The 70982-nt window shown below is 44.2% G+C and overlaps 3 protein-coding genes across 3 annotated transcripts; all 3 read left to right on the forward strand.

The window, feature by feature from the left end:
- The first annotated feature begins 10416 nt into the window (after nt 1-10416).
- LOC100921736 (heterogeneous nuclear ribonucleoprotein C-like) lies at nt 10417-15634 on the forward strand. The gene is made up of 3 exons (XM_031944580.1): nt 10417-10608; nt 10957-11149; nt 14864-15634. Exons 1-3 carry the CDS (start codon nt 10570-10572, stop codon nt 15178-15180), a joined length of 549 nt encoding a protein of 182 aa, XP_031800440.1. The 5' UTR covers nt 10417-10569; the 3' UTR covers nt 15181-15634.
- A 945-nt stretch (nt 15635-16579) lies between these two features.
- Nucleotides 16580-37681, forward strand: LOC116420218. Its single transcript, XM_031944547.1, has 4 exons — nt 16580-16986; nt 33447-33683; nt 35101-35235; nt 37125-37681. The coding sequence occupies exons 1-4, from the start codon at nt 16974-16976 to the stop codon at nt 37427-37429; spliced, it is 690 nt and encodes a 229-aa protein (XP_031800407.1). The 5' UTR covers nt 16580-16973; the 3' UTR covers nt 37430-37681.
- LOC105751102 (heterogeneous nuclear ribonucleoproteins C1/C2-like) lies at nt 17307-26573 on the forward strand. Its single transcript, XM_012553499.3, has 2 exons — nt 17307-17633; nt 25943-26573. The coding sequence occupies exons 1-2, from the start codon at nt 17477-17479 to the stop codon at nt 26236-26238; spliced, it is 453 nt and encodes a 150-aa protein (XP_012408953.2). The 5' UTR covers nt 17307-17476; the 3' UTR covers nt 26239-26573.
- Nucleotides 37682-70982: the final 33301 nt, after the last annotated feature.

Genomic DNA, 70982 nt, shown 5'->3' on the forward strand with positions numbered 1-70982 from the left:
GATCAACCAAATCATTTCCAATGGAGCAGTAATGAACTCAACCAGCTACACCCAGAGAAAGAACTCTGGGAGATGACTAAGAACCATTACATTGAATTCCCAATCCCCATATTTTTGCCCACCTGCATTTTGGATTTCCTTCACAAGCTAATTGTACAATATTTCAGAGTCCGATTCGTTTTGTACAGCAAAATAATGTTTTGGTCATGTATAGTTATTGGGTATCTAATTTATATTTTAATATATTTAACACCTACTGGTCATCCTGCCATCTGGGGGAGGGGGTGGGGGGTAAGAGGGGAACAATTGGAACAAGAGGTTTGGCAATTGTTAATGCTGTAAAGTTACTCATACATATAACCTGTAAATAAAAGGCCATTAAATTTAAAAAAAAATCTTATGAGCATTAAGAGTCATAGAGGGAGGGTCTGAAAACATATATATGTATATGCATACATATATATATACATATGTAGATACATGCAGACAGCAATGTGATATAGTTTATATATATATATGTATAGATATGTACCAATATTATATATATATATATATATATATATATATATATATATAGAAAGAGAGAGAGACACTCAAAAGAAGAAAGGGAAGGAGGGGAAAAGGAATACACAGGAAGGAAAGGAAGAAGACAGGGAACAATTATTTCCCATCATTTGGATGCTCACAGATATTGAGTAGGAGTGGGAAGAGTGCAGGACACTGAATTGGTAAATCAAAGCAGGAACTGTTTTAATTAAAAATATAGATTACATGCTAGTGGGCTATATACTAAGAAAGAGAGGAAAATCAAGCTAAATGAATTCATAACAATTAAAATCATTATTAAATTATTACATTTTGATTACATTTAATCATCATTAAATCATTACATGATTAAAGATCACGATCAGAAACTATTTTACCCAGTTTATGTGTCCAAAAAAAGTTGGTAACTTTGAGGAAATGTATGAATACTTACAAAAATATAAAACCTCCAGCTTAACAGAACAAAAATTAAATTATTGAAATTACCCAATAAGAGTTGAAGAGGAATCGAACAAGTGATAAGTGAAGCCCCAAAGAAAACTCTGGGACTATATGGATTATAAACCAATTTTACTCAACACTCAAAGAACAATTAACTCTTTGTGAAAGTAAGAAATGAAAGGCTCCTCTAGCTCTTTTTAGTATATAAATATGGTCTTAATGTCTAAACCAGAAAGAGAAAGCCGAGAAAGAAAACTATAAACCAGGACTTCTTATGTATATAATGAATTTCCATTTTTTGACATGATAGTATTTTGCTTTTCCAGTTCCATGTAAAGATAGTTTGTAACATTCATTTTGTAAGATGTTGCATTTCAAATTGTTTCTCTTGTTCTCCAAGAGAGACAGCAATCTGATATAATTTATATACATATATATATATATACGATCATTTTTAACATATTTCCATATTAGCCATGTTGTGAAAGAAAAAATCAGAACAAAAGGGAAAAACCACGAGACAAAACAAACAAAGGTGAAAATAATATGCTTCAATTCCCATTCAGTCTCCATAGCTCTCTCTCTGGATGTGGATGGCATTTTCCATTAGAACTGTCTTGGATCACTGTATTGCTGAGAAGGAAAAGCTCAGTCTGTCAGCGTTGATCAATATACAACCTTGCTGTTACTGTGTACAATGTTCTCCTGGAGACCCAAGCGTTCTTAACCTGAGTCTCTGAGTTTCTGCTTTTTACGGTTGTTTTAAGAGCTTGATAATTGTATTTCCATACCATTGGTTTCCTTTGTAATCCTGTTACTTTATTTTACACATTCTAAAACATTGTTCTGAAAAAGGATTCGGAGTTTTCACCAGATTGCCAAAGGGATCCGTGGCTCAAAAAGTTAAGGATCTCTTCCGTAGACCAATATCTTTAATGAATATTAACACGAGATATTAAATAGAATATTAATAAATAAGCTAAAACGACATATGAAAAAGATTAGGTAGTAAGACCAGATAGGATTTATATCAAGATTGCACAGATGGTTTAACTAAAAACATAATAGACTGAACTAATAACAGAAATGATGAAAACCACATGAATATATCAGTGGATGTTCAAAAAACTTTTCACAAAATCCAAAATGCTACTCCATTAAAACACTAGAAAGCGAAGGAATAAATGGACAGTTCTTATTATGGTAAGTAGTATCTATATAAAACACAGAACCACTATTCTGCATAATGGAAAAAGGTCAGAGGCCATTTCAACAAGATTGCATGTCCATTATCCCAATTATTATTTGATAGAGTTGTAGCAATGGTATATAGCTATGGTAACACAGCGAGAAAGAGAAATAGAGGGAATAAGTATGGGAAAAGAAGAAATTATCACTTTTTTTCAGAGGATGTGATGGTCTGTCTAAAGAGCCTTAAAGAGTTCATTAAAATTGGAAAGAACTAATAATTCAGCAACATTTCCAGATGTTTTCATGGTAAGCTAAGATCCATGGGCTCGGGAAGAGTTGGACACAATTGCATGACTGAACAACAACAGCAACACACACACACGCACACACACACAGCATAAGAAATTAGAGCGAGGAAGAAAAATTATTCGACAGAGGGCGAGTTCATGACCAAAGAATAGAATCACAAAAGATAAAATGAACATTTAAATTGCATAGATTTAAAAGATTTTGCACAAGCAAAAGCAATGTACTAAAATTCAAAGAGAAATGGGTAACTGGAGAAAAATCTTTGTGGTGGGTTTCTCGGACAAAAGGCAGGTCTAAGACATGTAAAGAATCGTTTCCTATTTATAATAAGAAGTCATTCTCCGAGAACTTGATACGAAGGATAGAAACTATATCTCTCTCAAAGGAAAGAAGTCCAAGCTATCGATGATCATATAAAAAAGTTCCAAATCCCTAATAATCAAAGAAATTCATCTTAAGGCAATTCTGAGGTTTTACCGCGGACCTATCACTTTGGCAAATAGGACCCAAAAAAGGAAAATTACAATTTTTGAAGCACTGAGGGAAAATAGGTACATTAACTGTGGGTGAAACTGACTGGGACAACCATTCGGGGAAAGAATATCTGTAAATTGGGCATATTCCTTAACCCCATAATACCACATCTGACCTAAACCTCAAAGAAATCAAAGAAAGAAGAAAGGGATAGATTTGTAGATAGATGATATGGAGCTAGATGGAGCTTCGTTAACTAAGTGCCAGTCACTATCCTAAAAGATGGGAATACAAATATAAACAGACAAGACAGTCCTGCCCTAGAGGAACTTATATTCTAATGGGAGAAAACAATACATATGAGGAGTTAAAAACAAAGGTGAAAGAAGAAGGAGATCCAGAGTTTAAGTTCTGACACTTAGTGTTTTTTGGGGTTTTGGTTTTTTTTTTTTTTTTTTTTTTTTTGCCTTTTTTTGCTGAGGCAATTGGGGTTAAGTGACTTGCCCAGGGTCACACAGCTAGGAAGTGTTAAGTGTCTGAGGTCGGATTTGAACTCAGGTCCTCCTGACTTCAGGGCTGGTGCTCTACCCATTGTGCCATCTAGCTGCCCCCACTAAATGCTTTTCTTAAAAAAAAAAAAGTGATCTCTGTTTGCAAGGAGTTCACAATCTCAGGGAGAAACAACCTGTTTCAAATGTACAAATGAGATATACACACAGAAAGAACTGGAAGTAGTCTCACAGGGAGGGCTTTGGGATAGGGAAAAATGTTCTCAAAGAAGCTGAGACTTGAAGGAAGCCAGGAGGAGGATGAGAAGGGAGTGGGTTCCAGGCATAGTGGACAAGCCAGCAAATGTCATGTGTGTCAGGTCTAACAATGAGCCCAGTGTCACGGATCTCAGGGTCCGTGGAAGCAAGTAAAGATGTAGGATGAGTGCCTAGGTAGGAGAGGGCCAGGTTAGGGGGGAAGATGTGCCTGGGTCCTTCCTAAAATGGTGTTTCGGAAGCAAGCCTTTCCCGTTCAGGAGAACAAGGACTCCAGGTGGAGATTTCTCTAGGGTGGGTAGGGACCAGGAGAGGAGAATGAGTCTAGAAAATAAGATCATATATGAGTGAAGTAAAAAATGGTTACATCTTTCCTAAAATGGTCATCCTAGGTGGGGGGATCATCCATCAGGAGAGCAGGCCTCAGGGCCCATATGTCCAAAAATATTTATAGTAACTCTTTACATAAATACAGACCAAAGTAACTGGAGAAATCTGGCTTATCGGTGGACTGAGTCAAGAAAATAATAATGACACTATTACTTAAATCAATTTTCTTATTCATAGCAATCAAACCACCAAAGGGCTGCTTTCTAGAACTGTGAAAAATAATCATGTATAGAAATAGTAACAGATCCTTTGTATGAACGTGGCAAATGATGATGTAGAAACAATAACGCATAGAGACAATTTCAGAAAAACCTGAGAAGATTTTCTGAACTGATGCAAAGTGAAGCAAGCAGAAGAATTTTATTTTAATGTAAAGAAAAACCATTTTGAAAGACTTAAAGAACTCTAATCAATGCAAGAACCAATCATAACTCGAGAAGACCAATGACAAGGTCTGGTACCCACCTCTTGACAATGACGTAAGGGACTCAGAGTACAGAATGAGACGGACATTTCCAGACACCTCCAGAGAGAAGATTTGTCTTCTGTGACTCCGATGACTTTCTACAAAGGTTCTCTATTCTTTTTTGGGGGAAGAATTGGTGGGGAGTGGGGAGAATCAGAGAGACCCCAAAATAGAAAGGAGAATCATTGAAATATTTGTGTTTGTTTTTTAAAATGCAGTGAAGGGAACAGAAGAAAGACCAGAAGAAATCACAGACGAACTTGTCAATAAAAAGCTATAATAATAATAAAAAAGAAATCAGACAAACAAGGATAGTTTTAAGAGTAACAAGGCAAATTCGCTCTATAATTTAAAAGCAAAGCAAGCTGTACATAGTAGAGAGTCACGGTCTCGTGCGCAGCTCTCTTTCTGTTCTACAGTGTATATGGAAGGGTTCGTTTTGTTTGATGTTGTTAAATTCAGAATTTCAAAATTGACTTTAATGGAGGGAAAAGAACACGGCTAGAGAATTGACTGTGAAAATTCAGAATATAGAGTGAACTACTGCCATGGACAGCAGAGCACAAGTGATCATCATGTTCCATTCATCTATGAAAGATGCTTGAAGAAAATACCTATATAGCCTCTTATAGGTTTTGACCTTGGAGGACTCAGTGACCAAAACTACTCATATATGGGATGCATTTAAGTGACTTCTGACAATGCACGGAGATATTGTGGGTACCAATAAAGCAATGGACGTCCTGAGTTTGGCGTGTCCGGATTTTTTATGTGTCAATGGGGAATCAGCTCTAATTGGGACCAGTTCTACTCTTTTCGGGATATTTTTTAAGGTTTTCGGAGTTTAATCGTTTTTACAGGTTACTACTGCAGCTTGGCCGAAAGGTCGGAGGGCAGACTGGGAGGGAACAGGGGACAGTATGGTCAGTTTTCCAATTATTGAGGCCAAAAACAGTATTAAAAGTGAATTGATAATACATGTCTCACACGGCTGCTTCTCTACAGCAAGAGAAAGAAGAAATGAGCCACAGACAGAAGCACTGGCCAGTTCCTGGGCCACTGACCGGCTCACAATTCCACCTAAGTAGGAAGAGAGAAGGAAGGAGACCTGGAGTTAAGAAAGTCAGGACTGACAACCTTGTGGCCTTTAGTCTCTTGGAGAAGAGTGGTGAGGGAAGAAGAGCCTGGGGGCTCAGTCTGCAGAGAACCCCCAAGCTCTGCGTCTCCCTCCTCGCAGCCCCCGGCAGGGCAAGGATGCCCGCTGCCTGGTTCCAGGATGCCGCAGCCCCCGTCACACTTGAGACCCAAGTACAGCGCCTCTCTAGCTGAATGCTTCAACCATCCATGTAGGAAGGTAAAGTCGAGTGTTGACAGTGAACTTTCTATGGATATTTCCAGCCCTTCAATCACTGACGTGGACCCTGAGATATTGGCTTTGGGGATTCCCCAGGACCAGAGGAATGGCAGGAGAGGCTGAGGAGGAAGCAGGAGGGCAGATGAAGTCTCATCACATGAATGGGATGTGGGATGCACACAGTCGGCTCACTTAATTAGAGGCCTTTCCAGGAAAAGTCTTTCTAGTCTGTCTTTGACACATGACCTCAGAGAACTTGCTGGGAAAGAGCTTCATCAAAGGGTCCAATAGCTATAGAATGACCATCGGTGGTTCCAAAGAAAAGAAAGATATTGTGTGTAGAGCACCAGACTTTAAACAAACAAATGAACAAAAAGCAGACCAAGGCACTGAGTCAAGAGTTCAAGGTGCCTTGGATCACCAATTTGAAACTAGTAGTTTTTTACATTGAATTTGGGCAGTGGTAATTTCCAAATTCCCACAGTAGAAGAACACAAGACTGTTTTCCTTTGTCCTGATGGATTTTTTAAACTGGTTTGAACATACACCTCCGGGTATCTGAAAACCACCCGCCACCCTCCAAAGACCCATCAAGAAATTATTTGGAGACATCATCTACTGGAAGCATCGGCCTGCCTTGTTGCTATCGGGAAGAACCAGTGACAGTGTTGGATCAGCTACAGGAATAGGGTCTGAAACTTTCCATTGAAAAGTGCATATGTCAAGTATGAGGGTCACATTGTGTTACAATGGTGTGAGAACTGGTGCAGAGAAGAAAGAAGCCCTCCTGACTCGGCCATGGGGGGAAAACCCAAAGAAATAAACAAAAAAAACCTCTTTAAGCTCTCCTTGAGAAATTTGCTCCAATTTGGTGGTTATTTTCAAACCAATTGCTGAATAGTTAAGCTGAAAAGTAAGAAACGGAAAGTGTTTTGAAATCAACAGAGCCCTTTGAGGACTGTTGTACAAACACACATGTGCCCACCCAAGCGAGCCTTTCGTGCCGCACATGGATACCAGCTTGGAGGCCTTAGGAACAGTCCAGCGAGAGATCAATGGCCACATGAAACTAGTTGCATTTGCCAACAGAGGGGTGAGCAACAGCGAGACTCATGTAGAAGCTGGAATTACTGGCTTTGAAGTGTGCTGTTATCGAGAAGCCCAATTAGGGAGCAAAGTAACAAGTGCAGACTGACGGCGGCAGTCCTCTGACATATTCTGACCAGTGTCGAATTGGGTGTTATTTGGGCCCAACTTACCTAACTGTGAATTCAGCCTTTACTACCTACTAGAAAAGACTAATGGAGATGGAGATGCTCCGCCTAGAAAAGCACGTGATAACAAAGCTCTGATATCAGCAAAAAGAAGAGTGAAAACCATAGGTAACAACCAAAAGATTGGACTGCAAACAGAGTGTGGTGTACCTGAAACAGTCACCAGCGTGGTAGCAGTGTTTGGGAGACTTGCTTCATCAGGTCAACGTTCTTCACCTCGGTTGTCTGTGGATCATCAGAAAAAAGGAGAGATGACAAACGAAGAACTGTGTGAACCGACTCAAGCCAAGAATCAAGGTGGCGATGGCAAAGGACTCAAAGGCTGGTCTCCTAGTGGCAAAAAATGGAGCCCCGCCATGGAATAGTTGTCCTGGGATTATCACTGATCCCACACATGGCACCAAAAAGCCCCGAATGCTACTGACCATTTACTCTCTGAATAGAGAATATTCACCCTCTACATATGAAAGCTTTACCTGAGATCTGGGGACATATGGGGAGAAACAGACTCTACTGGCTCAAGATGGTTGTAGATGTCGCCAAGGAGATTCATGGCCACTGAGGAGAAAGAGAAGTACCAGTAATTTGGGCTGCGTATTTGGAGATTAGAAATACCGGAAAACTTATCACACTTGTCTCTGGAAGAAAAGAGCAAGAAACTAAGTCATATATTGGTGGTACCAGACCCTTTCACCAGGTATACCAAACCAGGAGCCAGAACACTTCTACAATAATCAACCTATGGCCTTAAGTGTTTCTCTGCACAGCAGCTCTTTTTGTAGGGGTACAAGCCTGGAAATGAAGGCCTTGCCCACCAGTTGGGGAATGTAGAGAAACTAAAGCTTCTTTCCCCCGGGGCCATTGGACTATATTGTCAGGAAATAGTGTTGTTTGAAACCCTCAGGTTCTGAATAAGATGACTAATAACCAATAATGGCCACTTCATTGTTGACGAAGTAGATCTACTTTTTGAAGGAACAGACTCGGGATGAAGAATGAGATACGTGTTTTGGTACATGAGAAATCGTTTGGTTGACTAAACATATTTGTTACGAGGGTTTTGTCCCCTCCCCTCCGTATGTTTTTGGCCAGTCGCCAAGCATGTAGTAAGTGCTTCCTATGTGCTAAGTGGTGGGGATACAAAGGAAGACTGAGACGGTCCCTACTCTCAACAAGCTTCCATTTTAAAGCAAAAAACTGTGTATGAGTGAAATACATGAAGTGAATTGGAAGGAATCTTAGAGGAAAGGCCTTAGTGTTAAGGGGGGTTGGGAAAGGCTTTCTGCAGGTGAGATTTTAGCTGAGATTTTAAGGAAGTTGGGAAACAGAGATGAGGAGTGAGCTAATTCCAGGCAACAGATAATTTCCAAGCCAGTGGAAATTTCCCCCGTTGGGATGAGGTATCATATGGGAGATGGTACAGAGAGAGAAGTTAAGAAGGTACAGGACAGTCTTGATGGGCACCCCCGGTAAATCAGCCTGAGCTAGGTGCAGATCCAGTGAGGAAGCCTGAGGAGGAGGACCCAAAGTTTCCCCCAAACCTGGAAAGGACAGTATCCAAGAGAAGGTGATCGACTGCATTGAATGGAGCGTTCTGGTCAAGATGGATAAGGATTGAGAAAAGACCATGAGATTTGGCAATGAAGAAAGATTATTAGTAAGTCTGGAAAGAACAGTTTCAGTTGAATCAAGAAGCAGAGGTCTGAAAGCTTAGAAGAGAGGGAGAGAAGTAGAGGCACTGATTGCAGATGACTTTTTCAAGGTTATGAGGGAGAGTAGAGACTGAGGATGATAGCTAGGTTAACTATGGGGGATCATGGGAAGTATGGGGGTAACTTGTTATTTTCAAAATATATTCAAAGATTGTTTTCAACATCCAGTCTTGCAAAACCTTGTGTTCCAAATTTGTCTCTCTTCCTTCCCCTGTCCCCCTTCCCTAGACAGGGAGTAATCCAATATATGTTAGAAATGTACAATTCTTCCATGCAGGTTTCCACATTGATCATGATCAAAAAGGGGAAAAAATGAGCAAGTAAACAACAACAAAAAGAGTGAAAATGCTCTGTTGTGATCCACACTCAGTTCCCATAATCCTCTGTCTGGATGCAGATGGCTCTCTCCATCACAAGTCTATTGGAATTGGTCTGAATCACCTCATTGTTGACTGGGGAGGGCTTTTTTTTAAGGATTGGGGAGTCACTGGTGTTTGTAGGCAACAGGGCAGTAGCCAATAGCCAGGGAGAGCCTGAATATGAATGAGTGAGGAGGACAGAGGGAGCAATCTCCTGGAAAAGATGGGGTGCAATGGGACGAAGGACACAGGTAGGAGGCTTCGCCTTGGCAAGCGGGAGAATGGCTTTCATGGGAGATGGGGGAGGGGGAAGGACAAGATTGGGGCAGAAGGCATCTGGGTGATGGGAGATGAAGAGGAAGGGAGAACAGGGAGTTTTCAGCCAATGGCCTCCATCGATTTCCTGTTCTGTGAAATGGGAAACAAGCTTCTTAGCGGAGAGGATGCTATGGGAGGCCGGGGGAGAAATGAAAAGGGTGGGAAACGTTGCTCCAGTGGAATGGGGGATCCTAGAGAAGTGTTGTGTTGCCACAGCCGGGACCCAGTTGAGATCGCATCTCATAAAGTCAGGGTGGACCCAGTCAGCAAGACTTCCTGATTCTTCTCCAGCTTCATTCTGGAGTATGAGAGTGAGGCAATGAATGGGGGGGGGGGGGAGTGATAGAAAGCTGGGGCTCAGCAGGGGAAGATTGGGGAAGATTAGGGGATTCAAGAGGAGCCAGTAGTTGAGAAAGGTAAACAGTGTGCTCAATAAAAGGCTGATGACCTGGGCAAGAACTGGGAGGGTGGTGGACCCGGGGAGGAGGAGGAGGAACAGGGTTGAGGAGCCTGGGAACAGAAACATTTGTGGGCCCCAGCAAGGGCCATGTTACCATCCCTGTGAGTAACAGGTGGATTATGGGAGAAAGTCACCAGAAATGATCAGATTGAGGAACGAATAGAATTAGAGGTCAGAGTGTTGCTTTGATGGAGTATCTGTCTGTCTGTGTCGACCCCCCCTTCTCCCCCCCCCCCCAGAGCAGGAGTTGGGGTGGGAGAAGACCGGGAGTCGGGTGACGGATTCACAGAAGAAGGAAGGGGGGAGTGCTGTAGGTCAGTAAACAAGAGCCCCCGGAGTGGGAGGGGGCCATATTCGGGGATTGAGCAGAGCCCGAGGATGGGGAGCGGGTTCTGAGCGGTCGCGGTCGCCCGGAGAGAGGCGGGAGGTTGCCAGAGGCTGCCGGCTCCCGGGACGGCTCAGTGCTCGGCGGCCGGGGAAGCGAGCGAAAGCGCAACCGGTGTTGGGGAGGATGGCCGGGGAGGCTGTGGCATCCGGAGCCGGCCCGAAGGTGCACGGAACGGGAAGGGCGGACATTGCGGAGATTACCGAGGGAGGGGCGGGTGGCTCCGGCGCGAGATGTCGGGGGGCTGCGGGGGGCCCCCCGGGGCTTGACAGGTTGGCAGGAAGGGAGGGGGCCGTGGGGGAGGGGAATGAGGTCTGCACACTGACAGCTGGGCTCCCGAATCCCTGCGCTGGGGAGGGCACGAGGGGGTGGGAGTATGCTAACCATTGCGGAGGGAGGCCAAGCAGATTCTCCGTGACTGGCGAAGAGTCCACGAAGGGAGGGGGAAGGAGGGAGGGAGGGGAGGCGATTAGCCTGTTGTGGGCCCTCCCTCAATGTCCAACCTTGTGGCAGGTGGTGATAGCGAGTCCTGTGAGGCCCAGGAGGCCAGACTCCCAGCAGGCAGCAGGAGCAGTCGGCTATAGAGCCCGAGGGAGCGAGGAGCCAGTGCTAGTGCCGCTGCTGCTGCTGCTGCTGCCGCTGCTGCTGCCGCTGCCGCTGCTGCTGCTGCTGCCCCCGCTGCCGCCGCCGCCGCCGCCGGTCGGAGGTGGGTCTGGCCGGGGACCGACTGGCTCTGCCCGCCCGCCCGCCCGCCGGTGCGCACCGGAGACCCTCCCCCCCCCCTCGGGCGCCCCAGACTCGGGCCCGGGCCTGCAGCCCGCCTGACGCAGGGGACCCTGGGAAGAGGCAAGAGAGTAGCCCCGGGCAGGTGGGCTGCCGCAACGGTGCCCCCCGCCCCCCACCCCCTCCCGGCCCCGGGGCACCCGGGACTAGCCCGATTGGGGCTGTTCCGCGCGCCCCGGCGGCTGCCCCGCCTCTCTAGGGCGCCCGAGGGGAGGGGGGTGCGCACCGCAGGGGGGCCCCGGGAGGGGGGGGTCTGGGGGAAGGGGCAGGGCGGTGGTCCCGGGCTCGGGGGATGGAGGGCAGCGGGAGAGGGGGGTCGGGGGTCCCGGGTAGCGCTCCCGTGCTCGGATGAGGAGGCGGCGGCGAGGGGGGTGTGGTCCCGGGCACCCCTCTCCCGCGAGGGGGATGGGGTGGAAGGGGATGATCTTGTGCGCCCCTCTCTAGTCCCAAGGTGGGGGTGGTCTTAGGCGCCCCTCTCTGGGCCTTGGGAGGTGGGCTCGTGCGCCCCTCTCCCATGCCAAGAGGGCGGGGGCCAGAACGGACGGTTTATCTGCGCCCCTTTCCCGCGCCAAGAGGAGGGCGGTGGCGAGAGGAAAGATGGTTTTCTGCGCCCCTCTGCCGTGCCAGAAAGGGGGGGAGGTGGTCGCTGTCGAACAGGGCTGGCGCGCCCGTTTCCCACGCCAGGAGGGCGCAAAAGAGGGATGGGCTTGTGCGCCCCTTACCCGAGGAGGGGGAGGGGGAGGGGAGGACGTCCGAGGGGGATGGTCTTGTGCGCCCCTTTTCTATGCCAGAGGGAGGCGATGGTGAGGGGAAAATGGTCCGGTCCACCCCCCTCCCCCAGACATGTATCTCTGCAGAGCTGGCTCCTAAGGGCCCCTTCTTGTCCCCTGTCGGTCTGAGGTTTGGGGGAAGGTGCGTGAAACCGGGCCTAGACTGGGGGGAGGGGAATTGAGGCGGAGGGCCGGACCCACACCCCCCCCCACCTCCAAAAATACGTTTTGCACAAACAAAACCAATGCGGTTAAATCAGAAGGGAAACAGGTAACTGGGGGGGGGGGGGAGGATCTTTGTAGCCCATTTCTCTGATAAAGATCCCATCCAAGATATGAGGGAACTGATTGCACATAAGAAGAGCAAGAACCATTCTTCCAATGCAGAAATGGTAAGAAGGATGAACTGGCCCTTCTCAGAGGAAGAAATCCAAGCCATCAACAACCACAGGAAACAATTCTAATCTTATTCTTTGGGGGGAGGGGTACAGAGCCAGGGGGTGCAAGAGGATGGGAAGATACAAGAAAAATGGGGGGCCGGGGGATGCTAATTGTGTGGCCAGAATAAACGGAGGTGAGGCAGTCAAGGGGATAACAAGAGGGTGGGCAGAAAAAAAGAGGTGAGGGGGCCAGGGGATAACAAGAGAATGGGCAAGAAAAAGGGAGAACGAGAGGATGGGCAGGAAAAAAAGAGGGATAACAAGAGGATGGGCAGGAAAAAAGATGAGGGGATCAGGGGATAACAGAAACATGAGCAGAAAAAAAAGGAGGGATAACAAGAAGATGAGCAGAAAAAAGGAGAGACTAACAAGAGGATGGGCAGGAAAAAAAAAGAGGTGAGGGGGCCAGGGGGATAACAAGAAGATGAGCAGAAAAAAAAAGAGGGATAACCAGAGGATGAGCAGGAAAAAAAGGCAAGAGGGCTAAGGGGATAATAATGGGGTGGCAAGAAAAGGTAAAAAAAACAAACCAAAACAGGAAAAGAAAAGCCAGTCAGGATGGAAGCCTATTTCAGGCCTTGGACAAAGGGGCGAGGGGCTCAGGGTCCTGAAGGACACTTTCATTTTCAGATTTACAGGATTTTGTGGGTTCGGGCAAACATATTTGCTCAGAGAATTTTGTTTTTCTCTTTTTTTCACTGGGTGTGGGAGGAGGGACGAAGAAAAAAATTGTTAATTGGAGAAAATTGATTTTTACAAAAGAAAAAAGGGGGCTCTGAAGCATTTTTTTGAAATGCACGGAAGAGAATGGAAGGTACAAGAGAAAGCCTCCCAGCCACGCAGAGCAGCTTTGAAAGGGACAGGGTGGCTTTCTTAACTATTGAAAAGGAAAAGCCAATTGCTTTAATATCAATCCATCAACAAACATTTTAAGTGCCTACTATGTGCCATAGATTGTGCTAGGTACTAGGGGAAACACACACACACACACCCCACTGTGTGCACCCACACATACACACAAATGCACCCACACAAGCATGTGCACCCACACATAAACACATACAGACTACACAACACACACACACACACAAATGCATCCACATATAAACACACACACACACACACACACACACACACACACACAGGAAACAACCCTGACTCTCCAGAAGCTTGGGTGAAACATGGAGCCCGTATATAAGAAAATAACTGGAAAACAAAAGCCAGGTTGATTGTTAGGGCAGAGGAGGAGCTACCTGCTTCTTTGGTGCCTTAGCTGTTCCTGAAAGGGAGAGAAGAGCTCACCTGCAGGGAGGTGAGAAGGGTGGGCATTCAAGGCCCCTCCCGGGTTCTACTTTACATAAAACAATGGCCATTCTTTGGTACTTAGGTTCAGAATTTGTGAAAAAAAAAAAACAAAACAAAACAAATAAATACAAAAAAAAAAAACCCAAAAAATTTTACAATTAAAAAGCTGGACGCCAACACTGACTGGGACCACCCAAGGCTTCCACTTTGGGACTAGAACAAAGGTTCTGTGGCCCCAATCCTTGGTCTCCAGGGCGATTTCAGTACCTCTAAAGGCCAAACCAGGTGACTTAGGGAAGGATTAAAATACAGGTGAGTATCTTCTTTGCCATTTAAAAGCCTTAAGAGTATTGTCGGGGGCCCTGGAAGGCCAGGGCTCCAGGGCAAATCGTTGTCTGAGATAGGCCTTGAATCAGCCTAACCCCAAGGCCGGGCTGCTATCTCTCCAGACCAGCCCCCTGGGATTGTCCCTCTGGGTGTTCAGAATTTTGGGTCCATTCTGTTCTTCCTTGGAAACTTTGTGTATCTTATTTCTTAAAGGCGAGGGTACACCCCACCCATGTATCCACTGACTAGGACTTTGTTCTCCTTCCCTATTAGACATGTGTCCACTCTGCTGATAAAAGTTTCCAGCAATCAACTCCCCTCCCATGCCACGATCACTTCTTGTTCCTTTGCTGAGACACTGAAAGCTCCTCAGCAATCCTTGGCCTCTCTGGTTCTTGGATTGCCTCATGTGGGGATATATTTTTGCATGGGCAGTGTTAAGCCACCATGGCTACACCCCTTTTCTTTGGGGGTTCTCTAGCTCTCCTGCCACTGGGTTTTTTTGGGGGGACTCTTGGTTCTCCATCACACACACACACACACACACACACACACACCCCTGTCCCACTCTTGGCTCCAGTGACTGTATCATGTACCGTGTCTAAAATCCATTTATTCTACACCAGGCAGTGTAGACCCTGCTCTATCAGGTGGCAATCACATCATCTGCCGTTCTCTGATCATAGTCTTACTGTAAGGACCCAATGAATGTTCCTCCATGTTAGATCTGTTGTCAGCCTTAGAAAACTCGGTAAGTGGTGTTCATGAGAATTGTGTCCATTGCTGTGATTTCAGAAATCATGTCCCGCAAAGGCAAGACCGGAGTCTCTTCCATGAATGACGAGGAGACCCTGGCCTTCTCTTCTGAAGAAGCGAAAGGTGATGACCTCCAGGAGATCAAGAAGGAGTTGGTGAAGATTGAAGAGAAGGTGGATGCTCTGCTGGCCAGCCTGGAGCAGATGGAAAGTGACCCGAGTGAGCAGTGCGAGCCCTATGTGAGGAGCAGACCCGAGGAGGAGATGGAGAGCAACAATGCCGTGCAGGAAGCCGACGCCAACATGGAGATGGAGGAGAGCGGAGGGGGCGTTGACGGTGCCGGGAATCGTGCTTAGGAGGGGCCCGCCTGGGGGAGGAGGACCATATAGATCAGGGCAGGGAGGACCGGCTGGGGTGGCTCTAGAATGATGGAGGAAGGGTAGTGGTGCTGGTGGTGGCGGCGGTGGCCCTGGAGGAGCCAGAGGGCAACAGAAATGCCATCTGGGGCGAGCAGAGCTCTTTAGCACCCACGGGTCCCAGTCGGAAGGCTCCCCCCTTATTGTCACAGCTAGGCCCTCATCCCAGAGCCAGCCTCCCCAGGTCCTCTCCCATGATATCTTCGATTATATGCTCCCTCTCGTCCTCAGTGTTATACTCCCCAGGCTCATTAGCTCCCCTCTCCCTTACAGGTGGCCCCCTTTCCTGTTTGCTGTAGCTCTCCCTTAGAGTTACACTAAGGCCCCTGTAACTTTGCTCATTTAACTCTCATGACTTTTTTCTGGTTCAACAATAAAAAGTTCTATTGCTGTGTTTGTACTTTGTTTTTTCAAAGGGATCCTTGGTGGGGGTGGGCGGGGGGTTGGAGTTAGTGGGAGTTTTTGTTCCTCAGGAACAGATACGGCCAAGAAGCAAAGACCCCACCATGCTCAGCAAGATGCCACGGCTAGCTGTCTGGCCCCTGGATTTGGGACCTGGAGACAGGGGGCGGTGGGCAGGGGCCCCAGAATGTTACTGCTCCCTCGTAGCTGTATCTCATGGGTAAAGCCCTCCCTAGATCAGGGCTGTGAACTCCAATTGGGGCACACTTCTCTGCTCCTCTGCTATTTTGCCCGTGCCCTATGCCATCTGATGCCACAAGAGTTTGTTTTCCTCATGCCATGGCAAGTCCTGGCCCAAGTACTCTGAGATTTTCTGCCTTTGAGAGCCTATGGCCTTCTTATAACGGCCTCAGACCCGGGCCAAGGGAGTGACCAGGATGGGGGTAGGGGGGCGGAGAGGGAGGGAAGAACTCTGGGTGAACATGACGGTATCCCTGTGTGTAGGAGCCGATGAAAAGGTGCAGTCACCAGCTCGGAATGAGTAAGGAAGTTGCCTAGAAGTGAGTCGAGACCACCTGGTGTCTGAATTGGGTCTTTGCCAAATTATCGATGGATTCCCCTCTTCCAATGGTTCACAGATCCAGGAAGGGAGTGTGATGTGGTGGGAAGCTGAGGTAATTAATGCTGAATATAGATCCCTAAACTGTTTAGAGCCAGGGAAGCCACACCCCTGTGCTTGGCAGTTTTTCAAGGCTTTGGAACTTTTTTAAATGGGGGTGCCCACGAGAGACAGGGGAGCAGGGGAATAGATTAGGAAACATGGCAAAAAAAAAACCATTGAACACAGTCGGAAGAGCCCTCAGACACATACAGGCCCAGCTGGACACAGCCGGAAGTTCCTTCTCAGAGAATTCTGGCCCTCAGTCATGTCCCCAGAATCCAAGACCTCCAGTGATTGTTTGTACAGATAGACCCGGTGATCCCTCTCTAGGAATAAAGGGGCTCACTTTTTCCCACAAAAAATCTGTCCCAGAGGGGGGCCACAAACAAGAGAGAGGCAGGGGGTATGATATACTAATGAGGTATGATGTAAGAGCTTGGTCATATAGAGAACAATGTGAAAGGGCATTATGACATTTGTAGCATTCAGACTGTAGGGGGCAGTAATGTTTGAAGCTGGCCCTCCCTCTGCAGTCGGCCTCTCCCACCCTGAGTATTCTGGGAAATTAGTCCCTCAAAGAGTTGCTTCCTTCCTCCACTGAAGCTGTGGCTGCCTGATCCGAAGGACCCCATCTCTCACCTTGAGTGGTACTGATTCACTGGACAAGAACATGGAAAACAACGGTAAATAGAGCAGAAAAGTGGTCAGACGCGGGGTACCCGAGTCCCGAGAGAAACTGAGTCTCACAGGACAAAAGTAACCCTGAGAGTTTTTAGAGTTGGAGGCTGAGGCCTACCATGAGTGCGGGGATTACCTCAGTATCAAAGGCCTATCTTCTAGAAAGAGACTGAGAATTGTGGGGGGGGAGGAATCAGGAATTTGGGCTCTTAGGAACCATTCAGACCCAACCCCCCTCATATTTTAGAGGCCTTGGAAACCCTCCCTGTTCCCCGCCTCCTTCCCTCTTGATAAGGAGTAAAACAAAATGGCTGTGGGCTGGGGTTTGGAAACAGGCCTAAGGCACAGAAGACTCATCTCCTTTGTTACTGTAACAAGGAAGGGGGTGGATAAAGTGATAAACTGAGAGGCCCACAAGGGGAAGGCCTTGAGATTGGGGGAGTATCAGAGTTGGAGGCGGGGAACTGTTGCAGGCCCAAGGAGGCCCTGACTCAAATGGCTACCAGAGCGGGGATTAGGGTTCTCAGGGGCACTCCCTCCCCCCTTCCACTAAGGGAAAAAGAGACCTCTGAGGGAGGGAAGGGATTCTCTCCTTCAGAAACCACATCCACCATGACGGTCACTATGGACACCAGCCTCTTGAGTCACAGTGGTAAGGCCTTCTAATCCTACCTCCTGAGCCCAAACCCTTGATAAATGAGGGAAAATCAAGGCTAGGGGAGAGAAACTCAGGATCCCAGAATATCAGAGCTAGAATAAATGTCTGCTCTTATGATCCCTGGCTTACAGACTACCTGGGTGGGGGGGGGGGGGGGAGAATAATGAAAATTAAGACAGGAAAAGTGGTCTCTAGGTAGGAATAGGGGGCTTGAAAGTGTCGAGGAGTTTCCATTTGATCCTCTGGGTAATAATGGGCCACATGGGGGGGTCAAATGGTTTTATAAAAATCACTTTCGCACTTGTATGGTGCAGAATGAGCGGGCATCTAAGAGGGGGCACAGAGGCTTAAGCAAGAAGGCTCCACGATCGCACAAGTCGGTCAACCTGCAGCTAGAGAGCACTGAGCAAAGCCCCAGGGTTGCAAAGAAAGGCAAAAACTGTTTTCATTCGAAAGATGTAGCCCAATAACTGCAGCCAAAATAGAAACAGTGTAGATAGAAGGTATTTTCAGTGAGAAGGTGCTCAGTGGGTGGCTGGGGTTGCCTTGGGAAAGGCCTCCTGCAGAGTATGGAGTTTGAGCTGGGTACTGAAGGAGGGTGGGGAACCCAGGAGGGGAAGGTAAAGAGATTGTTACAAGGATTGATTTTGGGTCCAAAGGCATAGATCCCCAGGACATGGAGTTTCCTGGACGGGCAATGGAGGGATTGAGAAAGGATATGCATGGGAAGCTTGAGGGTGGATGAAAAAATTCGGAACTTAGAATCAATTTAATCTTTGCTGATTTTCTCTATCCTTTTTTTGGTTATTAACCTCTAGTTGCTTTAGCCTAGTCACTTTTTATTCTACGTTATGTATCTATTTGAGACTTATGTGGTATAAATTTTGGTCTATACCTAATTTCTGTTGATTTTAACACTATTTTTGTCAAATGGATTCCTTTGGTCTAGTTTTTCTAGTTTTTATCAAACAGTGAACCCTCACCACGGTATTTGGGCAGCTCCGAGGGGCAATGATTAGGATGCTAGGCCTGGAGCCAAGAAGCCCCGAGTTCAAATATGACCTCTGACACAAGCTGTTTGATCCTGAGTAAGTCATTTACCACCATTTTCCTCTCTTTCCTCATCTCTAAAATGAGCCGGAGAAAGAAATGGCCAACCACTCCCAACTTTTTGCAAAGAAATAGGGTCACAGAGATTCGGCCACAACTGAAACGACTGAACAAAAACAATATGACCACAGTAGCTAAGTAAATCTTTGGGTTCTATTGTATTTTTTCTGCTGCATACCTAATCTGGTCCCCCAAGTTCTCTGTTTCTTAATCAGCACCAAATGATTTTCATGATTACTGCTTTATAGTATCATTAGGCCCCATGTCTCACTTTTTTTCATTATTTCCTTTGAGATTCTTGACTTTTTGTTTCTACAAATAGATTTTGTTACTTTTCCAACTTTATGAAAATAATATTTTGGTGATTTGATTGATATGGCACTGACTAAATAAATTTATTTAGGTAGTGCTATTATTTTTATTACATTGGCTCAATCTACCCATAAATGATCAATAATGAATTATTGAATTCTATATTTGTATAAAGTTTTGTAGTTATAGTCATATAGTTCTTGCACATCTTAGCAGGGAGAGTTTCAAGTATTTTATATATTTTATAGCTATTTTAAGTGGAATTTTCCCTTCTATCTCTGTTTTGTTGATAATATATGCTGATAAGATAACGGTTTGGTCATGTAGACTTATTGTGTATCTAATTTATATTTTAATGTATTTAACATCCTGCCATCTAGGGGAGGGGGTGGGGGGTAAGAGGTGAAAAATTGGAACAAGAGGTTTGGCAATTGTTAATGCTGTAAAGTTACCCATGCATATAACCTGTAAATAAAAGGCTATTAAATAAATTAATTAATTAAAAAAAGATAATATATGCTGATGATTTATATGGATTTTCTTTATGTCATGCAACTTTATTAAAGTGATTGTCTCACATTTTTTTCAGTTGATGCTCTGGAGATAAGTAAACTATTATGATCTCTACAAAAAGTAATAATTTTGTTTTCTCTATTTTTTTTCTAGCTTTACAAGGTAATCCTTTGGTATGGTGATAAAAACAAATTAATGTTGATTGTATTTTAATTTTTACTGTGTTGGTTTCGCTTCCTCATGAGCAATTAATGTTTCTTCAATTATTTAGGTCTATATTAAAAAAAAAATTTTGTATTATATTCATATAAGCCCCATGTGTGTCTTATAGATTCCCAGGTATTTTATACATTCTATAGTAACTTTAAATTGAATTTCTCTTTCTATCTCTTCCTTCTGAGTTTTCTTGGTAACCAAAAAAAAAAAACCCTCTATGATTTATGTTTATTTTATATACTGCAACTTTGCTGAAGTTGTGCATTTTTTCAATTAAATTTTAGTTGATTCTAAAGCTCTCTAATTAGGCCATGATATTAATTATTTCTAAAAAGGAATAGGTTTTTTTTTTATTCTTATGCTTATTTCCTCAAATTTCTTGCCTTTGCCTTTGTCTTATTGCTAGGGCAAGCACTTCTAAAACTATCAAACGGTTGGGGTGATAATGAATAACTTTGCTTTGTTTCTGATCTTAACAGAAAAACTTCTAGTCTTTTTTCCTATTGCAATACTGATGCCTCTGGCTGCTATGTGGATGCTATTTATCATTTAAGTGAATTTATTCAAATGCTGTCTATTTTTAAAAAATACAAATGGTTATTGTGTCATGTCAAAAGCTTAGTCTGCATCTGTGCATGTAAATATAACATTTTTGTTGTTCTTACCATTAATGGTGTTCATTACAGTTATAATTTTCTCACCATTGAATCAACCCTGCGTTCCTGGCATAAATCCAACCTGAGCTTTCTATATAATCATTTTGATATGTCTCTGTGGCTTTTAAAATAATATACTTTTAGAATGTTTGAGTCAATGTTCATTAGACCTATTGATCTATGGAGAGAAGAAATTGGGTGGACTTCTTTTCCTATTTTTTTCAGTTTGCATAATACTGGAATTAATTGTGCTTTAAATATTTGATAGAATTGCTTATAAATACATCAACTTTAGGTCTTTTTTTCTTTAAAATTTCATTTGAGATATACTCAATGGGTTTATTTAAATTATCTATTTCTTCTTTTATTAATCTGGGTATTTTATATATTTACAAATATATTTTCTATTTAACTAGCATATATTTGGGGAAAATAGTTTCTAATAATTTCCTTTATTTCTTCTTCATTTATCGTGACTTTTTTTTTCATTTTTAACTGGTAATTTGGTTTCCTTCTTTATAAAAATAATTAGCTGCTGACTTATCTAATATAAGCAGCTACATAAGCTCAGTGTAAATAGCTCTAGATCTAGAGTTAAGAAGACCCAAGTTCAAATTTGGCCCCTGAAACCTACCAGTTATGTGATCCTAGGCAGGTTTTTTAATATTTTTTGCTTTCAATTTCCTTCATCTTTGATTTTCCAAATCCCTCTTTTATTTTATAATCGTTGACTTTCTAGGACTCTTTGGTTTGCATGTCCAATACGTGAGACCATTCTTTCTCTCTTTGGTTGAGAAAAGTGTTTAAATACATTGTTTTCCTTAAAAACTGCTTTAGCTTCATGCCCCAAATTTTTGTATGCTGTTTCATTGTTGGCATTAACTTTAATGAAATTTATATAGTTTCTATGATTCGTTCCTCTAACTGACCTAATTAATTTTAATCCTTTCCTCCGCAGCCCTTTATTGAATATAATTGTTATTGCATTGTGTTCAGTACAGAATATGTTTACCATTTCTGATTTTCTGCGTTTGTGAAGTTTTATGCCTTGATAAGGGTCAATTTTTGTAACTGTTCCATACTCATCTCAAAAACAACTTTATTCCTTTCTATTTCCATTCAATAATTGTCAAAGATGATGTTCTTGTCTCCATTGTTATAATTTTGCTGTCTATGTCTCCCCCTAGAACCTGTTGAGCTTTTTACTTTAAATATTCAGATGCTTCCATTCTGTCCATGTATGTTAAGAATTGCTATTAATTCATCGTCTATGGTACCTTTCAGCAAAATAGAATTTTCATTTCTCTCTTTTACTTATCTAATTTTTTTACTGTTTTGCCTGAATTCATGATTGTTACCCCTGCTTTTTTTTTTCAGTAGACTTGAAGCATAATAGATTTAGCTGCAGCCCCTCATTTTAATTCTGCATGACTTTTAGACTTCAAGTATGGTAATTATAAGCATCTTATTATTGAATTTTGCTTTCTAATCCTTTTGTTTTCCCTCTTCACTTTTACAGAGTTCATACCATTTACATTCATAACTGATGCTATTAATTGAGTAGTTTCCTCACTTTTTTTCCTGAGGCAATTGGAGTTAAGTGGCTTGCTCAGGGTCACACAGCCAGGAAGTTAAGGTTAAGTGTCTGAGATCAAATTTGAACTCAGGTCCTCTTGACTTCAGGGCTAGTGCTCTATGCACTACACCAACTAGCTGCCCCTAATTCCCTCATTTTTATTTCCCTTATATTTTCACTCCACTCTTTTCTCTTCACTTCTATGTAACAAAGAAGGGTAATGCGAGAGAAGTTTCCTTACACTGGTGCTCTATGCTTGATAAAATCTGCAATCCTGTCCCTTTTTCCCTCAGCAGCCCCAGTTGCATGCTCTTACCCTTCCTTTCTATTACCCTTTTTTTTAGGGGGATAGATTTAGGGGTTTTTTTTAGGGGGATAGATTTAGGGTTTTTTAGGGGGATAGATTTAGGGTTTTAGGGGGATAGATTTAGGGTTTTTTAGGGGGATAGATTTAGGGTTTTTTTTAGGGGGATAGATTTAGGGTTTTCATGGGGATAGATTTAGGGTTTTTAGGGGGATCGATTTAGGGTTTTTTAGGGGGATAGATTTAGGGTTTTTAGGGGGATAGATTTAGGGTTTTTTATGGATAGATTTAGGGTTTTTTAAAGGGGGATAGATTTAGGGTGTTTTTTTTAGGTCTATTACTCTTTATGATCTACCTTCTTAAGTTAGAATATATTTTGCCTATGACTAATTCCTTCCTGAACATAGCTTCTCTCTTAACCTCTCTCTCTCCTCTCCATTCCCTCCTATTTCTCTCAAGTTGAATCTAGTTCTACCCCAAACTCTATATTGTTCTATCCTCCTTATGTCCATTCAGATGGAAGTTAGTTTCAAATAGATCCCTCACCTCTTCCTCATTTTCTACGTGCACACTCCAATTATGTGTAAGAATGAGTTTTTTCAGCCTTCCTCCTCCTCCTCCTTTCTGATAGTATATTCCTTTCTTTCCCCTTTAACTTTCTTCTGTCAAGATCATGAGAATGGAACAAAACATAAATCAGATTTTCTGTCTGATCGAATTCTCTTTATTAATGAGAATGAATTAATAGTATTTTTCCTGATGACATTGGGGTCCAGGGGGAACCTTATGTTAACTCTTTTATTAGAATATACACATTTCATCTTTTTATAGTGCCTTCTTAATTGCTCACCCACATCCACTCTTTTGTTTCTCTTAACTTCTATATTTGTACTTCCAAGATTCTACAAAATTCTGCTCTTTTCCTTGCTTGAAAATCCCTTATCTCATTAAAGCTATATTTTCCCCTCTATAGGATTATACTCAGTTTTTCTGGGTAAGTTATTCCTTGTTGAAAGCCTATAGCTTTTGTCTTTGTCTTGGGAATATCTATTAGAAGCTGGCTTGTTCTGAGATGATCCTGATTAAGGCTCCTTTTTACTTGAATTCTTGCTTTCTAGCTGCTTTGGGAGCTTTATCTTCTTTTACTTGAAAGCTCTGGATTTTACCTATGATGTTCCTGGGAGTTTTCAATTGGGGACTTCTATCAGGAGGTTACTTGCACTTTTGCTTGGTTCTGATAACTCTGGGCAGGTTTCTTTCTTGAAACAAGATATCCAAGCCCTCTTTTTGTCATGGATTTCAGGCAGTCCAATGATTCTTGTGTTCTTTATTGTTCATCACTTTTCCAGCTCAGTTGTTTTTCACATAAGACACTTTATTTTTTTTCCTGTTTTTCCTTTTTATGACTGTTTTAGCATTTCTTGCTATCTCTTGGAGCCTCAAACTTCTCTATAGTTTGTTCCGATTTTCTAAGCGTCTGTTACTAAGGTTTTCTACTTCTTGTACTAAACTTTTAAGTCTCCTGAATCTTTCTTCCAGGCCACTTTGTTGTCATACTGTGTTTTGCTTCGAGCATCTCTGCTTATAGATTTCCCAGAGTTGTTCTCTTTTGGGTTTGTGTCTTTGACGTCTGCGGCCTCAGAATAGTTTTAAAGAATTATTTTTGTTCAGTCTTTCTTTTAGGCTTATTTCCTGAATAAGATTTTGTGTTATAATCGAGCTCCACACACAGAGGTTTGGATTTGGATGCTGCTGCTTTCTTCAGGTACTGAGTATTGTGTTCTTCTAGTATCTCAGGGATAACTTGGGCTAAGCACCTGAAGGTTTTCTGTGTGTGCACAGCGGTGGTGCTAGGGAAAAGACTGATGATGGCCTCCTGATGTAAACTTTGCAAGCTCTTCACCCTGCTTTGGGTCTGGAGGACAAACTGTAGACTTGTCTCTTATTGAAACTCCAATAGATTGCTGTTGGTTCGTGCTTCGGTCGACCGGCTGGAAAGCTCGGCAAGTTCAGAGTATCAGAACTAGAGGCTTCCCCTTGGTCTGAGCTCCCTGGCCCGGTTACTCGGCTGTAGGCCTCAGCCTGAGCCGGGGCCCGAATCGATGACCCCACTGCCGTTGCTTGGTTCCTTTCTTTGATCTTGCCCAACACGTAGCCTCAGGTTTGGGGGGAGCCGGATGGACGACTGCTGGAGAAGAGCTGCAGGACCAGCCGCAGGTCTCCTTTTCACTCCACTGTGGATCTACTCTATGGCCAGTGTGACAGCTGCTGGCTGGTTCCTCTTCCAATTCTTTGCAGGGTTTCACCTTCTTTCCTGACTACTCCTTACCCTACATGCCTCTGTTCAGTCCCTACTCTGGAAGGCTCTGTTCTCTTTCTTCCTAACTGAAGCCCAGTGTCCTTAGGCCTTGGTCTATTGATGATCACCTGGCTGGAAATTAAAAGGGCTCACTCATTTTTTTCTTGGATTTTTTCACTCTGCTCAATCCGGTCCTCCTTCCTAGGTTCTGCTGTAATAGGTCTGAGGAGGAACTGGACTATCCACCAACTTTGTGGCTCTTCTCAGTGTTCTCCACAGTCTCTCAAGGCAGGGTCAAGTTATAAAGCGCTTTAAGTGGAGGTCAGAGAGTCCTGGACACCCTGGGGAAACTACCGAAGCCTCCTGGATGGACAATGACTCCGAAAGGACCAGAGGTGGACGACATGGACGACACGACCGGTGGCCTGAGCAGTAGGGATTAGATAGAGGAGCCACTCAAAGCCAGGATTGATCCAGAAGGAGGGGAAACAGGGTTCTCGTTATGTGGTGGAAGGGGGAATGATGGGAGATGTCCCACCAGAGACCTGCTGGGAAGGAGAAAATCAGACCGCCACATCTACTTTATGATTTTGATTGGATCTAGAGAACTAGAAAAGGGAGCACTCAGAGAGAGGAGGGAGAAGTCGGAGTCCAGGGTGAAGCGACGGGATAATGTATGGTGTAAGCGTCAGAGCAAGAGGACGTGGGTTTGCGTTGTGGCTCTCCTATTTGTTTGCTGTATGTGACCTTGGCAAATGACTTCAGCTCCTCGGGTCTTAGTTTTCTTCTCTAGAAAATGAAGCGGTGAGAAGTGTCAATCCCACATGACTCCAAATCTATGATTGACATAGATATAGATCAGCGGATATGCTTGTGTATTCAGTCATCCCTTCCGCATCGCGACCATCCTCGTTGTGATTTTGACACACGTGAGAAATTAAATGGGACTGGGCGCCGGGGAGTTTTACTTCAGACAACACAGAGAGTCCAGGTGACCTAGAAAAAAGTTCCGCAACTCAGGGATGCATAAAATATGTGTAATATTATATAATATTAACATATTTTCTCTTTTAACGCCATCATCAGACTTCTTCTCTGGGATGAAGAGAGAGTCCAAAAATTTGCCACGGATTCTCCAGCTCGAGGGGGGGCACCGTGCCGCTGACCTCCGTGATGTGCAAGGGATAACTGTATACATACGTCAGCCATCCAGAGCTCCACCTGGAAAGGGGGCTCCTGATCAGCTACTTCCTGGGGTGCCTGAAAGCATTACTTAATGCCAGGGAGATCACCATTATTATTATTATTATTTATCAGCAGGCAACCCCTCCCGCAGAGGCAAAAGGGGCTTCTATTCCAAGAGAGGACAACGGACCCATTTCAGAGGTGGGAAAGTGAAGGTCCACGATCTCCAGTCCATCAAGAAAGAGCTAGCGTCGATCAAGCAGAAAGTGGATTGCCTCCTGGAGAAGCTGGAAAGAATCGAGGAAGAAGCCAACCAAGCCGAGATGCAGTCCAGTGTCTTGGAGCAGCAGAACAACTTTCCCGAAGAAGTTGCGGTCAGCGAGTCCGAAGGCGATACCGAGGGAGCGAGCAGATCAGAGAGATACTGAAGAGCAAGCCCAGCCGAGGGGGCTCCAGGATGAAGAAGACGTCAGAGGGCAGGAAACACCAGCCACGGCCAGCGATGGCCGTCTCCGACACTCTTTGCCCCTCCCTGGTACGCCAGGGCCTTCATCCTAAAGTCAGCCTCCCTGAGTCCCCTCCCCTGGTAGTTTGGAGCATATGATCACCCTTGGCTCCAGCCTTAGCCTCTCCAGGTTTCCCAGTGCCTCTCTGTTCTGGTCCCTGCAGCTGTCCCAAGAGATACAATAAAGCCTCTGTAGTTTTGCTCACTTACCTTGGATAGCTCTAACTCAGCTCTATGATAATTAAAAATCCGATTGTTCCGTTTGTGTTTTGGTTTAGTTTTGTTTTTTTTAAAGGAGGGAAGGGGAACCCCGGAGGTAGAGGGCATGTCTAGCTTTCAGGATTCAGTCAAGCCGCCAAGTTCCCTGGGGTCAGCTAAGACGAGGCAGCAGGGGCCAGGCCGGACACTGGCCTCAGTGGCTCAGAAGGGCTCCCGTTCGGTCACTTGCGTCGCCCTGTCCAGGCCCTCCGGGTACAGCCCTGACCAGGGCAGGGACATGGGGTCTCTCTGCCTCAAAGAGCCTGCATGGAGCTGCAGGGCACTGCCCTGGAGCCAGGGGGGAACCACCGGGGGCCTGCCCCTCTCACCAGGCTCCCCTTCCAGCCCAAGGCTCTGCCCCCCCCCGACTTCTCTCCCACAGCCTCTTTCACTGTGGGCCCCAGTTCAGGCCCTGTGCTGGAAGGAAGGGGAGCCTCTCTTGGTTTTGGGAGCTGCTCCCACAAAGGGCCTGGTGGGGAGTGGGGAAGGGGACAGCCCTAAGGATCTGGTACCATGAGGGCAGCAGGGGACTGTGGGGAGTGGAGCGGGACCTAGCCCAGCGGGCCTGAACAAGGGCCCCAGCTCGGGGGCCTCCTCAGAGTCTGGAGCACCCTTGGTCAGGGGCGTGGGCAAGTCAAGGCCACAAAGTCTCCCCTGGGCCCCTCAGCCCGAAAGCAGACACGGGGGTAGATGCCTCCAGCTCTGGGGCTACTGGGTAAAAGCAAAACAGAAACCCAAAAGAAGAGTCTTGGTGTGTATAGGTAATGGGAACTTGAAGCACTACTCTAGAGTGTAGCTCCAAATTCAAGGGTCCTTAATTTGGTGAGCTGGACACACCTGCTTCCTCTTCCGATTCTTCCATTTTCTCTCCCAAGACACCTCTTCTTCTCCATCATCATAATGACAAGTAAGCACGGATTGTTGCCAGCTATGTGCCAGGCACCTTGCTGGGTGCTAGGAATACAGAGATGAAAGAGAATCGGTCCCTTGCCCTCGAGGAGTTTGTTTTAAGGAGATAATATATATGTATATAGGTGTCTAATAATAATAACAGTAGTAATGAGAACTGATTGGTATAGAGCAATTTAAGATTTATAAAGCACTTTACAAATAGGAGCTCATTTTCTCCTCATCATACCCCTAGGAAGTAGATGCTATTATTCCCATTTTATAGATTAGGAAACTGAGGCAAGCGGAGATGGTGAATAATTCGTCCAGGGTCACACAGCTAGTGTCTGGTCCAGATTTGAATGGGTCTCCCTACTCCAGTTCCTGCACCCTATCCGTTGCACCCTACACAGCTCGATGAACTCTCCCAGCTCTCAGCATTCCCTCCAACAATCTGCCCGTCCTATAGGAATATCAACCTCGTCTTCCCACAAGGTCATCATGTTCTGAAGAAACCAGGGGTATAGAGGGCCGGAACCCTGGAGAAGTATACCTGAAGCAAGGATACTTACAATAAGGTGGTTACTCGGTGTGATTGTTAAGAAGATGGTTCTCTAGTTCACATATACTTAGCACTTAGCATGGTGATGTAATGGTTGTCTAGTTCCCACATACTCCGTGTGCTGTAATGATGTAACCATATAAGGGCTGAGAGGACTGGAAATGGGACATTTCATCTCTGACCATCCTCCTGGTGGCTCTCCTGCCTCCTGCACTAAAGACAAAGGCTGGGCCGGAGATCCTCCAGAAACCTTACACAGGGGCCGCTCTCCCAACCACATCCCATCCATTGCCCGCCCTCAGCTCAGGACCCACCCAATGTCTCCTTCGGTCACATCCTTTCCTCCCATTCTCAGGAGCATCTCTTCTCGTCTGCTCACATTCACTCCCTCTGAGTCGTGCTTTTCATTTTCAATAAATATCTTTTTAAAAATTTTAACAGCTTTCCCCCCATCTTCAGTTTTTTCTTTGTCTAGATTGTAACCTTAACTCTTCCCTCTCGAAAAGCCATTTCTTACAGCTAAAGGTTTCTGGAAAGAGAGAAATGGGGGGGGGGGAATCCCCGAAAACCAATCAATACATTGATAAAGCTTCTGCCATTCCAAGTAATGTTCCAGACCCATAGACCTCAGGGAAGGGGTCTTCTCATGTCCCTTTGCAAATGATTTCCCCAACCCCCTGGGGTCGTGCAGCTCAGCTATCCCACCTAGGGTGTGTTTTTCTTGCCTATCCACACTTATTACAAGGGTTTGTTTTTCCTTTTTTCAGTGTGTGTTGGGGAATGTGGGAGAGGGGAAAATAAAGGTTTCTTTAAAAAAAGAACAGTTTTTTCTAAGAACTCTATAAAATGGCATCTTTCTACCCATTTTAAAAAATCAACAAATGGCACCAACACAACGGGATCTGATATTTTCCATTTCTTTTAGTTAATTGTGAGATGCTAAATCTGCGGTCCTTTGATGAATATCCTTTGTTAAAGTCTACCTGGATTCACCTTGAGGACGCCTTCAATCTGTGTGTAGACAAGCCACACACATATTTTGTATCATGTGGGAGAGGAGGGATATAAGTAACAGTTGTGGATGTTCTCTTAGTTATCTTTTTTAATCGGTAAAGTTAGAGAATATTTTCCATGCCTTGGGGGACCGGTCCTCCCTCGGGATTCCATATTTTACAAGCACAGCTGTGAAGGTCTTCACTTCTAGGACATATCTCTTTGAGTCAGTTCAGCTGCTCTCCCTGCCTTTGTTGTCTTTCTTGCCATCTCTGCTTTCCCTGAAAGCACCCCACATGATGGGGTTCAAGGGAATCAAGCTCACTCTCCTTAATGGAGAAAACGGTTTGGAATGAATTGGTCAATCTTTCCTATTTTTTTCATTTGTTGACCTCATTCTGTTTTCCCCCTTGAATGCCCTTGGGATGACTTTATTTATATGGACATCTTGCCAAGGTTTCTTTGGACTGGTTTTCCCCTCCACTGTTTTTCTCTGCTTTATGAGATAATATTGCTTATAATCGTCCATCATCCTTATTCATAAGATTTTGCAGATGAGTTTATATTCTAACCTGGTATTGCCTTTGGCAGCCATCTCTCTTCATTTGGCCAATAAGTCAAATGTATGCTGACTAAGGTGCTTTCTGAGCTCTTTTGGACTCCTTGTAGCAATTAATGGAAATTGCTTTAACTTCTGGACCAAATTTTTTATAGTTGATGTTAACAGCGTTCTGTTGTCCATTTCTCATTTTTAATCTTCCATAGATTTAAAAAATAATTCAGGGTTAAATCTTGTAACTTATATGTCATAACTTTTTCTCATTACTACTCTTTCTTCTTCTTTATCATAAATACAGATCTTAGTTCTGATGAGCTGAGTTTGTAGACAGCTGACTCAGGTACATCTATCTCCCCCACTGATAGCAAATCTTTTCTTGCCCGTTAAGGAGTCGGTTCCATCCCTTGTGATGTTACTTGGCGCCCACCATAGTCAGTGCCTCCCAATTCATTTTTTGAAGAAAACACCCATAATATAGAGTTGTAAAGCTCTGTATAACCTATGTCTTCACCCTCTGGTTTCTTTCTTCCAAGACACATTTCCTAATCTTTCTCCTCATCTTTACCTTTTCCCACTTTTGCATTAAAGTCCCACCAAGTATATGTTGATTTGAGTCAGGGAGTCTTTTCAAGCTCTTCAGAGAATTTTTCTATAGCAAGAGAACAATAAAATTGTTGACGGATGAGCGGCAATTATTTTCATGGTGGCCTTTCTGGAAATACTTATCATTAGTATGACAATACCTGATGACCAAATATCCCATGATGGGATATTTCTTAGAGCTTTTGAATGTAGGAAAACCATCACTCTTCCCACTCCTTTCTTTGTATTCCTCCCTTCCTATTTTCTGTTATTGTTTGGAAGGTATCACCCTCCTCCCAGTCTCCTAGGTTAGGGATCAAACTTGACACCTCTCTCTCTCCCCCCCCCTCTCTCTCTTCTTCCTCCTCCTCTTCTTCCTCCTCCTCCTCCTCCTCTTTCTCCTCCTCCTCCTCCTCTTTCTCTCTCTCTCTCTCTCTCTCTCTCTCTCTCTCTCTCATCATATCCAATTAGTTGTCCAGTTCTGTCGATTCTACCTTTGTAACATCTCATATATTACTCCTTCTCTGCTCTCACACTTCTCTCACCCGATTCAGGTCTTTACCACTTCATAGCTGAATTATTACAATGATCTTCTGATTATTCTCTCTGCTTCTAGTCTCTCCCCATTCACCTACTGAAGCATGTTCCTAAAATCCATTCAGGTCACCCCACCACACACACTCAATAAACTCCAGAGGCTCCCTATTGCCTTTAGGAGCAAATTCAAAACATTGTTTGGCCTTCAAACTCCTTCCTTACCTGGTCAGCTCCTATCTTTCAGTCTTCTTACAATGTACACCCCCAATCTAGTGACAGTGGTCTCCTGGCACAAACGAGACACTCCATCACTTAGCGTTGGACATTTTTTCTGGCCATCCCCAAGCCTAGAACGTTCTCCCTTCTCTGTTCTAATTCGTGACCTTTCTGGCTTCCTTTAAGTCCCAGATAAAATCACACCTTCTACAGAAAGCCTTCTCTAACCCCTCTTAATTCCTGTGCTTTCTGTTTTTTTTTAATTATTTCCTACCTATCCTATAAATAGCTTGTTTTGTTTATATTTGCTTGCCTGTGGTCTCCCCCATTAGACTCTAAGGTCCTTGTGGGCAGGGACTGGCTTTTTTATGCCTTTAGCACTAGGCATTCACATAGTAGGTGCTTAATAAATGTGGGTTTAATCGAATTGAATACGCTGAACAACAAAACATCTGTATACTTAAAGGAAAAATTCATCAGATTGGAGTGAGAGATAAAAAATTAAACTATAATAGTGAGGGGTAGATACCCCTTTATGCCACTTTCAGATTTAGACAAAAATCTAACAAAAAGAAACAGGACAGACGCTAAGCATCTGAAAAGGATTGTAGAAAAACTAGAAATAAGAAAATAGTCCCATTTTAGAAAAAAAAAAAGAAATTGAACCAACCATTAATGAACTCTCTAAAAAAAGTTTCCAGGACCAGATGGATTTACAAGTGAATTCTGCCAAATGTTTAACAAACAATTCCAATACTTTATAAACTACTTGGAAAAATAGGGGAAGAGAGTCCTACCAAATTCTTTTTATGACACAGATATGGTGCTGATACCTAAAACAGGAAGGGCCAAAAAAGAGAAAGAAAATTATAGACCAATTTACCTAATGAATGCAAATGTAGAAATCTCAAATAAAATATTAGCAAAGAGATTACAGCCACTAAGTGATATCCAGAATAATACCCTGTGACCAAGTGACCAGGGCTGGTTCAATATCAGAAAAACTATTAGCACAATTGACCATATCAGTAACAAAACTAACAGAAATCATGGGATTATCTCAATAGATGCCGAACAAAACATTTGAGGAAATACAACATCCATTCCTACTGAAAACATTAGAGAGTATAGAAATCAATGGAGTTTTCCTTAAAATGATAAGTGGCATCTATCTAAAACTACCAGCAAGCATTATATGTAATGGGGATAACTAGAAGCATTCCCAATAAGATCAGAGATGAAGCAAGGTGGCCCATTATCATGATTAGTATTTAGTATTACACTGGAAATATTAACTTTGGCAATAAGAAAAGAAAAGGAAATGGAAGGAATTAGAGCAGGTAATGAAGAAACAAAAATCTCACTCTTGGCAGATGATATGCTGGTATATTTAGAGAAACCTAGAGAATCAACTAAAAATTGCCCCAAAAAACACAACAAAACAATTAACAACTTTAGCAAGGTCACAGGATATAAAATAAACCCACATAAATCATTGGCATTTCTATGTGCTACCGACAAAATTCAGCAGCAAGAGATAGGAAGATAAAGCCCATTTAAACTAAATGTAGATTATATAAAATATCTGAGAATCTACCTGTCAAGACAAAGCCAGGAATAATGTGAACACAATTACAAAATGCTTTTCACGCAAATAAAGTTAGATCTAAACAATTAAAAGAATATCAAGTGTTCATGGGTAGGCTGAGATAAAAATGACAATTCTGCCTAAATTAATCTACTTATCCACTAGTCAAACTAAACTAACGTTTGACTTTATAAAACCAGAAAAAACAACAGTACAACTTATCTGGAAGAATAAAAAATCAAGAATTCCAAGGGAATTCATGAAAACAAATGCAAAGGAAGGTAGCCTAGCAGTACCAGACCTATATAACTATATTATAAAGTGGCAGTCACTAAAACCATTTGGTACTGGCTAAGAAATAGAATAGTAGATCAGCGGAATAGATTAAGTAGACAAGATATAATAGCCAACGACTATAGTAATCTAGTGTTTGATAAATCCAAAGACTCAAGCTTCTGGGATAAGAACTCACTATTTGACAAAAATTGCTGGTATGGCAGACACTGGGAAATGACCAACATTTAACATCCTAAAAGTTATTCTTAGAAACAAAATGGTTTGTTTAAAGAGAGAGAAAAAATTCTCCATTCCAAAACTTAAAAACAAATGAACAAAAATAAAAGAAATTATTGGAAATTATTTTGTTTAACTATATGCCAAGAAAACTAATACCTGAGGTAAAGTAGATGAATATTTACATAAAGAGGAGATACCTAGATCAACAGGAGCAAAAATAGATTACATAAAGCAATTTCACAAAAAGGAATTGAACAAGCAATTCATGGACTCCTGGAGAAAAAAAGTAGACCAACTTACAAATCAATTTTATCACTCGTGTGAAGGAAAATTAATTCAAATATTATGTATGTTCTTTAAAAAATAGGAAAAGAAACTTCTCATATTCTTTCTATGATCCATTTTTTCTATGATTACATCCCGGGCCTAAAGATCGAGGACTTCTTAGAGCAGCACCTGCAGACACAAGGCTTCAAACCGGGCCTGGCCAAGTCCATCCAACTCGCCCGGGTGCTGCTCAGCCAGAGACACCCCAGGGTCCTCAAGCGGGTGGTGAACGTCCCCTCCGTCGTACACATGGACTTTCAGAGGCACAGAAACTTCTCGCTGCACTCGCCCTAAAGCGGCGGCGGCCACGCCGGCCAGTTCAAGAAGAAAAACGCCAAGAAGGTTTGACATTGATTTCTATACTCTCTAATGTTTTCAATAAGAATGGGTGTTGTATTTTCTCAGATGTTTTGTTCTGCATCTAGTGAGATAATCACATGATTACTGTTAGGTAGCGAAGATAGAATGGACATTTTTATTATAATTTAAAATTTCTCTTGAAAACAAACTCAAATGCAACAAAATTAGAAGGGAGACAAGTAAGGGGGGGGGGAATGTTTCTGGCAAATTTCTCTGATAGAGCTGTTATATGGATGATATATAAGGAATGGATTCAAATTTATAAGGACAAGAGTCAACTCTTGTTCCTCTGATACTATAAGACCTATCACCCAAAGAGATCCAAAAGGAGCCATAGGACACATGTACAAAAATATTTATGACAGCACAAATATTTTTGTGGTGGCAAAGAACAGAAAACCAATAGATTACTTATCTGGCTGAAGAAATTATAGTATATCAATGGAATGGAGCAGCGATCCATCATAAAGAAATAACAAAGTGGGGCAGCTAGATGGCCCAGTGGATAGAGCACTGACCTTGAAGTCAGGAGGGCCTGAGTTCAAATCCGACCTCAGGCAGTTAACACTTCCTAGCTGTGTGACCCTAGGCAAGTCACATAACCCCAATTGCCTCAGGAGAAAGAAAGAAAGAAGTAGTTGATTTCAAGAGAAACTTGTAAAGATCTGTATGAACTGATGCAGAGTGATGTGAGTAGAATGAGAACAATTAAACAGCACAAAAAAACAACTTTGGAAGATTTGGGAATTCTTACCAACCCAATGAATAATCAGAATTCAATGGTGAAGTATAAATGACTCACATCATTTCTTTTCCAATTGTCAGTCAAGCATACTTAACTTCTAGGAAATCACAGGCCTGGAATTATATGTTCTCTGAGATTTTGTGGAGGGGAATAGAGGGAAGGAAGGTCATTCTAATTTTCAGTTGGCTGGAAGTTAGAGCCGTGGTGTATGAAAGAGGTAAGTCCTCGAACCAAGCCGAGCTTTGGTGATTCCTGCCTCCAAGGGTTAACACAACGGCCTGGTTTCGGCCATCTTCTCCTCACTTGAGGTTCTGTTAAATTCAAGGATTCTTAAATTTGCTTATGTCAGAGATCTCATGGCCAGTCAAGGGGATGGTCATTGAAGTGGAACTTCAGGAGGACCTGGGGATGGTGAGCAGAAAACAATTCAGGGCGATGTGGCGGGAAGCTATGTTCAAGGACCTGAAGGACTGCCAAAGGATCAGGATCCTTTAGTGCTCCTTTCAGAAGCTCCATAAGATGGAACTTGACAATCAGTGCCTTGCCATGGAGAGGAGAGACCTAGAGGATTATGGAGCAGGGGAGCAGGAAGGAAGAGCAGAGCAGGTCCCGAGTCACAGACATCAGGGTCAGAATGTACTTGTGTTTTTACAGAGCTCCAGGAGAGTGATCTGGAAGAGGAGGGGGCAGCAGCATCGGCCATGGTCTCAGAAACAGCAGCTGAGCTGGGAGCCCAGACGCCTGACCCCGAACCTGAGCATTTTCCAACTCAGAAAATACCCTTCAAAGGTAAACGGAGGCAGAGGAGGAGGGCCAGCGAGAGGTGGGGGTGCTGAGGAACCCCCGGGGTCTGTTGAGCACAGAGGGGAAACTGAGGTTCTCAGGGTATGTAGAGGTGCACCCAGAGGACAGTTTTCACCAGGAGAGATTGGGACTCAAAGGGTGGGCGGGGAGGGAGAGGAGGAAAGGAAAGCTCAGAAATGAGGAGGCCCCTAAGCAAACAGAGAGGCAGGGCTCTGAGCTAAGAAGTTAGTTATTGGAAAATGTCATGTTCGCACCAGCGACTCGTGCCCTTTCTGGACACCCCATGACCTTGTTGCCCCCCCAGAATGGAGGCTGACGGAGGCCTGGGTGACCCCAGTACCCGTGGGCCTAGAACAGTATAGGGCAGTGAAGGCTCCAGTATTGGTTGATCACATGATCGGCCTCCTAGGCTCAGCAGCACAGGGAAGGCCGGGCACTGAGGGGACCCCGGGTCCCTGCCTGGGGGGGGCTCCCTGCCCGGGGTGCTCGGAAGATTCTGGGCATTGGCCACCTGGGCGTCTCCGCTCCCAGACTCGCAGGTGCTGAGTCGGAGACTGAGCTCCGGGCCCAAGGTGGGGAGCTCGGCCTGGCTATCGTCAGGGGCCCGGCCCTGCCCCCGGCCCAAGCAGCTCGTCCTAAAGCTGCCTTCCTGGGCGAGTCTCCTTTCCCTTCTCTGGGCCTCGGTTTCCCCCTCTGCACCATGGCCGAGTTAGACCAGAGCACTCGCAGGTCCCTTCCGGGGGGACTTTCTGAGCTTGGGGGCCCCTGCCTGCGGCAAATCTGGCCCCGCCGGCACCAGCGTCATGGCCATTGTCCTGCCCTGAGATCCCCTCCCCCAGCCTCGGCAGGAGCTAGAAATTAATTTCCTGGTCTGTGCGATGGAGCCTTTGGTAGCATCCGGCCGGTGCCCGTGCCCAGAGAAGCTTGCCGACTGGCTATCGCCATGGCAACTGGAGCCTAGCTCACCAGCTCTCGCAGCTGGGCACCGGGGAGACTTCCTGCGCTAAACTGGTCAGGGCGGCGTCTCCCCTGCAGATCTCGGAGGGCTCTGCTGTCGCTGGGCTCCCAAGCTCTGCCAGACCCTCCTCCCCAACCCCCACGGTCCCCTCCTCACCAGGAGCCTGACTCTCCTCTGTCTCCTTTTTTCCGTCCCCCCACTGTTCTCTTCTCATCCGGAGCCTGACCCCCTAGGTCCCCTTCCTACCAGGAGGCTGGCCCCCCACTGTCCCCTTCCTACAAGGAGGCCGGCCCCCCGTTTTCCCCTTCTCATCAGGAGCCTGTTCCCCCCACTGCCCCCCATTTTCCCCTCCTCGCCAGGAGGCCGGCCCCCCACTGCCCGCTTCCCACCAGGAGGCCAGCCCCCCACTGTTCTCTTCTCATCAGGAGCCTGGCCCCCTGGGTCCCCTTCCTCACCAGGAGGCCGGCCCCCTGCTCTCACACCCAGACACCTGACATTTGCTGGCCAGGGCTCCATCCCACCCCTGACAGAGCCCGCTTGCCCAGGGGAGGCCCACGCTTTACTGCCAGGCCTTTGGATGCCCAACGAGTCCCCCTCCCCCGTAGGGTCCCTCTGGCCTTGGCTCATGGTGCGACCCCGCCCGGGTCCCTGTCCTGAGCTCCCCCACCCGGCAAAGGGGGGAATGGGCCTGGACGGTCCCCCGGGTCTCTGCCAGTGTTGTCTCCTCTTTCCTTGGAGGTCAGGCAGGGCCCGGTCCGTGAGACGGGCCCCTCGATGGCCAGACGCCCCCGGCCTCCTCGGGTTCGGCGGTTCGAGTGCCGCCTGCCCGGAGCCCCGTGGCTCTCCCCATGGCTCTCCCCACCCCGGGTGGCGCCCCCCCCCCTCTGCCAGCCCTTTTATGCTCTCTCCTGTCCAGGGTACCGCTCGCGCTGGGGGGACAGCGGCTTCTACTACAAGTCTGGCCAGAAGCTGCCCTCGTTCAAGTCAATTGAGCTGAAGGATGACAATCCCCAGGCCATCAAGCAGGAGTTTGTGAAGGTCCGTCAGAAGGTGGACGCCCTGCTGAGCTGCCTGGAGAAGGGGCCCGACCCCGAGGCCGCCGAGAAGGCCAAAGGGGCTGAGGGCGGTGGCTCCCAGGCCACCCTCACCGACTTGAACCTGAAGACCGATGACAGCAGCAGCAGCAGCAGCATCAGCAGCAGCAACGGGAACTGGGCCTAGGGGGACATGGAGGATCGCGGCGAGAGGACCAGCCGGGCTGGCTCTAGGACAATGGAGGGGCAGTGGTACTCCTCAGCTGGTGGGGCAGGGCCCCCCGGCCCCCCAGACCCTTGTCCTAGAGCCAGCCTCACCAGGTCCTCCCCCGATACCTTCCCGTCCATCTCACTGGTGTCCTCCATCTTTGTCCCTCCCCTGATCCCTCTGATTGCAGAGGCCTGAGCCCCATCAAAGATCTTTGAGGAACTTGCGAAAGATGTCTATTTTTCCTCATTTAACTTGGAAATCTTGTTCTGGTTCAACGAATAAAACTTCTCTCATTTCTTCTGCTATTCATCTTGCAAAAGGGGGTTGCCTTGGCAAGGGATGGGAGGGGATGTGGCCTTTGCAGCAAAACCCAGGAGATGGAGTCTCTGTCCATCCCCCCAAGAGCGCCTTGGCCCAGGTGGGACAGTGCGGTGGGGGCGGCTTCCTTCCAGCTGCTCCTCCCAGAAAAGCCCTCAAGTAGGGCCCCAGAGCTGGAGATGCTGAGGTGGGCCGTCCCCCCAGGTCCCTCGCTGGTCCGAGGCCTCCTGGGAAGGACTCTGGCTGGGGTGAGGCAATGACGCCTTTCCCCTTCCCCATCCCTGCTGACTCTACCATCCCTTCAGGGCTTCTGGCACAGGGTTGACCATTCCCGGCCAGAGATGGAGCACACAGTCCAGTCAGACGATTTGCCGGGGATCCTGCAGAGCCAGCCCAAATGGCTTTAAACCCAAAAAGGGGAGGGGAAGAATTCTGCTGCCTTTGCTCTACAGCGAGATGCCCCTTTCCCTTTTTGGGCCGCAGAAGCCTCCTTTGGCAGTCTGTCTGACGAAGCTTGTGGGCATCTTCTCCAAGTCGTGCTTTTAAATGTGTAAAATACAGTATATATAGTACTATAAAGAAAACCAGTTACATTGAAATACTGTTATCAAAATCCTTTTTAAAAGTCAAGTTGGTTGACTTTAGGTTAAGGAGGCCTGGTAGAGAGAGCAGCCACAACCAGGAAGAATAGCGACTGAACTAGCCAGATATTCCCAAGACAAAAAGCAAGATGGGAGCTAACGGTAGACGCCCATGGGCCTAAAAGTCTGTGCGCAAATGACTGAAATCTAGGTACTAATTGTGAAGCAGAAGTTCTGATGCAAGGAGTCAATTTTGACCCCTTAGAGATCCCAGACACTTGATGGGATGAAGCCCATTGGCCAGTTAAGATTCTGAGTGGGTCTTTTTTTTTTTTCAGAGATCCACAGCCCCACTCTTTTCAAAACATATGTATGACATGATTGACAGAAAATTAGTCTTTATTTTTTTTTAAATTTTTTATTTATTTATTTTTTTCCCTTTTAAATTTTCATTATTATACTATACAGTGGTCGCAGAAAAACATGGTTAGGAATAACATTAGTGGTCATGCTTTATCATAAAAAATTTGAATCTTTTTTTTCTCTACTTTTTTCTAAACATATTTAGAGTAAAGTTATACAGTCAAAGGATTTGGAATTGTGAAGAACCTTTGAAATTATCTAAATGGATTATCTCATTTTATAGACTAGTATATATACAGGAAGAGTTCTTCCAGAGTTTAAGTGACTTGTTCAGGTCACACAATTAAAATATAATCGGGTCATGCTCAAAACCAGGTATGATTCTAACTCTCAATTTAATGCTTCTTCTATAAGTATATTCTTTCTCTCTAAATCATTCTTCTCCTTTAGAGTCTATTCTGGAGTCATGCCTACTTTTCCTTTTAATTTCTGATTCTAGTTCAAATCCTACAATCTTAGAATGATCTTCATATGACAGCTATAAGAGAAAAAAGGTATTTTTCTACTTAGAAAAAAATCATAATAAGATAGTTTGGAAAAATGTCTTGGAGTATTTCTTTGGATAGAATTTAATCCAAGAGAAAATTAGTCTTGAAGTCAAGAAGACCTGGGGTTCAGATCCCACCTCTGATATGTATATGTCAGCCTGGCCAAGTCATTTAGCTGCTCTGTGTCCTAATGATTCTCTGTGACTAGAAGTTACAAAGAAGGCATTGATCTGCCTTGGTGGAGGGGGCATTTCAAGGGAAACCCCATGCATCAGTGAAAGGTGTCCTTGGGATGCAGGCCTTAGTCCGTCCTTGGTAGATCCACTTGGAAAATGAATCAGGTGGTTTCCTGATGAAAAGAGAATCAAGTTGGAAAAAATAATTCCTAATGCTGTATTTTCTTATAAACCATATTTCTCTTCCAAATGTGATTCTATCATAAAGATGGTTTATGATCATGTAGTAAAAAAACAAACCAACATATGCATGGATATTTTTCCAACACTGACCCTGGCATAGCCCTTTGTTGCAAATTTTCCCCTCCTTCCCCCCACGCCTTCCCCTAGAAGGAAAGTAATCCAACATATTTGTTAAACATGTTAAAATATATGTTAAGTCCAATATATGTATACATATTTATACAATTATCACGCGGCACAAGAAAAATCAGGTCAAAAAGAAAAAAATGACAAAGAAAACGAAAAGCAAGCAAACAATAACAGAAAGAGTGAAAATGCTGTGTTGTGGTCCCCACTCAGTTCCCACAATCCTCTCTGGGTGCAGATGGCTCTCTTCATTACTGAACAAGTGGAACTGGCCTGAATCATCTCATTGTTGGAAAGAGCTATGTCCATCAGAATTGATCATTATATAATCTCCTGGCTCTGCTCACTTCCCTCAGCATCAGTTCCTGTCAGTCTCTCCAGGCCTCTCTGAAATCCTCCTGCTGGTCATTTCTTACTAAACAATAATATTCCATAACTTCCATAAGCCATAACTTATTCAGCCATTCCCCACCCGATGGGTGTCCACTGAGTGGATGTTTCAGGTGTTGTTGAATCCTTTTTCAGTGACTCTTTTGGGGGTTTTCAGACATATTGGAATCATTTACCATTTCCTTCTTCTGCTCATTTGAGGAAACTGAGGCAAACAGGGTAAAGTGAGTCACCCAGGGTCACGTACTAGTAAAGGTCTGAGGCAGAATTTGAACTCAGGAAGATGCTTCTTCCTGAGTCCAGGCCGGGAGCTCTATGCACTGTGCCACCTAACTGCCCCTGGGTGGATTTACCCTATTTAAGAGAAACAGACTGGGATAGGTAAATGGTGGGGACCTGGGGGAGTGCCAGAGGCCTAGGATTGTACATTAAGAAAACAGATTCATGGGAGAAAATCCACGAGCCAAAGGGAGGGGGGAAATGCGACCGAAAATATTGAGTGAAAAATGGAGGAGGGAGAAATTTTATCATTGGAGTTTATCATCTACCTTGAAGAGAAAGAAGAAATGGCTGATGGCCTTGGGCTGGGACAGACCAATGCTGGAGTGACGAGTAGTGAGGGGGATCTCAATGATCCAGACATTTGGAACGGGGGCTCTCTCTGGCTCAGAAGCAGAGCAGCTCCTAACATCTTGATGGGCCCCAGAGAATTTCTTGCGTTAGAAGGAACAGGTTTCAGCAAAGGGACCGTTCTATTCTGTATGAAATTCTCATTAATGGCGAGCAGCCGGCGGCTGGGGTGGAAATGGCGGTGCCTGGTGAAGAAGTGATTGCTGCATCCCAGAATCGCCCCCTACATTTTCAAGGCTTTCAGAAGCAATTAAAGGATGCGACAGATTTCAGAGGAAGGTCAGCCCAGGAGACATGGGACATGCTAGAGGTTAAAATTCTGTGGACGCAGAGGGGAATACTTCCAATGAGAAGTCAAAGAACATTGTGGTTAAGTCAGGGATTCTATCAATCAAATAAGCCGGATTATTTTGGGCCTTTCCTCTTTGGTTAAAACAAGCATTTATTTATATGAGACTTTAAAGAGCTTTAAAAATATGGTCTCAGGGACAGCTAGGGGGAGCAGTGGATAGAGCACCAGCCCTGAAGTCAGGAGGACCCGAGTTCAAATTTGACCTCAGACACTTAACACTTCCTATCTATGTCACCCTGGGCAAGTCACTTAACCCTAATTGTATCAGAAAAAGAAAAAAAAAATATATATATATATATATTTGATCCTCACAGCCACCTGGGACACAGGCTTAATAATCATCTCCATTTTCCACATGAGGTCATCTCCAACACTGGCTGAGCCCACACTGGGAATGCTGTACCCCTTTACCTCCGCCTCCTAGCTTTCCTCTATGACTTCCTGCAAGTGCCACCTAAAATCCCACAAAGCCCTTCCTTCTCCCCCTGCAAGCAAGTGCCTTCCCTCCCCCGGTCACCTCCAATTGGTCTTGTTGAAATCTATTCGCAAAGAGTCCACCTGTTGTATCCCCCTTTGGAGCGGGAGCTCTTTGAGATCAGGGACAGTCTTTTGCTTATCTTTGTGTTCCTGGTGCTCAGCACAGTGCCTGGCACATAGTAGGTACACGTGTTCATGGACCGACTCACAGATGAACTGTCTGAAACAGGTCACGACCATTAGAATGGGACATAAACCCTTGCATGCTAAGTGAAGCTGGTGCTCTTAGCGAAGAGACAGTGCAATGGAGTAGATGTTGAGCTCATCTAAGAGTCAAGGAGACCCGGGTTCAAGTCCTGCCTCTGGTTCATATCAGATAAGTAACTCTGAGCTCACCACTCCCCTCTCAGCTTGAGCTAAGTGATGCCACATTAGGAGAGAGCAGTCCTGCCCCTCCGCTCCCTGGGCAGATAAAGTCACAGATCCTGTTCAAAAAAGAGAAAGGGGCAGGTTGAGTTTCCAAGCTAAGGCATTTCAAAGGGGAGGAGAACCAGACGGGAAGTTGCGATACAGGCTGGATCTGTGAGCTAGAACTGCCTCCGTTCCCTGAGGATTGAGGAGCCATCTCCAAGAGGCTCCTTTGGGAGCCTAACTCAGTAGAAGGCCCCCCGCCCCGGTATACAGGCTGCACTTGCCTAGGCACTCAGACATGATCTAAAGTTTCAGCTTGAGACCAAGGGAAGAAAATATAATGGGGGTATTGGGAAAATGTGGGTACCTTTATTCTGCCTTTCATTTTTTTAAATGAGTAGATTTTCAGTGGTTAATGCTGGGGAAACCCAGCTTGGAAGAGCTTGGGCAAAAGAGAGGAGGAGCTCCCCTCCTTCCCACCCCAGTTCAAGAGCCTTAAAGGGCAATATAATAGGCCTGGCCTAGAGAGAATGAGGACAGAAAACATATTATAAACTTAGGAGCTGTGGTTTCCTCATTTGCAAACTGGAGAGCTTCAACAGAGAGGCTCCATGGTTAAGTACATAGCGATGCACAGGAGAGGACCGAGGTTTTAGCCTTGGTGCTTTTGGGCTTTTTTAGCCCTGGCCCATAAGCACCAACCATTTGGGTCCCTGAGAGTGCAGCCAAAAAGAGAAAGAATCGTAGAGGTTTGTGATAAACTTCACCAAAGGCAGAGCTCGAAACAAGCTGAAGGGTTTTTCCCCTTTGCCTCAGGCTGAAAAATAGTCCAGATATCATTGATTTGATTTGATCCCCGCACAGAGCAGGGCAGAACTCTGGGATCAGCTTCACTGCTCATTCCCCCTTATCTGGGGGCACAAAGGCTCCCTACAGAGGTGAAGACTGGGAGGCTGACAGGGGATGGGAATTGCCTTGGTGAGGCCAGGAAAACAGAGCTGGGCTTGACGGGGAGCCCACATCCCACAAGTCAGGATCAGAAAGGGAAGTAGCCCCTCGGCTTCGACCCCCAAACTTATACCCAGGTAAGTGCAAAGTTTACACTGGAAAAGCTGCACTTATATAATCACTTATAGGTATAAATGTGTTTATTTACAAGGATGAGGCAGTGCCATCTAGTGGAGAGAGGGGAGTAAGAAAGGCAGCTTCCTGATTCAAACTGGGCCTCCCATATTTCCTGGCTCTATGACCCTCAGCAAGTCACTTAAGCTGCCTTTCGCACTTCCTCATCTGGAAAATGAAGGGAAGAAGGAAATGGCCAAGGACTCGTGCCTATTTTCCAAGGAAACCCTGTATGGGGTTTGACAAAGAGCCACACGTGACTTAAACAATGAACAACATATAAGGCTTCATTGGGAAAACAGAAGTCAACAAACCAAATCTTTCTCAGCAGATGTGGGAAAAGGTAACCCTGAACAGGGCTCAGGAAGTAATGCTAAGGAGGACTCAGGAAGTAATGGTAAAGGGCTCAGGAATAATCCTAAAGAGGGGTCAAGAAGTAATGCTAAGGAGAGCTCCAGAAGTATTTCTAAAGAGGGCACCAGAAGTAATCCTAAATAGGGCTCCCGAAATATGCATAAGGAGGGCTGCAGAAGTAATACTAAGGAGGGCTCCAAAAGTAAACCTAAAGATGGCTCAGGAAGTAATCCTAAGGAGGGCTCCAGAAATAATCCTAAAGAGGGCTCAGGAAGTAATCCTAATCAGGGCTCAGGAAGTAATCCTAAAGAGGACTCATGAAATAATGCTAAACAGGGCTCAGGAAGAAATCCTAAGCAGGGCTCAAGATGTAATGCTAAGGAAGACTCCATTAGTATTTCTAAAGAGGACTCCAGAAATAATATTAATGAGGGCTCCAGAAGTAATCATAAGGAGGGCTGCAGAAGTATTGCTAAGGAGGGCTCCAGAAATAATCCTAAAGGGGGCTCATGAAGTAATCCTAAACAAGACTCAGGAAGTAATCCTAAAGAGAGCTCTAGGAGCAATGCTAAGGAGGGCTCTAGAAGTAATCCTAAAAAGGGCTCAGGAAGTGATCCTAAAAAGGGCTCAGGAAGTGATCCTAAAGAGGCTCCAGAAATAATCCTAAAGAGGGCTCAGCAAATAATGCTAAGGAGGGCGTAATTGATCCTAAGCAGGGCTCAGAAAGTAATCCTATAGTGGCCTCCAGAAGTACTCCTAAAGAGGGCTCAGGAAGTAATGATAAGGAGGGCTCAGGAGGTAATCCTAAGGAGGGCTGCAGAAGTAAACCTAAAGAGGGCTCAAGAAGTAATGCTAAGATTTGGAACTAGGCTCAAAAAGTTATCAAACTGTGCATCCCCTTTGATCCCGCAGTGTTACTACTGGGCTTATATCCCAAAGAGATCTTAAAGGAGGGAAAGGGACCTGTATATGCAAGAATGTTTGTGGCAGCCCCTTTTCATAGTGCCTAGAAACTGGAAACTGAGTAGATGCCCATCAGTTGGAGAATGGCTGAATAAATTGTGGTATATGAAAATTATGGAATATTACTGTTCTGTAAGAAATGACCAGCAGGAGGGTTTCAGAAAAACCTGGAGAGACTGACAGGGACTGATGCTGAGGGAAACGAGCAGGGCCAGGAGATCGTTATATACTTCAACAACAATACTATATGATGACCAGTTCTGATGGACCTGGCCATCCTCAGCAATGAGATCAACCAAATCATTTCCAATGGAGCAGTAATGAACTGAACTAGCTATGCCCAGAAAAATAACTCTGGGAGATGACTAAAAACCATTACATTGAATTCCCAATCCCTATATTTATGCCCACCTGCATTTTGGATTTCCTTCACAGGCTAATTGTTCAATATTTCGGAGTCCGATCCTTTTTGTACAGCAAATGTACAAATGTATACTTATTATGTATCTAATTTATATTTTAATATAGTTAACATCTACCGGTCATCCTGCCATCTGGGGGAGGGGGTGGGGGGTAAGAGGGGAAAAATTGGAACAAGAGGTTTGGCAATTGCCAATGCTGTAAAGTTACCCATACATATAACCTGTAAATAAAAGGCTATTATTTAAAAGAAGAAGAAGAAGAAGTAATGCTAAGGAGGAATCCAGAAATAATCCTAAAGAGGGCTCATGAAGTATTTTGAAAGAGGGCTCCAGAAGTAATACTAAGGAGGGCTGCAGAAGGAATCTGAAAGAAGGCTCCAGAAGTAATGCTAAGGAGGACTCAGGAAATAATCCTAAAGAGGGCTCCAAAAGTTATCCTAAACAGGGCACAGGAAGTAATGCTGAGGAGGGTTCTGGAAGTGATCCTAAGGATGGCTTTGGAAGTAATCCTAAAAAGGACTCCAGAAATAATCCTAAGGAGGGCTCAGTAAGTAATCATAAAGAGGGGTCAGGAAGTAATGCTGAGGAGGGCTCCAGAAGTGATCCTAAGAAGGGCTCCAGAAGTAATCCTAAGGAGGGCTCAGGAGTTTATCCTAAGCAGGGCTTAGGAGGTAATTCTAAGGAGGGCTCCATGCAAACCAATTCATGATGTACATCTTGTTATACCGGGATCAAATTCTCCACAAGCCATATGAATATTCTATAGTAGTAAGGCAAATGGATGGAGAATCCCTTTTACTCTCATTTTTTTTGACTGAGGTCATTGTAGTCAAATGACTTGCCCAGGGTCACTCAGCTAGGAAGTGTTAAGTTAATCTGAGGCCAGATTTGAACTCCAGTCTTCCTGACTTCAGGGCTAGTGCTCTATCCACTGCACCACCTGGCTGCCCCTTACTCCCATTTTAAAGACAGAGAAGCAAAAATGGATGAGTGTGGGCAGTTTTCTGGATTCTGTGACCCAGGCCTTGTGGAAGGGATGACAAGCTAGCTGCCTGCACAAACACGGCTTTTATATACTACTCAGTACATAATACAAACCACTTTACACCTACTGGTCCTTTTAGTACCAATAAGAGTTTGCATTGACATGCTCCAGTATGAAGAACAAAATGCTTTTCCCTACATTTCTTTTGGGGTAATGGAAAAAAGTAAGGGAGCTAGAGATTTCTAGGATTGCCACCTACTAGCTTGTAATTCAGGCAAGTCACCCAGCCTAGGAGGTGGGCAGAGGAACATCATCATCATCACCAGCAGCAGCAGTTGTAGTAGGAGGAGGAGGAGGAGGAGGAGGAGGAGGAGTAGTAGCAGTAATAGTAGCAGCAGCAGCAGCAGCAGTAGTAGTAGTAGCAGTAGCAGTAGTACTAGTAGTAGTAGTAGTAGTAGTAGTAGTAGTAGTAGTAGTAGTGGCAGTAGTAGTAGTAGCAGCAGCAGCAGCAGTAGCAACAGTAGTAGTAGCAGCAGCAGTAACAGTAGTAGTAGTAGTAGTAGTAGTAGTAGTAGTGGCAGTAATAGTAGTAGCAGCAGCAGCAGCAGTAGCAACAGTAGTACTAGCAGCAGCAGTAACAGTAGTAGTAGTAGTAGTAATAGTAGTGGGGGTGGGGGTGGTGGCAGTAGTCATTAGCAGCAGCAGAAGGGATGAGTAAGGGACAAGCAGGCTGGAAAGGAAAGAAGGTAACATATTGTGAAAACCTTTAAATACCAAACAGAGGACTTTCTATTTGATCCTGGGAATAAAATGGAGCCACTGAGGGAGCGAGACGGGGATGACATGATCAGCTTTGTACTTTAGGCGGATCCTTTGGGAGTTGCGTAAAGGATGGAACGGAGTAGGGAGAGATGAGGAAGGGCCTCTTCCTCATGGGAAGACCCACAAGAAGGCAACTGAAGTAAGTGAGGAGTTAGGGTCAGAAGAGAGCACGGTGTGTATGAGAGAGATGTTGAGGAGGCCACATTGGCAGGACTTAGCTAGAGATTAGAGCTGGGAGAAGAGGAGGTAAGAGTGAGAAGCTGAGGGTGACACATAGGTTTGGAACCCGGGAGACTGAGAGGATGATGTTGCCTCTGACAGTCACAGGGAAGGCTTGGGGGGGATAGATAATGAGCTCTGTTGGTGACACGTTGAGTAGAAGGAGTCTCCTGGACAGCTAATCTGAGATGATGGTTGGAGGTGGGAACGTGGGGGTCTGCAGAGATTAAGGATTAGCTGCATGGTTATGATCATTGAATCCATGGGAGTTTGGAAAATCACTGAGTGAGAAAGAATAAGAGAAAAGAGAGTTTTAAAGGATCCCTACCTATTGTTCTCGGGCAGGAATGAAAAGGTTCAGAAGAGAAGGCTAAGAAGAAACAACGAGACTGGAAGGAAAAGAAGCAAGAAATAGGAAGAAGAGGCTGCTGGACAGTGGCCAAGGCAGCCCAGAGGGCCAGAAAAATGAGGAACGAGAAGAGCAACGAAGAGATTATTAGTGACTTTGGAAGGGGGAGTTGTTTCAGATGAGTGATGAGGTCAGAAGTCACATTCTCAAGGGTTTGGAAGACTGGAAGTGGAGGCACTGACTGCAGCTGGCTTTCTTAAGGAACATAGCCAGGAAAGGTTGGAGCAAGATAGGGTGATAACTGCTTGGGACAAATGGCTTCTGGGAAGGGTTTTTTAATGATTTTTTTTCAAATGTAGCAAGCATTTATTTTTTCTTCCTCCAACCTCCTCCTAGAAATGGAAAAGCAAAAGAAAAACAAAGTCCTATTCATTTCCTTTTCTTTCCTTCTTTTCTTTTCCTTTCTTCCTTTAGAATCATCAAAACATAAGAAAAATTACGCTGAGGCCCTGCCTTTTTTTTGGCTCCCTCTAAGACTCCAATGACTCCATGATGTTGATATCATCCTCCTCTTCCCCATTAAAACACAAACACTACATCCTTATAAAGTCCCCTATTAATCTCATTTTCATATTTCAATTTCCATTCAGCTTTGTTTTTTTCATCACGAATGACTGGGAGGGGCAGCAAGGGGGCACAGTGTATAGAGCACCAGCAATGAAGTCAGGAGGACCTGAGTTCAAATTTGACCTTGGATATTTGATACTTCCTAGCTGTGTGACCCTGGGCAAGTCACTTAACCCCAATTGCCTTGGCAAAAAAAAGAGATCCTTTATTTTATTAAAAATCCATCCTCCAACTACGCTCAAAAAGCTATCAAACTGTGCAGACCCTTTGATCCAGCAGTGTTACTACTGGGCTTATATCTCAAAGAGATCATAAAGAAGGGAAAGGGATCTGTATGTGCATGTATGTCTGTGGCAGCCCTGTTTGTAGTGGCCAGAAACTGGAAATTGACTGGATGCCCATCAGTTGGAGAATGGCTGAATAAATTGTGGTATATGAATATTATGGAACATTATTGTTCAGTAAGAAATGACCAGCAGGAGGATTTCAGAGAAGCTTGGAGAGACTGACACGAACTGATGCTGAGGGAAATGAGCAGAACCAGGAGATCATTATAGACTTCAACAACAATACTATAGGAGGATCAATTCTGATGGGCGTGGCCATCTTCATCAATATGATGAACCAGATCAATTCCAATGGAATAGTAATTAACTGAACCAGCTACACCCAGCAAGAGAACTCTGGGAGATGACTATGAACCATTACATAGAATTCCCAATCCCTCTAGTTTTGTCTGCCTGCATTTTGGATTTCCTTCACAGGCTAATTGTACAATATTTCAGAGTCTGATTCTTTTTGTACAGCAAAATAACTGTTAGGACATGTATGCGTATATTGTATTTAATTTATACTTTAACATATTTTACATGTATTGGTCAACCTGCCATCTGGGGGAAGGGAGTGGGGAGAAGGAGGGGAAAAGTTGGAACAAAAGGTTTGGCAATTGTCAATGCTGAAAAATTACCCAGGCATCTATCTTGTAAATAAAAAGCTATAAAAAAAATCCATCCTCCCTCCAACCCCAGAAGATTATATCGAATGTTGCTGGGAAGGTTATTCTGCGTTGTGTGCCTAAATCTTTTGCCTTTTGCAATATCTAATTCGATATTCTTTGCTCCTTTATAGGGGTAGCTGCTAAATCTTATATATCCCTGGCTGAGATATATTGGCATTTGAAGTCTTCTTTTTGGCTTCTTGAAGTACTTTTTCTGTGACCTGGAAGCTCTGGACTTTGGTTATGATGTTTCCGGGAGCTGTTCTTTCCTGGTTTCTTTCAGGAGGTAAATGATGACTCCTTTCTGTTTTTATTATATCCTCTGGGAAATTTTGTTTTGAACGATTTCTTGGAATACCGAGGCTCTGTTTTGAGTTGGGCTTTCAGGTAGTTAAAAACTTCTTAAACTATTCACATTGATGTATTTTCCAAATCAGTCGTTTTTGTAAGCCACGTGACATTTACTTCTATCTTTTCAATCGTTTTACTTTTTTTTTTTTTTTAGTATTGCCAGTTGTTTTCTATACTCAATAACTTTTCTGCAGTACTTAGAATTTTCAGGAAGTCTGCTATTTCGGTAACGTTTTGTACATCTTGTACATTCTCCTTCCAAGTCTCACCTCCAGAGCTCTCACTTCTTTCCCACTTCTCTCCTCTATTGCTCTCATTTCATTAATCATATCATTTTAATACTTTTTTTTTCAAGACAATGTGGCTTAAATGACTTGCCCAGGGGCATACAACTAGGAACTGTTAAATATCGGGGTCACATTTGGACTCAGGTCCTCCTGGTTCCAAGACCAAGCCTCTATCTACCAGAGTGCCATCTAGCGACCCTCATTTTAAACACTTTTTAGAAAAAGAAAACTTGTTTCATTTCTTCTAGGAATTCTAATTGGTCTTAGGGCAATCTGTGATTTGGGTTTGGGTTGTGGCTTTTTAAGCTTTGCTTGGAGGTGTTTTCTTCTTCTGAGTTTATTTCTTGAGCAGCCCTGGAGTCCTAATAGCTTTTCTTTTTGTTGTTGTTGTGGCTGATGCATTCTTCCAAGTATCTCTTCTGGGAATTTAGTCTTTCTTGGCTACTTTGGATTCTGGGAGCTGACTCTGATCCTGGCCCCTCTGGGAGACAGCCTTTTCCAGACCTGCTGTCCTAGGTAGGGGACTGACGCCTTTGGACGACTCCTGTTTAGGACCCTGGACACTGAATCTATGTTCCCAGGCTCTCTAGAGGACCCAGTGCTGTCCCGAGTCCAAGGTTTAGTCTGTCCTGGTGCTATTGGATAGGCTCAGAGCTTTGCACATGGTCTGTACTCAGAGCTGCTGGTGTGGTCTTGGGTTCAAATCTGTAATCGGCTCTGATCATGTCTGTACTTTGCCCTAGCTACAAGCTCTGCCCAAGATCCTGGTCTAACCCTGTTTCATAGTTCTTGCCCTAGTCACTTGTCTGTAGGTTGAATTTGTGATACTGGGCTAAGAAAATGACCCACTTAGTTTCTCCCGATTTCCTTATTGCTACTCAATTTAACATTTTTCTTAGTTTTAAGGGAATATGGGCTGTACTCTTTCCTCCTAGTCTGTCATCTTGGCCCAGGCCAAGGAAGGCTTTTTGTTTTGTTTTGTTTTGTTTTTTAGGACAGGGGTATGTATCACTGGAGTGTTTCCAGCCAGCAGACCTTGAGGGATTGAAGATTGGTGAGATCGGAAGCCCAAAAGTAGTGGGAACCATCTGCTGGAAAAGACAGGATGGAATGGGATCAAGGATATTTACAGAAGAGTAACAGAATAGGAGTTGTTTTTCTGGAAGTGATTTGTGAATCCTTTCACTGACACTTTGTTTTCTGGGTTTAGAAGTTCTTGGCAGTTTTCTTGTATTATTTCTCAAATTATGGTACTTAGGTTTTGTGATTTGTTCAATTCTTTGGAAGACCCATGATCCATTGATCATAGACTATGTCTATGGGTCCTGTCTTTGAGATCAATATATTTTACTTGTAGAGAGACCATGTGTTCTTTGAACATTATTGATTTTTGCTTCATAGGGGAAAATTCAAAACGCTAAACACTTTCATCAACAAAAGAGAAAAATATAATAAATCAGAAAACTGGGTGTGCAACCAGAAAGGGAGAAACCAACACATTTTTTAAAATCCAATTAAACTCCCAAATGGAAATATTGAAAATCAAAAAAGAAATTTTTAAAAATTGAAAGCAGATTCCCCGACAATGAACCATAAGCAAAACTAAGAGCTAATTTAATTTTTTTTGATTTTTTAGGAAAAGGAAAACCAAATTGTTCACATCAAAAGTTAAAAGACAAAATTGACAACAGATGAAAGGAATATAAATGAAGGTATCGGAAATTAATATGCCCAATTATGTGCTAACAAAACTTATAATAAGCAAAATAGGTAAATACCTACAAGACATTAAATGCCACAATTAATAGAACAAGAGTGAATTTAAATAACCCAAATTCCAGAAAAGAAGTTGAATATGCAACAAATGAATTCTCAAAACGGCATAAATCAGGGACCAGTTGGAAACCAAGTTCTGTCAAACATCCAAAAAACATTTCATTCCAATATTACATTAAACTGTTGGCAAAAAGAGGAAAAAGGAACCCTTCCAAACGCTTCCTATGATACCAAAGGACATTCGTGACACAAAAATATTAAAGAAAATATTACCCAAGATACACTATAACAAATTTAACACATATAAGACAGCCTGCCATCTAGGGGAGGGGGTGGAGGGAGGGAAGGGAAAAGTTGGAACACAAGTGAGTGCAAGGGATAATGTTGTAAAAAATTACCCAGGCATATGTACTGTCAATAAAAAGTTATATTAAAAAAATAAACAAAAAAAGAAAATATTATCCAAGAATCTATAGCAATAAATCAAAAGGATTAGATGCGATGACCAGGTTGGAGTTATACAAGGAATGCTGGTTTGGTTCAATTATGGAGACAGTGACCCTTTAATATAATATGCCATATTAATAAACAGCAAAGCAAAAAAATCATGTGATTGTATCAAGAGATGCAGAAAAAGCTTTTGACTAAATGCACCTTCCAGTTCTGTTTGTTAAAGAAACAACATTAGAAAACGTTGGAATAAGTGGATCTTAATATAGTCATTATTATCTGTCTAAAACCAAGAGGTAGCATTATATGTAATGAGTATAAATGAGAAGCTTTTTAATAAGAGCAGGGGTGAGCAAGAACGAGTGCTAAAAATGGTAACTAGAAGAAAAAGAAATTGAGGCAAGATAGGCAAAGAAAAAAAGCGCTATCACTTTTTAAAGATGTTATATTGGTTTTCTTAGAGAACCTGAGAGTCCTGGCACATAGTAAGTACTTCATAAATATTTGTTGACTTGATTTGACTTGTGTCAACTAAAAATTAATTGAAAGGATTCATAACTTCAGCAAAGACACAGAATAAAAAACACACATAAATCATCAGCATTTGTATAGATTGCCAATAAAACCTTGTAGTAACAGACAAGATTAGAAGGGAAGCAATAAACTGGGAAAATATTTTGACAGTCAAAGGTTCTGATAAAGGCCTCATTTCCAAAATATAGAGAGAATTAACTCTAATTTATAAAAAATCAAGCCATTCTCCAATTGAAAAATGGTCAAAGGATACGAACAGACAATTCTCAGATGAAGAAATTGAAACTATTTCTAGTCATATGAAAAGATGCTCCAAGTCATTATTAATCAAAGAAATGCAAATTAAGACAACTCTAAGATACCACTACACACCTGTCAGATTGGCTAAGATGACAGGAAAAAATAATGATGAGTGTTGGAGGGGATGCGGGAAAACTGGGACATTGATGCATTGTTGGTGGAGTTGTGAACGAATCCAACCATTCTGGAGAGTAGTTTGGAACTATGCTCAAAAAGTTATCAAACTGTGCATACCCTTTGATCCAGCAGTGTTACTACTGGGATTATATCCCAAAGAGATTATAAAGAAGGGAAAGGGACCTGTATGTGCACGAATGTTTGTGGCAGCCCTTTTTGTAGTGGCTAGAAACTGGAAACTGAATGGATGTCCATCAGTTGGAGAATGGCTGAATAAATTGTGGTATATGAATATTATGGAATATTACTGTTCTGTAAGAAATGACCAACAGGATGATTTCAGAAAGGCCTGGAGAGACTTACACGAACTGATGCTGAGTGAAATGAGCAGGACCGGGAGATCATTCTATACTTCAACAACAATACTATATGATGACCAGTTCTGATGGACCTGGCCATCCTCAGCAACGAGATCAACCAAATCATTTCCAATGGAGCAATAATGAACTGAACCAGCTACGCCCAGAGAAAGAACTCTGGGAGATGACTAAAAACCATTACATAGAATTCCCAATCCCTCTATTTATGCCCAACTGCATTTTTGATTTCCTTCACAAGCTAATTGTACAATATTTCAGAGTCTGATTCTTTTTGTACAGCAAAATAACGGTTTGGTCATGTATACTTATCGTGTATCTAATTTATATTTTAATACATTTAACATCTACTGGTCATCCTGCCATCTGGGGGAGGGGGTGGGGGGAGGGAGGGGAAGAATTGGAACAAGAGGTTTGGCAATTGTTAACGCTGTAAAGTTACCCATGCATATAACCTGTAAATAAAAGGCTATTAAAAAAAAACCTTGTAGTAAGAAATAGAAGCTTCTTTTTTTAAAACTATAGAATGTATAAAATACTTGGGAGGCTACCTGTCATGACACATTATAGGAGCCATAGGAATATGATTATAAAATACTGTCAAATAAAGAAAGGAGTAAATAATTGGAGGAATGCTAATCATCATGGGTAGATCAAGCAAATGGAATAAAATGACAGTATTACCTTAATTAATTTACTTATTTAATTATAACAGTCAAAATACCAAAAGGATTACTTTATATAGATAGAAAAGAACAATAACAAAATTCATCTGGAGGAACAAAAGATCTAGGATCTCAAAGGAATTAATGGAGAAAAAAGTGAGAAAGAAAAGGATATCAGTACCAGATCTCAAACCATATTACCAAACAATAATCAAAATGATTAGGTACCTATTAAAACCTAGAGAAGTCGATCAGTGGAATAGTCTAAGCACATAACATAGAGAACAAACGAAGTTAAGAACCTTTTGTTGTACGGTGCTTTTAGGGGTATCTGGCTCTTTGTGACCCTACTTGGGGTTTTCTTGGCAAAGAGACTGGAGTGGTTTGCCATTTCCTTCTACAGCTCATTTTACAGATGGGGAAATTGAGGCAAACCGGGTAAAATGATTTGCTCAGGGTCACATAGCTAGTAAGTGTCTGAGGCAGGATTTGAAATAAGGAAGGCTCATCTTGCTGGCTCCAGATTTGATACTCTGTTTACTATATCACCTTACTGCCCTAAGCTAGTAATCTAGTGTTTCATAAATCAAAAGAATCCAGCTACAAAGAGCTACTGTGAACCTAACAGAGATCAAGTCTAGACAATCATCAAGAATAGTCTCCAATACATATATGACCTAAATAACATAAATATGAAAGGTTGTATCATAAACAAATAATGTGGCAAGAAAGAAAATATATTTCACTACTATAGAAAGGGGAAAAGTTCACAACTAGACAGTGGATGGACAAAAGCTTAGAAGATAGAATGGACGTTTTGATGGCATAAAGTTGAAAAGTTGCACAAACAAAAACAATACAGTTAAAATTAGAAGAGAAGCAGTTAACTAGGGGGAAAATCTTTGTAACAATTTTCTCTGATAAAGATCTCATTTCTGTGATATGAAGAGCTGATTCAAATTGATAAGATTAAGAGCCATTTCCCAATTAATGAACAGTTCTGAACAGATAGTTTTCAAAGGAAGACATACAGACTATCAATAGTCATATGAAAAAAATGTGCCAAATCACTAATAATTAGAGAAATTCAAATGAAAGGAACTTTGAAGTTCTACTTCACACCTATCTGATCAGCAAAGCTGATAGCAACAATAAAAGGACAATGATAACCATTAGAAGGTTTGTGGGGAAACAGAAATTCTAATGCACTCTTGGTAGAAATGTGAATTTGTCTGACCGCTTTGGAAAGCAATTTAGAACTCTGTCCCAAAAGTCATTAAACTGGAAATATCCTTTGACCGAGTAATGATGCTACTAGGCCTATGTTCTCAAAAGAAACACAAAAAGGACCTATATATATCAAAATATTTGTAGTAGAATTGTACACTAAGGGGATGCAGAATAGCTGAACAACTTAGGGTATATAAATGTAATTAAATACTACTGTTCCAGAAGCCGAACAACTTGGAGTATAGGAATATAATAACAAACCACAGTCCCATAAGAATATGAAGGGTTTGGACCAGATGGCCTCTGAAGTCCCTTTGATCTCTCGATCAATAAGCCTATGACATAATAGTATACTTAGAAAACTCCAAAGAACCCACAAAGGAACTAATTCAGATAATTCATATTTAGAACAAAATTACAGGATAAAAAAGAAATCACCCTCCAAAAACCAAAGCATTTCTATATAATACTAACAAAAACCAGTCAAGAATTGTATTCAAAATAAATATAAAAACTGTTAAATGTAGCTAATGATGGCCAACGTTTTTATAGCATTTACTATGTGCCAAGCACCGTGCTAAGTGCTTTGCAAGACAGACGGAGAGGTATTTCCCACTCCTTATTGGACTAGGTGAACAGCATGACAATTCAGAATAAAAAACTGTGACTAGTCATGGAAACCAGACTAGGGATATGGCTGGGGGTGTTTGTATGTGTGTTCACATGTACATGCATAAGTGTGTCTCTTCATGGAGAAAAAGTTCTATAACAATTAACCAAATAAGAGAGCAGAGTAAAAAGTAAATATTCCCAGGCTTCCCTAAGAAAATAAGAAGGTAATAAAGGAGCTTTCCTCTCCCTGATCAGACATTGGCAAGCTGAAATGTGTTCAAAAAATCATAGGAACAGATTTAGAGCTTAAAGGGATCATGATATAGGACTAGAGCCACAAGTGCACATATGGGTATATTTATGTGTATATGCTTATTGTGTGTGTGTTTTGTATATGTGTGTGTATGTTAGGAGGAGAAATGAACATATAAATTACCATGATACAAGGACTTGCATGTCACTAAGAAAGGGAAGAAGGGAAGTTGGAATTCCTTTTTATTGCCCAAAAAGTCAAAAGAGGTTCAAAGTCAACCTAGAGGAAGATCTTAGTGAAGTGCCCCAAGACTCTGTTTTAAGTGCAGTGCAAGTCAACATCTTTTTTATTGAAGATTGGGATAAAGACATAGTAGGTATTTTGGTCAAATGTTCAGCCATCCCAGAGCAGGGACGTAAGGCTAAGCCAGATTCCTGTCTAAAAGGTAGGATCTGAAAGGTTCTTGCTAAATCAGAACACTGGGCAATAGGGAACGAGATGGAATCGAATAGCCCTACGCTGGCAATTAGAAAAGCAATTGCCCAAGCGCAAGATGAGGGACGGAATGGTTAGAAAACAGTTTATGTGAAAATAATCTTGATGTTTTACTGGACTAGAAGCTCAAAATGAATCAACCGCATGATGGACTGAGCACAAAGGTTCATAAATACTTTCATAGGCCGTCTTAAGAGCTGCAGTGTCCAGACTGAAAGTGTTCCTAACCAAGCCCATTAGCCAGACCACATTGGGAGTATTAGATCTCCATTTGCAGAAAGACACTGGCATACTAGAGTATATCCAGGAGATCATAGGGACATATTTATTGTCAAAAGAAATCACCGTACCCCGAACCTAGCCATGGGAGGGATGTTCAAGTGCATGTAGTCGACGCACTTCATTTTACCAAGGTGGAATTGATAGCCGGGAATTAAGTGAGCCAAAGTTGGATTCCAAACCAGGCCTCTGACTCTAAACCTATCGCTCTGGATCCCCTGGATGGTGAGAGGATTGGAAACAATGCTCTCTGGGGATTGTTGAAGGAACCCTGAAGAAGGAAAATCTGGAAGTGGGCGAGAGGGCAGGGAATCCCATGATGTCTGTCTTCATGGATTTGAAAGTCCGTACTGTGTAAGATGGATTATCTTTGTTCTTCTGGGTCTCCAAAGCCAAACAGGCACAATAGAGCTAAATGACATCCTTAACATCAGGATAAACTTCCCAACCCTAAAGGGGACGAGCTGCCTGGGAAAGGGGTTCTGGTGGTCCCCGCTCTCCGCCAGCAGATCGAGATTGCTGCCAGGGCGTTCTTGTTCATGGAGAGGCAGGACTGGTTAGTCGAGAAGTCTCCCCCAAGAATGAGAATCCAGGATTTCATGATATCTATTACCTGTACACACACACACACACACACAGTCACTATTTTCTCAGATTTTTCCTCCTTTCCTCCCTCCAGAATTCCCTTTCTCCTTGTCGGGGATAGAGTTAAGGAGAGACTGGAAGATCTCTAAGTCTTTTGATGAATTAACTTGGTATTTTCTAAGGCGGTTCCATTTGAGGCCCTGATACAAGGTGACTTTGACAAAGGCAAGCAGGAGGTTCTTGAGCGAGTGCTACAGTGCCATCTGACCACAAGATGGCGCCAGTGGCCCAGCAGCTCACACAGAATCAAACAAAAGCCTTTCTTTGGCCAAGGTTTGGTGCTCATGGCTCAGATGTAAATCTACAAGAGACCCTAAAGGACTGGTTTTATAGGGGAGGAAACTGAGGCCCACAGAAGGGAAAGAACTTGCCTAAGATCACCAGGTGTTCCTGATTCCTTGTCCAACACTGCTCACCATGCCATGTCAACACCAGATGGGACCTTGGCCCATTACCTTTGCGCTTGTGTGTTGCAAAGGTGGCCAGCTTGGGCCAAGGGAATGGAAGCCATTTGGACTCATGGGTTATTGGGGCCAGATAGGACTTGAGAGATCACTGACCTCAAGCCTTATATGTAGCAGGGGGTAGGGGGCAACAGCCTTGAAGGCCAGAGGGATTCTGGAGTACAGGATGGCAGGATGGTCTTTCCAGTTCATCTGGCTCAGCCCCTTCTTCTACAGAAGGGGAATTGAGTCCCAGGCTAGGGAGGAATTTGTTCAAGTTCCCCCGGGAAGTTAGGGGCAGAGTCAGGTCTGCAACCTAGTTCCTTGAGCTCCTGGTATACTTCTCTCCCATCTTAGCCAGCAAGAAGTTTCCATTTTGGGTCCTGGTTGCCTCCCGAGGCCACCTAATAGAATGAGTGCCAGGAAACAGGCCCTCCATCTTATAAGTGAAGAAAGCACAGTGTGGAAAAGGGGGGAAAGGAGACAGCTGAAATGGACAGTTATTAGCTGGGGAATGACTTTTGTTTCCATTCCTGGAGCGGTTTGGGTGTGGGCCACTCAAGGACCCAGGAATAGATTCTGCCCCCTCTCGGTCCTTGGACAGGAAGGATATCAAGTTCAAGATCCCAAAGGCCCCATGAGGTGTGGCCCAGGAGCCACAAATGCCTCCAGTGAGGAGGATTGAAAACACGGGACTGAAGCGAGGGCCATCTCCAAGCACTGTAGGACTGACTTATGGAAGAGAAGCTAACTTTTCTCTTTGGGCCCTCAGAAGATAGAAGTATGAGCAGTAGGAAGTGGGTAACGTGCAGATTCCCGTTAAAAGTCGCCTATTGGTGAATCATACCAAAGTTCAATGAGCTGCCATGGGAGGGGGCCGGCTAGAAGTGTTCCCAAAAGGACCAAAGGACCAATTGTTGAGGACTCTCACACCGAGACCCCCTGCGCCTCTGAGATTCTGTGGACTTGTTAATAAGCCCCTAAGCCTCCAGACCATTAAAACTACAGAGCCAGACCACCAGAAGCATTCAGAAAGTGTGTTGGGTCAGGAGCCATCTCAGGCAAAAGCTGCATAATTGGGGATTTTCAGACCTCAATTTTATAAAATGAAGATGTGGCTCTGCCCCTGGGCTGACATTAAAAGCTTATGGAGGCAAGGGCCTTGGCCAACTCCCACATGTATAGAAATGGCCATTGTCGCTACTTCTATTGAAAAGAACAAGAGTTTTCATGGGGCTCGCTTTTTACATTCATTTGTGCATCATTTGACCAAGGAGAAAATCTAGAGCTAGACTATCTGTTCAATCCAGAGCTAGCTATTTGGTGGATATTCTTCGATATTGCCCAATGCTGAGATGTGAACCCATTTTGTTGTCTGATGGTGGAAAGACCCTAAGATTAATCAGAGAAGTCTTGCAGCCCACCAGTGTCACTGGAGGGCCAACTTGTTGATTGCTTGTGTTGAGCCAGACCTTCCTCCTCCAGCAATGCCTTAAGTAGACTGGGATTATTTATTTTCTTTTTTTATGTGATTAAAGCTTTTTATTTTCAAAACACATGCATAGATAATTTCTCAACATTGACCCTTGCAAAACCTTGTGTTCCAATTTTCCCCCCTTCCCTCCACGCCCTCCCCCAGATAGCAAGCAATCCAATATATGTTAAACATGGTAAAATATATGTTAAATCCAATATATGTAAACATATTTCTACAATTCTCTTGCTGCACAAGAAAAATCAGATCAAAAAGGAAAAAAAATGAAAACGAAAACAAAATGCAAAGAAACAAACAAAAAAGAGTGAAAATGCTATATTGTGGCCCACACTCAGTCCCCACAGTGCTCTCTCTGGGTGCCAATGGCTCTCTTCATCACTGAACAAGTGGAACGGCTTTGAATCATCTCATTGTTGAAGAAAACCATGTCTATCAGAATTGATCATCATATAGTCTTGTTGCTGCCGTGTACAACAATCTCCTGATTCTGCTCATTTCACTTAGCATCATTCATGTATAGACTAGGATTATTAAACTAGATTTTGTCTCCTTTCCTTTCTCAGGTTCAGCCTGGGCCTAAGACCTGGGTGTCCCAGTCTCCCCCGAGGGAACATCCTCACTGGCTCTTCCCATTCCCCTTAAGGTAATGGCCAATGATAATATCCTCCCAGGGTAACCTGGGACATCCAGGTCTAATTATATGAATATACTGCATTATTATAACCCCCTCAATGGAATAAGTTCCAAATATATATCTAGTGATTCAAATCAGTTCCACTTACTCAATGATGAAGAGAGCCATCTACACCTAGAGAGAGAACCATGGGAACCGAGGGTGGACCACACCATAGCATTCTCACTCTCTCTGTTGTTGTTTGCTTGCATTTTTTCCTCAGTTTTTCTTTTTCTTCCTTCCTGATCTGATTTTCCTTATGCAACAAGCTAACTATATAAATATATATACACATATTGGATCTAACAATAACACAGATAAGACTACCTGCCGTCTGGGTGGAGGGGGCACTGGGGAGAAGAAGGGGGAAATTTGCAGCAAAAGGTTATGCGAGGGTCAATGTTGGAAAAATTACCCATGTATATGCTTTGTAAATAAGAAGCTTTAATTAAAAAATAATAATAAATAACCAATACATATCTAGGAGCAATGAGAAAGATTAGAGAAACAGCCTCAGCAAGACGGCAGCAGAACTTTGCCGAGATCACATTGGCTCCTTCCCTTGAAAGGGACTGGCCACACCTGGAGGGCCACAGGTCTGAGTAAATCCTCCTTGGGAAGCCCGAAGACATCCGGATTGTAGGAAATGGAGCTTCTGGAAGAAACTACTTAGCAGGAACAACAGGACTCAGGGAAACTAGGCCAACAACGTTGGGCAAAGTCAGGCTGGAACTTCCAGCTCGGAATCGGGCAACACAAGTACGGGACATGGCTGTAGGAAGTTGTTCTCTCCACACGGTCCTTGGAGAAGACGGCAACTCTTTGGTGCAATGAGCCACTTTGTGCATAGGAAGGAAAGAAATGGTTACAAGGCCAGACCGAACGTGAAGATAAGATAAAACAACGAATGTTTCTCAAATATCTGCGCCCTGGGAAAACAGGGAGTGCCAAAATATATCGATTTACGCAGTGATTTGAAGGGAGAAAAAACAACAAAGAAATGACGCAGCAATTTCTCTCTAGCTCTTTGTTGTTATTTTGTATTTGTCAGCGGGAGGGGGCCGGCATTCTTTTAACTCAGAGAAGAGCTGAGCACACAATTTGCTCTCCGTCTCTGTCTCTCCCATTCTCCAGCTCTGGGTCTTTTGGTCCCTGTCTCTGTCTGTCTCTGCCTCTGCATGTTTGTGTCTCTTTGTCTTTTCTCTCTCTCTCTCTCTCTCTCTCTCTCTCTCCTTTCTCTGTCCCTCTCTGTCTCTGCTCTCTCCTTCTCTGTGTCTCTCACTGTTTTATGTCTCTCTTTTCTCTGTCTCTGCCTCTCTATATCTGTGTCTCCCTGTGGATCTCTTTGTCTATGTCTCTCAGTGTGTCTGTCTCTGTCTTTCTGTCTCTGCATGTTTCTCTCTGTGTTTCTGCATGTTTGTGTCTCTGTTTCTGTCTTTCTTTATCTGTGTCTCACTTTGTCTGTTTCCCTCTGTGTGTTTGTTTCTGTTTCTCTTTGTCTCTCTGTGTGTCTCTCTCTATCTCTTCATGTTTGTGTCTCTTTGTCTCTGTCTCCCTCTCTCTCTCTCTCTCCTCTTTCTGTCTCTATCCCTCTCTGTCTCTGTCTCTCTTGCTGTGTGTCTCTCCTCTCTTTATATATCACTCTTTCTCTGTCTCTCTTTCTGTGTCTGTCTGTCTCTGTCTCTGTCTCTCTCTCTCTCTGCAGGTTTGTGTCTTTCTCTCTGTCCCTCTCAGTCTCTTTCTGTCTCTCTCCCTCTCTGTGTCTCTCACTGGTTTTGTCTGTTTCCCCTGTCTCTCTCTGTCTGTCTCCCTGTGTCTCTTGCTATTTGTCTCTCTCCTTTCTCTGTATGTCTGTCTCTCTCTTTCTCTGTCTCTGTCTCTTTCTGTGTATATTTATCTCTGCAGGTTTGTGTCTTCCTCTCTCTGTCTCTCTCTGTTCCTCTGCCTCTGTACCTCTCTGTCTCTCTGTCTCTGTCTCTCTCCCTGTGTCTCTCACTGTTTGTCTCTCTTCTCTGTCTCTGTCTCTTTCTCTTTCTGTGTATATCTCTCTCTCTCTGTCTCTGCAAGTTTGTGTGCCCCTCTCTCTGTCTCTTTTCTCTCTGTCCCTCTCTGTCTCTCTCTGTCTCTCTCCCTCTCTGTGTCTCTGTTTTTGTCTCTTTTCGCTGTCTCTCTTTCTCTACTTCTTCCCCTTTCCCTCTCATAAGTCCCTTCTCCCCAGCTCCTGTTTCCCCCCCCCCAGACAAGGCTTGCTAGTGAGCTGAGAGGAGTGGCCATTTTAACTTCTGGAGGAGATTGCTCCATGTCTCTGTCCTGGCCATCCATCTTTGGAGGCCTCTGTGTTGTTCCTTACACTCATCCCTTTTTCCGAGATCTCCAAAGCTCTTGCTCCTTCTGCCTCACCACGTATTGAGTAGATCTCACTCCTCCCCCCTCAGAACCCAGCAAAGGATGCCGACAAGAACAATGGAGGGGACCCTGGAAAAGATGCTTGACCTGACTTCCCCTGACCACATCCTCGAGGACTGCCTCTGCTTGCATCCTAGGGATCCCGTCTCGCTCCCATTGCATGTCCTTGTTCTCTTGAACCCAACACCAGTCCCTGCCATCTCTGCTGTGCTTTGGGGACGGGGCTGTAACTCCAGGTCAAGAAAGTTAAGTTTTCCCCGCAGGCTCATTCTCGGAGCTCACCGCCCTCACGATGATCTTGCCTGCTTGGCTTGAAGCTACAACCCGGCCGTGAGCTCGGTAAGCGTCCAGTTCCATTTCGTATTCCCAATGCGTTTACACTCTAGTTCTCAAAGAAGATCCTCTCCGTGTACGAATGGTCGAGTCTAATCAGCCAAGACGCACCGGGACTACCCTTAGCTGCTCCCAAGTGGACAAAACTCACGGAACACGTGTGGCAAAGAGGCCCGTGTCCAGACAGAATTGTCAAGTGGGTCTGCCGGTAATGAGAGCTGATATTTCTCGAACTGTACTAAGTACTTTACATTCAAGATCACGTTTGAACCTCGCCACAGCTCTGTGAGATAAGCCTGCCATCTTCCAGATGACAAAACCGAGGCTTAGAGAGGACTTGGCAGCCAACGGGTCAAAGTCAGAGGTAGGATTTGACCCCGGGTTTCTCATCTCCCAGTTCAGGGCTCTGTCCATTATAGCCCACTTAATTTCTGGCGGAAAAATAAATGGGATGCACCAAGAGAGAAGTCACATTGAAAGTGAGTGAGTGAGTGAGAATGCTGTCCCTCAGGTCAGTCTCAAGAGGCCGCCCCTCGAGAGAGGCCGGCCAGCTCGAAGCCTTTTGTTGGCCCGTGGTCCTAGTAATACCTTCCAAATGGCTTCCGCAGGTCTCCGTGCGCCCTTGAGTGGGACGACAGCTGGGTCCCCTCTCACATTCCCCACCACAAATATCAAGGAAGAGCAAATGCGTCCAGATGGCTCAGGGAGTCAGGAAAGGGCCCTGGCACTCAGAGTGGTCTCTGGCTCCTCCTTCCCACGTTCCATTTGCCATTTGTGCCACCCGTCTATGGGCCTACAGGAGCTCTCCATGTCCTGCTGCATCTAACCCTGACTGCTTTTATCTGCTTCCCAGATTGCGAGCCACCTCAAGACCCAGTCTCATGTCCTCCTCCCTCCTCCGCCTCCTGTTATGGCCAGCTCCCACCTCAACTCCAGGAAGCCCTCTCTGCTCTCCCAGGCTCTCATGAGCTCCTCATCCTTCTGCAATTTATGATTAGCTATAAGGAATATGCTCTATTTCGGGACGTAGCTAATGAGATCTAGAGCTCAGAGTGTTCTTTTGTCTTCTCCGTCCACACTGCCTAGCGTGGACCACAAGGGAACGGTAAAACAGCAACATCAATATTTTACGATGATCAATTCTAATGGATATGACTCTTTCCAACAATGAGATGATTCAGGCCAGTTCCAATTGTTCGGTGATGGAGAGAGCCACCTGAACCTAGAGAGAGGATTGTGGGAACTGAGTGGGGACCACAACACAGCATTCTCACTCTTTTTGTTGTTGTTCATTTGCATTTTGTTTTCTTTCTCATCTACTTTCTTTTTTTGATCTGATTTTTCTCGTTCAGTAAGAAGATTGTATAAATATGTTTACACATATTGGATTTAACATATATTTTAACATATTTAACATATATTGGATTACTTGCCATCTAAGGGAGAGGCTGGGAGGAAGGATGGGAAATCTGGGTCAATGTTGTCAAACTATCCGTGCATATGTTTTGAAAATAAAAAGCTTTATAAGAGAGAGAGAGAGAGAGAGAGAGAGAGAGAGAGAGAGAGAATGGTAAAGAACAGAACAAAATATGGCTAACAGGATGTTGGAACCCAAGCTAAGTACGGGGATGACAATGGTGTCAGCAACTGCTCTTGATAATTCAGCTTGGGGCAGCTAGGTGGCACAGTGGATACTCAGACACTTAACATTTCCTAGCTGTGTGACCCTGGGCAAGTCACTTACCCCCCAATTGTCTCAGCAAAAAGACAGAGAAAATTCAGCTCGTTAGGTCCAGATGCTAGGAGCCTGGAAACTTGGGAAGAGGGGTCTGTAGAGCCACTGAAGTGTCACAAAATTAGGAAATGGTAAATGTCCCAATTCTGTATAAAAGGGGAGGGAGGGAAGCTTCCAGACTGAAGGCCAGTGACCTCAACTTTCTCAGGACATTATTACAGGGATGACTTGTGAACACCCAGAAAGGGAATTGGCGATAACAAAGGCCCTGCTCAGCTTCAGCAGAAACAGGTGATGCCGAAAGACTAACCCATGTCCTTTCTTCTCGGAGTCACTAGCTGGTGGGTTGGGGGCAAATGGATTAGGTTTCCAGCTAAACAGTTGTCCAAGCCCCTCCTGCCATTCTCGTGGATGGAGAGATGCAAGAGACTGGAAAACAAGTGTGTGCGCTGTGGACACAAACGACCAGATCCTAAGACTGGAGTACCCTTCCAATGCCTTCCTGGTGGTCTTCAGGGCAGTGTGATGTCCCGGATGTTATGGGCCAGAGCTCTGAACTTGAACAAAGGATTCTCACAAGGTGCTAAGTTGTGGAATCGATAGAGACAATAGTTATCTAATTAGCCTGGTTCACTATGATTGATTTAATCTACAAGGAGACGTTCTGGGCCAGAAGTTGAAACAAGGTACTAAGTGGAATTGAGGAGACAATAGTTAAATCTAGTTTAGCATTGATTTAATCCTACAGCAAATAATGGTTCCCTACTGATGTAATGATTGGTGTGTGCTCAGTGTGGGGCATATAAGGAGAAGCTCTCAGGGCCAGAAAGGATAAACGCACTAGAAGCTGTCAGAGGCTGAGACAGATTCATTCCATCTTCCACCTTTGTGGTAGCTGGAGGCTGAAACACAGACCTTTGGATTCGGAGACATTTGGAGGGCAGAGAAGGAGGCAGGAGCTCAAGCCCACAGAACCAAGGAGAGAGACAGGCCTCTAAGAAAGCTAACCGGGTCCCAGGAAAGGAGACAAGACTTGGAAAGAGACGATAAAGGATTTGGACTTTAATCCCTGGCTACTCGTGTGGTGATTGCTGAACTGCAACGAAGGCTGCTCCCAAAGACCCCAAGGAAACCTCAACAGAGAACATTAGATTTTAAAGGGAATATTACACCAAGGGTCTGTCATTGGCCCCGTGTTCCTCAGCATCTCTTTCAAAGATTTGGACGGAAGAAAAGATGGCGCACGTAACCAAGTGCCTCCAAATTGGGACGTGGAGCTAACACGTGGGGTGACAGAACCAAGATCCCCAAACACCCCAACAGGCGAAGATGTTGGGCTAAATCTAGTCAATAGTGGAGAGAAGTGCCAACTCCAACATTTGGGTCCAAAAAAAATTGATGACTAGACAGCAGTTTCTGTGGGAAAAAAAATCTGGGATTTTTAGCGGATTGAAAGCGCAATATAACTAACTCCATGGTGCCTTATGGCAACCGTAAAAGGTAACGTTATCTTAGCTTGTATGAGAGAGGGATGCAAGACTGGCACAGTCCTCACTTCAGTATACCAAGGAAGGCAGTCAGTATCCTAGACTCAGAACCGGCTCTCTCATTCTTTGGGCAGAATAAGAAGACATCTGGGTCCAAAAGACCTGGGTTCAAGTGTCAGGTCTGGCATTTAGTTCTTATGTGACCACAGAGCCTAAAGGGTTCAGTTTCTTCCTCTGTTAAATGAGAATGTGTGACTATGTCTAATTGCGTCCAAGAAGCATTTATTAATCTCCTATTGTGTAATAGACCCCAGAGATACAAAGACAAAAGGAAAAACAGCATTTGCTCTTAAAGGGCATTCTCACTCTTTTCTTTCTGATTTTTTTTTCCTTTTTGATCTGATTTTTCTTGTGCAGCAAGAGAACTGTATAAATTACACATATTGGATTTAATATCTATTTTAACATGTTTAACATAACATAAAAGTTAAGAGGGAGGAAGAGAGGGAAGAAGGAAGGCAGGGAGGGAGGGAAGAAGGAAGGGAGGGAAGGAAGGAAGAGAAGGAAGGGAAGGAAGGAAGGAAGAGAAGGAAGGGAGGGAAGGAAGGAAGAGAAGGAAGGCAGGGAAGGAAGGAAGAGAAGGAAGAGAAGGAAGGCAGGGAAGGAAGGAAGAGAAGGAAGGCAGGGAAGGAAGGAAGGAAGAGAAGGAAGGCAGGGAAGGAAGGAAGAGAAGGAAGGCAGGGAAGGAAGGAAGAGAAGGAAGGCAGGGAAGGAAGGAAGGGAAGGAAGAGAAGGAAGGCAGGGAAGGAAGGAAGAGAAGGAAGGGAGGGAAGGAAGGCAGGGAAGGAAGGAAGGAAGGAAGAGAAGGAAGGCAGGGAAGGAAGGAAGAGAAGGAAGGCAGGGAAGGAAGGAAGAGAAGGAAGGCAGGGAAGGAAGGAAGAGAAGGAAGGAAGGAAGGAAGGAAGGGAGGAAGGGAGGAAGGAAGGGAGGAAGGAAGGGAGGAAGGAGGAAGGAGGGAGGGAGGAAGGGGAGGGAGGGAGGAAGGAAGGAGGGAGGAAGGAAGGGAGGGAGGGAGGAAGGAAGGAAGGAGGAAGGAAGGAAGGAAGGAAGGGAGGGAGGGAGGGAGGGAAGGAGGAAGGAAGGAAGGAAGGAGGGAGGGAGGAAGGAAGGAAGGAAGGAAGGAAGGGAGGAGGGAGGGAGGGAAGGAGGAAGGAAGGAAGGAAGGGAGGGAGGGAGGGAGGAAGGAAGGAAGGAAGGAAGGAAGGAAGGAAGGAAGGAAGGAAGGGAGGGAGGGAGGGAGGGAGGGAGGGAGGAAGGGAGGGAGGGAGGGAGGAGAGGAAGGAAGGAAAGAAGGAGGGAGGGAGGGAGGGAGGGAGGGAGGGAGGAAGGGAGGAAGGAAGGAAGGGAGGGAGGGAGGGAGAGAGGAAGGAAGGAAGAAGGAGGGAGGGAGGAAGGAAGGAAGGAAGGAAGGTGCCAGACTGTGAAGGGCTTCAAATGCCAAAGGGAGCCACTGAAGCTTCTCAGAGAGTGGAGTGACACAGCCCCACTTGTGCCCAGTCCGAGAGTTTTGTGCCAGTGTGGAGGGTGACTTGGGAAACCAATTCTAGTTCAGCCAAGTCCAATTAAGAGGCTGTTGTAATTATTCAAGCAAGAGGCAGTTTGGGATGGGGTCCTGGCGAGTGAAAAAAGGGCTGGAGAGGTTTTAAGGCCGGAGAGAACAAGAGCTGGTGACTCTGAAGTCAGTTTCAGGTCTGCATCTACGATCCTGTGACCTAGGTCCAAACCCCAGCTCTGGTACTTGCTTCATGTGTGATCTTGGACGACTCACCTGACCTCTTTGGGACGCAGCTTCCTGGCTTGTAAAATGAGGACTTTGGCCCAGATGGCCTCCAAGGGCCCTTCCAGCTCAAAATCCTGTGACGCATTGCCTGCTGAGCCAAGACACGTTTAGCCCAGCTGAGAAAACCTAGTCACCCCAGGGGCCGAGCCATCCAAACCATCCAGAGCCCGGGACTTTGGGGAAACTGCCCATATAAGCAAAGCCGGGGAGGAAGGGGCTGCCACTCCCAGCCTCGGGGCCCCTTCCTGTACTTGCTGGGCCAATTCTGACCATCCGGTTACTGAAATGGAGCTCTTTGCACAGGGAGTGCCCTGTTTCACACACACTGCTTTCCCCAGCATCTGGCAGCTCTCTAGATCCTGTCTGGTGGGGCTAGTCCTCATTCAGCCCTGGGGGTGCTGGCTCAGGGCCCTGGAAGTAAAGCAATCCTTGCCAGTGCTGGGCCTCAGTGGTCCGGTGTGCTGTTCTTGGCTTCCCTTTGCCTTCGGGGGAGGCAGAACTGTTAGTTTCTCATTCTGGTCTGTAACAGGGGTGTATGTGTGTACATGGTGGGGGGGAGCAGGTTGGTCCAGAACGCCCGAGCCAGGAACAACCTTAAAAACCATCTAGTCCAATCTCATTTTATAGACTCAGGAAACTAAGGCCAAAGGGAATTGCTGGGTGCACTCTTTCCAGGAGGTACCCCTGGGAACCTCATAATACAGCTCAAAGTCTGGTAAAAAGGTTCCCCTATAGCACTCAGGACAATGAAGAATGTTGACTTATGGGATACCCTTTCCCTTTACCCCACCGAACATCCCCAGTAGCCCCTAAACAATCTATAGCTTTCTTTTTTCCCTCCAGGGATACCATCCTTCCTCTCCAGAAAATTCCCCTTCCCTCTACCTTCCCTCCACAGCCCAACATGGGAGCCCGGTTTTTGTCCCAGAATCCACCAAAACCTCAAGCTTGAGGGTTCCATCCTAAAGTTTGAGAAGTAACCTCCTTCTCATTGAACTGACTGCCTGGTAATGGTGGAGAACAAAGGTCAGGTTTTTTGTTCCCATCACTCCCTCGTGACTCGGTCAGCTGTAGGGCCATAAGCAAGATCTTCTTCCTAACCGATGCTGCCCAAGATCATCCTGTTCTCTTATGGGGGGTGCGAGGTAGTTGGGGTTAAGTTGGCCAGGGTCACACGGCTAGAAAGGGGAGTTCTGACTTGAACTCAGGTCTTCCAGACTCCAGGACCAGTGATCTATCGACTGCACCATTTAGCTGCCCCCTATTCTCTCTCTTTTTTTTTTTTAATTTTTATTTTATTTTATTTTTTATTTAATAGCCTTTTATTTACAGGTTATATGTATGGGTAACTTTACAGCATTAACAATTGCCAAACCTCTTGTTCCAATTTTTCCCCTCTTACCCCCCACCCCCTCCCCCACATGGCAGGATGACCAGTAGATGTTAAATACATTAAAATATAAATTAGATAAATAATAAGTCTACATGACCAAACCGTTATTTTGCTGTACAAAAAGAATCAGACTCTGAAATATTGTACAATTAGCTTGTGAAGGAAATCAAAAATGCAGGTGTGCATAAATATAGGGATTGGGAATTCAATGTAATGGTTTTTAGTCATCTCCCAGAGTTCTTTCTCTGGGCGTAGCTGGTTCAGTTCATTCCTGCTCCATTGGAAATGATTTGGTTGATCTCATTGCTGAGGATGGCCTGGTCCAGCAGAACTGGTCATCATATAGTATTGTTGTTGAAGTATAGAATGATCTCCCGGTCCTGCTCATTTCCCTCAGCATCAGTTCGTGTCAGTCTCTCCAGGCCTTTCTGAAATCATCCTGTTGGTCATTTCTTACAGAACAATAATATTCCATAATATTCCTATACCACAATTTACTCAACCATTCTCCAACTGATGGGCATCCACTCAGTTTCCAGTTTCTGGCCACTACAAAAAGGGCTGCCACAAACATTCGTGCACATACAGGTCCCTTTCCCTTCTTTATGATCTCTTTGGGATATAAGCCCAATAGTAACACTGCTGGATCAAAGGGTATGCACAGCTTGATAACTTTTTGAGCATAGTTCCAAACTACTCTCCAGAATGGTTGGATTCATTCACAACTCCGCCAACAATGCATCAATGTCCCAGTTTTCCCGCATCCCTTCCAACACTCATCATTATTTTTTCCTGTCATCTTAGCCAATCTGACAGGTGTGTAGTGGTATCTTAGAGTTGTCTTAATTTGCATTTCTTTGATTAATAATGACTTGCAGCATCTTTTCATATGACTAGAAATAGTTTCAATTTTTTCATCTGAGAATTGTCTGTTCATATCCTTTGACCATTTTTCAATTGGAGAATGGCTTGATTTTTTATAAATTAGAGTTAATTCTCTATATATTTTTGCTCCCTATTCTCTTATTAAAAATCCGGATTCCGGGATCTTTTCTCTCTTAAAGAGGCTAGTGCTGTTCAGAAATTTCTGACTTCTCTCTCTAGAAGGCTTGACTGTGGAACTCTCCAATTGGATATTTCTAAAGAAACAATATTGTAACTCAGGAAACCCCCTTTCTCTTGATAGACTGGGACCCGTAACTCTCCTAGAACTTAGTCAAATTTATAAAACCACAAGTCATTTCCCAATGGATGATAAATGGTCAAAGGCTATAATCAGTCAGTTTTTAGAAAAAGAAATCAAAGCCATCAATAATCATATGAAAAATGCTCTCAATGACTATTGCTTAGAGAAATGAAAACTTAATCAGGCAGGATAATATGACAGAAAAAGAAAATGACAAATGTTGGAAGGGATGTGGGAAAATAATAGATTGTTGGCGGAGTTGTGAACTAACGCAAACATTCTGGAGAACAATTTGAAACCATGGCCAAAGGGATATGAATCGGCAGACACACCACCACTAGGTCTGTTTCCCAAAGAGATCAAACAAAAAGGAAAAGTACCTATATGTCGAAAAATATTTAATATTTTATTTTCCCCACCTAAACATAAAACAATTTTTGACATTTGTTTTTAAATTTTTGATGTCCAGATTCTCTCCCTTCCTCCCTCCTCAGCCCCCCCTATTGAGAAGGCACATGTGAAGTTGTACAAAAGATTTCCATAAAAGTCACGTTGTGAAAGAAAACACAGATCCCCCCCCCAAAAAAAAAAACCTTGGAGAAAAATAAAGTTTAAAAATCTGCTTCAAACTGTATTCAGACACGATCAGTTCTTTCTCTGGGTATGGACGGCATTTTTCATCATAAGTTCTT

Source organism: Sarcophilus harrisii, chromosome X (genome assembly GCF_902635505.1).
Source record: "Sarcophilus harrisii chromosome X, mSarHar1.11, whole genome shotgun sequence".
NCBI lineage: Eukaryota > Metazoa > Chordata > Mammalia > Dasyuromorphia > Dasyuridae > Sarcophilus > Sarcophilus harrisii.

Excerpts from the sequence above, each read along its gene's own strand:
- LOC116420218 (XM_031944547.1), top strand. Across the intron at positions 33,684-35,100 it reads AGAAGAAAAACGCCAAGAAG|AGCTCCAGGAGAGTGATCTG; the intron begins GTTTGACATTGA and ends GTGTTTTTACAG. Across the intron at positions 35,236-37,124 it reads TCAGAAAATACCCTTCAAAG|GGTACCGCTCGCGCTGGGGG; the intron begins GTAAACGGAGGC and ends TCTCCTGTCCAG.
- LOC105751102 (XM_012553499.3), top strand. The coding sequence starts at position 17,477 with ATGGCTACCAGAGCGGGGATTAGGGTTCTCAGGGGCACTCCCTCCCCC. Across the intron at positions 17,634-25,942 it reads CAGCCTCTTGAGTCACAGTG|CAGGCAACCCCTCCCGCAGA; the intron begins GTAAGGCCTTCT and ends ATTATTTATCAG.
- LOC100921736 (XM_031944580.1), top strand. The coding sequence starts at position 10,570 with ATGGCCGGGGAGGCTGTGGCATCCGGAGCCGGCCCGAAG. Across the intron at positions 10,609-10,956 it reads CATCCGGAGCCGGCCCGAAG|GTGGTGATAGCGAGTCCTGT; the intron begins GTGCACGGAACG and ends ACCTTGTGGCAG. Across the intron at positions 11,150-14,863 it reads GCCGCCGCCGCCGGTCGGAG|AAATCATGTCCCGCAAAGGC; the intron begins GTGGGTCTGGCC and ends CTGTGATTTCAG.